The sequence below is a fragment of the Theropithecus gelada genome, chromosome 1, assembly GCF_003255815.1.
Source record: "Theropithecus gelada isolate Dixy chromosome 1, Tgel_1.0, whole genome shotgun sequence".
Taxonomy (NCBI): Eukaryota; Metazoa; Chordata; class Mammalia; order Primates; family Cercopithecidae; genus Theropithecus; species Theropithecus gelada.
In genome coordinates, this window is record NC_037668.1 from 52,017,609 (window position 1) to 52,089,206 (window position 71,598).

At 46.9% G+C, this 71,598-nt stretch overlaps 1 protein-coding gene across 1 annotated transcript; it reads left to right on the forward strand.

The window, feature by feature from the left end:
- The first annotated feature begins 8,144 nt into the window (after positions 1-8,144).
- Positions 8,145-58,583, forward strand: NCMAP (non-compact myelin associated protein). Its single transcript, XM_025356324.1, has 4 exons — positions 8,145-8,197; positions 48,574-48,662; positions 52,291-52,375; positions 56,327-58,583. Exons 2-4 carry the CDS (start codon positions 48,581-48,583, stop codon positions 56,466-56,468), a joined length of 309 nt encoding a protein of 102 aa, XP_025212109.1. The 5' UTR covers positions 8,145-8,197; positions 48,574-48,580; the 3' UTR covers positions 56,469-58,583.
- The last annotated feature ends 13,015 nt before the right edge of the window (positions 58,584-71,598 follow it).

Here is a 71,598-nt window from a genome sequence, read left to right on the forward strand (position 1 = left end):
TTTATCTGGCCTTCATTTTTTTCACCACTCAATTCTGATTCCAGGCAAGATACAAGAAGTAAATTTTAAGCATGTTTGATAAATGTACCCAAAGTAAGTTCTGGTATAGAGAATTTCAGACAGAGAGCTTTTATGATATTTACCACAGAGCTTCCTTATAATCTTGATGTTGAATGTGAAACAAAACCATTATCCCAGTCTTTCATGTCATAATAAGAGACATATCATATATGCCAGTATACATAAAGAACAGTATTTTATCATTACTCTAAATTTTTAATAGGGTTAGCCACTTATATTTTGGTTTTGTGCCATTTCCCTATTTAAGCACCTCAAGATTCAAGAAAGGAAATAATTTCATAACATGTTTTTATTTAGATTTTCTGACTTTATAAATAAAAGATGCCAGGTGCAGTGACTCACACCTGTAATCCCAGCACTTTGGGAAGCTGAGATAGGCAAATCACCTGAGGTCAGAAGTTCGAGACCACTCTAGCCAACATGTTGAAACCCCCTCTCTACTAAAAATACAAAAACTAGCTGGGCATAGTGGTAGTCACTTGTAATCCCAGCTACTCGGGAGGTTGAGACATGAGAATTGCTGGAACCCAGGAAGTAGAGGTTGCAGTGAGCCCAGATCATGCCATTGCACTCCAGCCTGGGTGACAGTGAGACTCTGTCACAAAAATAAAATAAAATAAAATAAAATAAAATAAAATAAAATAAAATAACTGGAAGGAATTCTGTGTTTAAAAATGTAGTTTTCACATTGTTTAGGAAATATAAAACATACAGTGGAAATCTCACAGTGGATGGTAAAACACACGGAAGAATGTGGAACCTGGCACGATGGGGAGGAGAGAGGCCCGGTAAGGGAACAAACACATAAGCAGAGAATGCAGCCTCTGTGACTCTTGCAGAGCCCAGCTCAGAGCCTTGCCCACTTAAGCTCTCAGGAAGTGTTTACTCAAATGAACTCACACGTGGCTAACTGAGCGAACACCTATATATCCCAGAAAAGGTAACTTCCGGTCCCCATAGAATAATTTTAATCAAACTCAATCCTACAGCTCAGGAAGAACAGGACAGTGGTTTTCCAAATGCCAGATATTTTTTCAGAAATTGTGTCTTATTTTTTACAGTTGTGATCATTTGATCATTTGTTAGACAAACCTGATCAGAGTGGTTTTTTGGTTTTTTTTGAGACCGGGTCTCGCTCTGTCACCCAGGCTGGAGTGCAGTGGTGTAATCTCGGCTCACTGCAACCTCTGTCTCCCAGGTCCAAGTGATTCTCATGCTTCAGCCTTCCAAGTAGATGGGATTACAGGCATATGTCACCATGCCCAACTAATCTTTGTATTTTTAATAGAGATGGGGTTTCACCATGTTGGCCAGGCTGGTCTCAAACTCCTGGCCTCAAGTAATCCACCCACTCAGCTTCCAAAAGTGCTAGGATTACAGGTGTGAACCAGTGCGCCTGGTCACGTGATCAGAGATTTTTAATTGCCAGAGATGGCCCATTAATCCTTTTGTCTTCTTTCTTTTCTCTTCCTCTCTCTCTCTTTCTCTCTTTCTCTCTCTCTCTCTCTCTCTCTTTCTCTCTTTCTCTCTTTCTCTCTTTCTCTCTTTCTCTCTTTCTTTCTTTCTTTCTTTCTTTCTTATCTTAAACTAGCCTCAAAGTCCCCGCTGTTCTCCTGAAAGGAACTAAGGCGAGGAATCTACCTCCTAAGGCAAATGGCCAGAGCAGAGGACAGGATTGACTGTGTTTCCATTACATTGACATATTATCATCTTTCATAACTGGGATCCTTTTGGATCATTAACAGTAGCCATGAGGTAGAAGGTGGGACTAGACTCTGGAAGGGGACTGGGACACTGAACCAAACGGAGGAGTAGTTAAAATAAGGACAGGGCAGAAGCAGCTTTCCATGAGACGCACCCACCAGTGTTCCATGTCAGCTGACACAACATCCAGGAGTTACCTCCCCTTTCCATGGCAATGACCCAAAAACCCAGAAGTTACTACTCTTCTCCTAGAAATTTCTGCATAAACCATCCCTTAATCTGCATGCAATTAAAAGTCACTATAAATGGCCAGGTGCAGTGGCTCACACCTCTAATCCCAGCACTTTGGGTGCCAACCCTTGAGCAAGTCACTCCCTCTCTATGATCTTGGGCTCCTCAGTGGCTCCCAACCCTGGTCACACATTAGCAGCACCTGGGCACCTCATAAAAACCCATGACTGGTCTGGCCCCACTGCAGAGCCTCTAGCTCTATAGCTGTAAAGTGCAACCTTAGCAGGAGTTTTCCAAAGTCCCCAAGGGATTCTGAGGGACCACCAGGACTGAGACAGCCAGGGCTGGGGGATGTCCGAGGTCACCCAAACGTGGCTTCTCACTCCCTAGATCACCACATTTCCTGGGCCTTTAGAATTACTGTAAATGCTTTCATCTAACAAAATGTCCATCTACAATACTGTAATTAATCTTGATATTTGCACAAGAGTGTGTGCAAATATCAACAGTAATTACTCTTTGTGTGTGTGTGTGTTGTTGTTGTTGTTATTGTTTTTGAGACAGAGTCTCGCTCTGTCGCCCATGCTGGAGTGCGGTGGCGCAATCTCCGCTCACTGCAGCCTCCACCTTCCAAGTTCAAGTGATTCTCCTGCCTCAGCCACCTGAACAGCTGGGATGACAGGCACCCGCCACCATGCCCACCTAATTTTTGTATTTTTAGTAGAGATGGGGTTTCACTATGTTGCCTAGGCTGATCTCAAACTCCTGGGCTCAAGTGATCCGCCAGCCTCGACCTCCCTAAGTGGTGGGATTACAGGCATGAGCTATCAGGCCTGGCCTACTCTTTGAAAGTAAGGTTATAAACTCATTCATGCTCCACGCGTTTTGGGGTAGGCAGATATCACTATCCCAGCTTCCCTTTATTTTTCTCCAGAGCACTTATTACTCTCCAACATGCCATATCATTGGCTTATTTATTTATTTTTTGAGACAGGGTCTCACTCTCTCACGCAGGCTGGAGGGCAGTGGCACAATCACAGGTCACTGCAGCCTCAAACTCCCAGGCTCAAGTGATCCTCCCACCTCAGCCTCCCGAGTAGCCAGTAGTACGGGTGTGTGTCACTACATCAGGCTAATTGTTGTATGTTTTGTAGAGGCAGGGTCTCTCCATGTTGCCCAGGCTGGTCTTGAACTCCTGGACTCAAGTGACCCACCCTCCTCGGCCTCCCAAAGTGCTGGGATTACAGGTGTGAGCCACGACGCCCAGCCTGGCTTCTTCATTTTTTGTTGTTTTTCTCCCGTCAGAATGCATGCTTCATCAGGGCAGGAATTGTCATCTCTTCTATTCATCGCTGGCACATAGCAGGCTGTTGGTAAATATTCACTGAATGAATGAATTATAGAAGAGGAAACTCATGCCCAGAGAGGCTAGGAGACCTGCCTGAAGTCACACAGCAAGTAAATGGAGTAGCCGTTAGATTGTGTCTTCTGTCGGTGGTGTCTTTTCTGCTGTCACTCTGGGATTCCTAGGGTGACTGTGAGAGTAGGATAGACCAAGGAGGTACCAGGGGAGGAGGACTTAGCAGCTGAGATAGCCACAAATGGGCTGACTGTCACCAGGAGAGCACAGGTTCCTTGTCAAGGCGAGGAGGAGTGGCTTCCGCTGATGGCAGAAGGACTTAAATTAATTTACAGCTTCCCATTTTCATTCTGAGAATAGAAGTTTTTCCCTTGTAATTGCCAGCAAATAGTTTGTGCTAACACACAGTCCTAAAAATGTAGCATAAAAAAATGAGGAAGCTGTCAGGTTATTACCTGGGCTGGCTATTTAAAGGCACACTCACGATTATCAGACTTACTGTGGAACTGGATGAGGCCTCAGAGACTAAGCCGTCCAACCTGTCATTTCACAGAAGAGAAAACAGAGGCCCAGGGAGATCAGGTGGCTTGCAGGGAGATTAGACCCCTGACTCCGCGTCGTCACTCTATTTTCTCATCTTCTGTCACCAGATGCTCCTAGAGGTAAGACGGGAATTAGACCACATGCAGGACAACAGCGCGTGGGAAGGGGCACTGGTCCTCCTCTGCACTTCACGTCCACCCGGCGCACGTCCATCTGGGAACAGCCACATGACACACTGCACTATGAGCCCTATAGGTCATTTAGAACCTTGGCCTGAGTCTTGTGGCCTTTGCTGCTCCTTCTACTCTCTACCCCCTTAGTTGAGAGACAGGGAATTGTTTCAAAATCAATTGGCCTAGGTATCTTTGCCTCCTCTCTCTCTCTCTTTCTCCCTTTCCCTCTCTCTCTCTCTCTCTCTCTCTCTCTCTCTTTCTGTACTAGATTAAACAATGTGGACTTGGGTTTCTCTGGACTCATGATTCTCTGTGCTTCGTCTCCTCCCCTGAAATTGCATTCTAATCCCCATGACATTTGGCTGGTTTCCCCAGCAACCATCTCAAAAGCCATAAACAGCAGATTAAGGCTTTGAGGGGAGACATGAAAGACTGGACATGCCTGGCCAGGAGAAGAAAACACTGCTGCTCAAAAGCTAGTTTGTAGTTACATCTTCTGCTAATAAGAAAAGGAAGGATAACTGGTTGCCTCTGGGTATTTTCCATGTGGAAGCAGCCATTTTTTGTTATTTTAAAATCCCCCAGCACCTGAGACTCCCATATGGTAATATCCAAAACTGGAGTGGTTTGTTGGCTAATTGTTGCTTTTTTTTTTTTTTTAGATGGAGTCTCGCTCGTTCTTCACCCAGGTTGGAGGAGTACAGCAGCAGATCTCGGCTCACTGTATCCTCTGCCTCCTGGGTTCAAGTGATTCTCCTGCCTCAGCCTCCTGAGTAGCTGGGATCACAGGTGCACGCCACCACGCCCAGCTAATTTTTTTGTATTTTTAGTAGAGACAGGGTTTTGCCATGTTGGCCAGGCTGGTCTCGAACTCCTGACCTCAGGTGATCCTCCCACCTTGGCCTCCCCAAGTGCTGGAATGTTGGGTAATTTTATAAGCAATTTTCATTGACTAATAAAACTGATTTATATATAAACATCATCTTTATTTTAAAAATGAAAAGTCACCACACTTTTTTTTTTACATTCAATTAAACTCCTTTCAAAATCTTTTTTTTTTTTTTTTTTTTTGGAGAAAGAGTCTGGCTCTGTCACTCAGGCTGGAGTGCAGTGGTGCAATCTCAGCTCACTGCAGTCTCTTACCTCCTAGGCCCAAGTGACCCTCCTACCTCAGCCTCCCAAGCAGCTGGGACTATAGCCATGCACCACCATGGCCAGCTAATTTTTAAAATTTGTAGAGATGGGACCTTGCCATGTTGCCCAGGTTGGTCTTGAACTCCTGGACTCAAGTGATCCTCCTGCCTCAGCCTCCCAAAGTTCTGGGATTAGAGGCGTGTGCCACCACCCCCAGCCTGCTGCTTTTCTTAATTGCAAGGGGAAACCCTCAATGGCTTTCCCCTATCCTTGGAATAAAATTCTTACTCTGACCTGTAAGACCTCGCGTCTGATCTCTGCCTGCCTCTAACCTCATTCTGTCCTCTCTCCCTGAAACCACCCTGGCTTTAGTTGCCATACTGGCTTTAGGATCTTTTCACAAACCAACCTTCTGCTTCCCCCACCCTATCCCACCCTGCTCCCTTCTAGAGCGCTCTCCGGCCCCAGCTCCAGCCTCTCCTCACCTGCCTGCTTGTGCTTTGGGTCTCAGCTCCCCGTCCTCCCCTGGCAGATGGGTTTTACCCTCTCCTCTGTTTGTGAGGGAGCCCCTGCCCCCACCCGTAATAACCAATGACACCGTATGATTATTTCCTTTAGAGCTTTTCAGACGGTCTCACTATTTTGTTACCATCTTTTGCGCTTGTGTCATCTGTCCCCCTACCCCAGCCCCTCTGGAAGGTGAGGTGTACAGGGCAGGGAGGGGCCACCACTGACTCTGTCCCACCTTGCAAAGTACCTGGCCTGTAGTGAACACTCTGTAGCACTTAATGAGTGAATATGCTGAGCAATGAAGAGCCTTTTCATGCTTCTGCCTCCTGGGCTTGGCTGGTGTGTCTGACCCTGGTTATGGGAGGGCTGATGCAAGGAAGAGCTCCCTTCCCAAACCCCTTACTGTTTGTGCACAAACTCATTCTGACATGGCAGGTGTCCTGTGGCTTAGCCAGCCTGGATTAAGGGACAAAGCAGAAGGTGGGCTTGAGCCATAGATAACAGAAGGCTGAAGACCACCAAACCCCATGGAGAAGGACCTATCTGAGACACCAAGGTTCCCCTTCCCAGCTCCTGCCACTTGGCGTGATCATTCTCCCACTTACCTGGCACTTCACAAGCGCCATCACATTTCTAAGCCTCACCACAACCATACTGAATAACTTCTCTTCATTTTACAGAAAGACACAGCCTCAGAAACTACTCCCATCTTGAAAGTAGTAAGCAGTGGAGCCAGGATTTGAATCTGAGACTGTGCACTGGGGGCTCTTGCCCCCACAAACAAACCTGGAAAAGCTTCCAGAAACATCCTGTAGTGTCCCCCCCCCACCAGTGCCATTTACTATGGAACTCAGGCCTCAAGGCCAGAGCAGGCTCCCACTGGACTCCCCTCCTCACATTGTGGCCTCTCCCTGTAACCAGGTCTGCCTCCCCCACCACAGGGAAGCTCCTGAAGCCAGGGATTAGTGCCATGCTCCTTAAAGATCATACTCAAGTGTCTCAAGTCTTTGATGAGAAAGTAGAATTACAGAATTATACTCTCAATCAATATTCGTTAATACCGCCTTGTGGCTGGGCATGGTGGCTCATGCCTGTAATTCCAGTACTTTGGGAGGCCAAGGTGAGAGGATCACTAGAGCCCAGGAGTTAGAGGCTGCAGCCAGCCGAGATCACGCCACCGCACTCCAGCTGGGGTGAGAGAGCAAGACCCAGTCTCCATAAAATAAAATAGGTCCGGAGCAGTGGCTCATCCAGCACTTTGGAAGGCAAAGGCTGGTGGATCACTTGAGGTCAAGAGTTCAAGACCATCCTGGCCAACATGGTGAAACTCCATCCCTACCAAAAAAAAAAAAAATATATATATATATATATATATATATATATATGCACAAAAATTAGCTGGGTGTGGTGGCATGTGCCTGTAATCCCAGCTACTCGGGAGGCTAAGGCAAGAGAATCACTTGAACTAGGAGGCAGAGGTTGCAGTGAGCCGAGATCGTGCCACCACACTCCAGCCTGGGCGACAAAGTGAGATCCTGTTTCAAAAATAAATAAATAAGTACTACCTTGGAGTTTCCTATAAAAATACGTGTTTTTTCCTATAAAAATCTTAGTTCTTAGCTGAGGAGAGTTTGAAAGCATCTCACAGGCACTGAGCGGCAAGCCAGTCGGCCCAGATCCAATCACTTTCTGGAAATCATTTGAAAACAGAACCGGGAAACCAGCCTCTACTCCTGATTCTGTCACTAACCTGCTATAAGACTTTGTGCTCACCTCTGCTTCCTGGGCCTCAGCTTCCCTGTTTCTGAAAGAAGAGATCCCCTCTCCGAGGTCTCTTCCCGCTTTCTATAAATATTGATTGAGAGCCTGCTGCCTGCCAGGGATATCGCCCTGGGCTCCTGGGATACAGCTGGAAGCCCAACAGCCTGGGGAGGAAGGAGCCTTTGATCCTACAGCGGCTGAGTTCTTGACACTTGCCGCTGCCAAACCTGTTTCCTCCCGGTCTAACGTTCTGTGGCTGTCTGAATCCCCACCTGCCCCCCACAGCCTTCAATCAGATTAGCGCCGTGCTCCTTTAAAGACCCTACTCAAAGTGCCTAGAGCTCACCTGGGTGTGTTTGTGAGGCCCCTTCCCTCTCCTTACTCCTCGGAGGAGTCCCACCTGGAAGCCTCCTGCTGGATTTCTCTACTGGACTGAGTGCCCGTGAGTGCCAGAGCCAGTCCCAAAAAGGACCCAGGCGCAGGGACACCACGGGGAGGCGCCGCCACTCCAGTGTGCTGGACCCTGGCACCCCCGGCGCGGCCCCCGGGCTCCCCGGGATCACCTGCACGGGGCGGGGCCGGGGGCGGGACGCCCCGGGTGGGGGCGGGATCCCCAGGGTGGCAGCGCCGGCGGCGGCGGGGACCCAGGCTGGGAGAGCGGCGGCGCTGGCGGGAGGCCGAGCGGGGCTCGACAGAGCAGGTAGGAGGCGTCTGGTCTCCGGGGCGCCCAGGGCTGCGAGGAGCGAGGAGCGGCCCGGCCTAGGTGCGGTGGCTTCCTGTCCACCTGCAGACCGCGCTGGGAGAAGGAGGGCCTGGGGGAGGGGACGAGGGGTCCCCAGTCTCGCCCCCACCTCTGTTGGAGGAAGTGCCTGGGGTCTGCACGAGAGGGCGTTGGTCCGGGGTGGTGGGAGGGAGGCTGACCGTCCCCAGAGGGTTTCCTTGTCCCCTCCTCACCCAAGCGTCTGGCGGAGGGACCAAGGCTCGCTGGAAGAAAAGGGGGTCGACCTTGACCCGGCCTGGAGATGCAAGGAGCTTTTACCCACCTGGGGCCTTGTCCGCCTCATCTGTTAAATGGGCGCCTTGATGGGTCGGCCCTATGCAGAGGCCCCTCTGGAAGATCTGCGATTCAGCGAGATGAAAACCCATGGCAGAGAAGGAGCCCAGGGCTCTAGTTCCGATCCGCCGCACGTTTGGAGGGGCTCGGGGGTCGCTCATCCAACTGCGCTCCTGAGGAAGGATGCAGAGACGGCTCTAGTTCTCTGGGTATCCTTGTGGGAGGAGGAGATGGATGTGTCAAATCTGAAGGCTGGATTAGAGAGACCAAGGCAGCCCTTGAGTCTGGGAGAAGATTCCGGAAGCCTCCTTGGAGGAGGTGGCATCTGAGTGGGGCAGGGAAAGGAAAGGTAGTGGTTAGGGCAGCACTTTGGAGTCCCTGCTTTACCCCTTAGCCAAGGCCGTCCAACAGTCTCGGGCAAGTCCACACTTTTCTCTATGGTTCAGTTTGATGTGCTCCTTAAATGAAACAATTTCTCTGACAGATTAAATCAGATAATTCAGAAAGTGCTTAATACAGGGTCGGTATATAGTAGGCACTCAATAAACACGAGCTATTAATGTCTGCTAGCAGCTGCTTGGGGGCAGGGATGATTCCTATTTGGTTCACCCTTGTATCCCCAGCACCAACACGGTGTCCAGGACGCAGTAGGTCTCAATACATATTTGTCCAATGAATGAATGAATGAGTATGAAATACAATGCTTGACACAAATAGTGAATTTACAGGTGGCTGGTTCTAAGAGGTGGGTATGGATGCCAGAGACAATGGTCCAGGTGGATGGAACAGTTATAAGCATAAGCCCAGAGCAACAGATTATAGACACCCCCTCCTATGGTGCATGTGTGTATGTGTGCATGTGTGTAAGTGTGTGTGTGTGTGCACGTGCGTGTGTTGGTGGTGGCAGTAGAAAGTGACAGGCACAGCCGGAGCACCGGGGTAGAGAAGGGCACTGGAATCCTGAGTCCTAGCAGCCCATGGGAGTGGATGATGGAGCAGGAACTCTAAGTAGACCAATACCTTTACTCATGTTGTCTAAGTGGGGAGATGGGAAAGAAAGGCAGTCAAGAGACACCAAAGGACCATGAATGCCTGGTGGGAGGGGAGGAGGAAAAGGGAAGGGGCTTCCCGTGATCCCTTCATGGCATGGGGCATTCTTCACCTTGTCCCTGCTGGGCTCTTTGCTGGCTGGGGCCGAGGTGAGCTGTGGGGAGGCAGCATAGTGCCAAGCCAGCCAGCCACGGCATGTGCGGTGTGCTGGGCTTGAGGAACTGGCTGGGCTCTGTGGGAATCTGGTGTAGTGGTTTCCTATCAACAGCTTATCCCCTGGGCCAGTTCCTGGGCTCCATAGCACCATGTGGACTGTGGTCATTCCTGCCTGGAGCCAGGAAGGAGCTGTGTCCTTGAGGTAGAGCCACTCTAAGCAAAGCTAGTTTTAGTTTTGTGACATCCTGGCAGGCAGCTGCAGTGGGTTTCCATCTCCCTGGGTTGACCACGAATATGTGAGAAGCAAAGGTCTAAAGTGGAGGTGGAGACTGGAGGAGTATGTCAACAGTCAGGAGGCGTTGGACCCCCTAAAAGGGCCAAGTTCGAAGCTTCTCCTTGTAACACTTTCCATAATTGCCAACAACCCTTGTTTAATATCTGTGTTTTGCCCTAAGCTCTAGAAAAGCAGGGAGGCAAGCCTGCCTTGCTTCTCACTGTGTCCCTACCTAGCATGGCGTCTGGCTCACAGGAGGGGCTCAAGGAGTCCATGTGGAATGCATTCACCCAGGCTGAGGGACGAGGCTTTTGGCTTTGAGAGAAGAGATTCTGACTAACTGACCATGAGCTTCTTGTTTCATTGTGTGGTCCCCCCACTGTCCCTACCCCCTGTCTCACATTTGGCACCTCCACTCTCTCTCACACCATCACCAATGCCTCTTCTCAGAAAAGGATCTAGTGCTAGACATTGACAGCTGAGGGGGAGGCCTCACACTATGTCGCTGTTCCCGGGGCTCCCAGAGGAGAAAGTGACGTCCAAGCTGAACCCCCTCCCATCCTGTTGCTCCTGGGACACAGGGTCATGGTGTGTTAGAGGTGACAGGGTCTCTACAGGGAGCAGAGCACACTGTCACTCTCAGGGTTTGCAAGCCGGAATCTGGATAGGATGTTCAGAGTCATATAGAGCTGGGAAGGCCATTTCTCCTAACTCCAACTGCTTTCCACACTCAGTAAGCAGTGCAGTTCTCTGGGAATTGTAAATGCAGCAACACTTCCCTTTGTTTTACAGTCTTCCAATAAATTGGGATGAAAGGTTAAAAAGAAAAGAAAAAGAAAGGTAAAGTGGATTTTAAGTTGCCCAATAAACTCTTTTAATTTCTTTAAAAAAAAAAAAAACCCTCATGTATGATGAAAAGACCCAAAATTACATCTATTCTCCTGACTTTTAAAAAGATATATATTTGATATTGAAGAGAAATATCCAAAACAGAACTTCTGTAACTTGGGCTAAACCTGTTGCTGGCCAGAAGTGCCTGCGGTAAGATGTCCACTTTGCATGCTGCTGTCCAGGGGCCTCTGAAGTCAGCCCGGAAGCAGCAGCTGGTTTGTTTCTCCCGGACAACCTCCACGCCTCGTTGTCGTTCCCCTATCGGTTTCCCCATCACCATCCATCCAGTCTCCTGAGGCAGTCGTTGGCACTTCGGCCCCTGGAGTCCTGCTCTTTTCTTTGGGACCTAGAAGGATGGATGTCTTGCTGTTTACACTGAAATGAATTCCTAATCAGAAGTACAGATCCTAGGTGGGCAGGAGGAGGCAGGAAGAAGGAAGGGGACTGAGTCAAGAAAAGAGCCAGCAGTGAGTCTCGGTGGATTCCTGAGCAGGGTAGGGGTGTAGGTGAAGCTGAGGGGGTGGAACCAGAGCTGGAGCTGGATAGTGGGACCTTCTCATGTGGTTTGAAATTCCCCAAGGTAGTGGCTGCAGTTTAGTCTAAGGAAGGAACAGAGGGCGTGCCAACCTCTAAGACAGAGAAGCCTGTTCTCTAGCTGGGCTCAGGCCTTCTCCGAGGGGCCTCCTGCTTGGGCTGGACACACCTGAACTATGGGGGCCCTTGTGGGGCCGGTACCTGCTTGGGGCCTCTGGGCTTGGAGGGCTTTGCTCCACGTAACAGCCCCGAGGAGGCAGAGATGAGCAGGGTGTTAAGCCCTGTACTCTGCCTCAAGCCACATTACCTCTCTGAGCCTCAGTTTCCTAATTTAACCAGAGACGATAGTACCCTCTGCAATCACCTATTAAGAATTTGTGGCCAGGCACGGTGGCTCACGTCTGTAATCCCAGCACTTTGGGAGGCTGAAGCAGGCGGATCACGCATGAAGTCGGGAGATCAAGACCATCCTGGCTAACATGGTGAAACCCCGTCTCTACTAAAAACACGAAAAATTAGCCAGGCGTGGTGGCGGGCGCCTGTAGTCCCAGCTACTCCGGAGGCTGAGGCAGGAGAATGGCATGAACCCGGGAGGTGGAGCTTGCAATGGGCTGAGATCGCACCACTGCACTCCAGCCTGGGAGACATAGCCAGACTCCACCTCAAAAAAAAAAAAAAAAGTTTCCCTTTGCCTCCGAAGAAACTTGTGTCTGGGGAGCTACCTTTTGGGGCAAACAACCTCAGGATTTAAAAATTCCTCCCACAATTCCCTCATTATTGGTTCATTCATTTGTTCATTGACTCAGCCCACCTCTTCAGTGCTTGCTAACACCTGCACTGGGAATTCAGAAAGAGCTCTTTTTGCTGCCTGTCTGGTTTCTTGCACACCCCAAAACACAGTGGCCTTGCTTTGAAGTTTTCATCTGTTCCTCCACCTGGGGTATTTCCTTAGTCTGTCGCGTAATAAAAAACAAATGTGGGCCTGGGGTGGTGGCTCATGCCAAGGCAGAAGGATCACTTGAGCCCAGGAGTTTGAGACCAGTCTGGCCAACATAGGGAGACCCTGTCTCTACAAATAACAAAAACTTTAGCAAGCGTGGTGTTGTGCGCCTGTGGTCCCAGCTACTCAGGAGGCTGAGGTGGGAGAATCAAGCCCAGGAGGTTGAGGCTGTCGTGAGCTGTGATGGCACCACTGCACTCCAGCCTGGGTGACAGAGCAAGACCCTATCTCATAGGAAAAAAAAAAAAAAAAGCAATTGTGCGACTTCCCCTCACTGCTGTGCCCAATCCCATGACCCTCCTGGAGGTTTCCTAAGGTTTCAACTTGTAGTTCATAGAGGAAACAAATGGTTAACTTGCTTGCCGAGAGCTTCTTAGGTGCCTACACAGTGCTGAGTGCTATACAAGCCCTGGCCCTTTAACACCCCCAGAGATGAGTATTATTGTTCCATGGTGTCCTTGGGGATGCATTCTGACTTCCCTGAGCCTGGGGCAATTTTGCCTTCATGGGCCCCATGCCCCATAAGAAATATTTAAAATCATCCTGGTGCAATGACTCACGCCTATAATCCCAGCACTTTGGGAGGCCGAGGAGGGCGGATCACCTGAGGTCAGGAGTTCGAGACCAGCCTGGCCAGTATGGTGAAACCCCGTCTCTACTAAAAATACAAAAAAAAAAAAAAAATAGCTGGGCATGGTGGCGGGCACCTGTAATCTCAGCTACTTGGAAGGCTGAGGCAGGAGAATCGTTTGAATGGGGAAGGCAGAGGTTGCAGTGAGTCGAGATCGCACCATTGCACTTCAGCCTGGGTGACAAGAGTGAAAGTCTGTTTCAAAAAAAGAAAAAGAAATATTTACAATGATATTTATATGACTGCATGGGTATATCAAAACATCTTCTTCAACCTGAAAGTCACTTTTTCCTCTGGATTTTAAAAGAAATGAAAACATTTTTTGTGGGCCCCTAAAAGTACTCTGGGCATCATGCCACCTGCACCTAATGGAGACATGGGTCCTCCAGCCAACAAGAAAAGGGATGAAACTCCAGCCCGGCCCAACGCTGTGGAAGCTCTAACCTCACAGTACTGCCTTCAGCAAGAAAGAAGGAAGGGAGGGGCCGGGCACGGTGGCCCACGCCTGTAATCCCAGCACTTTGGGAGGCTGAGATGGGCAGATCACCTGAGGTCAGGAGTTCGAGGCCAGCCTGCCCAACATAGTGAAACCCTGTCTCTACTTAAAATAAAAAAATTAGCCAGGTGTGGGGGGTACACACCTGTAATACCCCTACTAGGGATGCTGAGGGAGGAGAATTGCTTGAATCTGGGAGGCGGAGGTTGCAGTGAGCCGAGATCACACCACTGCACTCCAGCCTGGGGACAAGAGCGAGACTTTATCTCAAAAAAAAAAGGAGGAGGGGAGGGACGAAGAACTGGAGAAGGAGATCAGTTATCCAAAATCTGAAAACCTTTAATGATATTAATAGTTCTTGCTAGAAAATGAAACTTGGTTTGTTTCTTTGCCTTGCTGCTTTTTACCTCAACTTTTTAAGAGCCACGCCCACTCAATCCTCTTTCTTTGAAATTCTGAATGTTCTGTCTCCTAAGGGTAACTGGTTTGCCCAGAGGATGAAAAGCAATTCATTTATCTTTTTTCTAAACAGCTCCAAGTTCCTCATTCCCAGTAACAGCATCATTAGTCACAATAATGACAACAATAATTAACATTTTTGAGAGCCTTCAAGTGCCAGGCATTCTACGAATCACTTTGCAGCCTTGTCTCCTGATAAGCCTTAGGAACCCTATACATTAGTGCTATTATCATCTCCATCTTGCAGATGAAGAAACTGAGGCTTGGAAAGACTAAGCGAGTTGCCCAGCTGGCAGTGCCAACATGGATCCACGTCTGTTAGTTTGTTGTCAGACTGTAACCTCCCTGAGGGTGAGGACTGTGCCCGGTTCCCCACTGTCTCCCTATCACCCAACACAATGCCCGCCACATACCAGCTTTCAATGTGGAATGAACGAATGCTTGACAGACCCCAGAGCCTGAACTCTTGCCCTTTCTACCCACTGCTCTGTCCTTCAGAGAAGCTCACCTGCTTCAGCTCCCCTGCTCTTTGTCTTGAAACAATCACTGCCTGTCACTTTGGTGCACATATTGGCAGCTACAGCCCTGCTGGAGTGAGGAATTATAAAAACAGGCAGGGGATCAGGCGTTGACTTCCCCACTAATACCCCTAAAGTCCCATCCCCACCCCCAGCTGGGAGAATCTCCCAAGCAGAGTCTACCTCCTACTGAGCCTGCTTTTCTCTGGGAACTTAAAGGTGAAGCTGGCAGAGTGCCAGGCAGAAAAGCCAAGGATGCTTGCATGGCTTCCTGCCCTGGGGCTCATCCCTTCCCCCTCCTTATGCCCTTTCTCCAGGGCACATTACCAGACAGAGAGCTGGCATCCCTGGGGGGACATGAACTCACCTGCTGGAATAATTAGACACTTGAGAAGTGCAGCTACTACAAAAGAAAGATAAATCGGCCGGGCGCGGTGGCTCAAGCCTGTAATCCCAGCACTTTGGGAGGCCGAGACGGGCGAATCACGAGGTCAGGAGATCAAGACCATCCTGGCTAACACGGTGAAACCCCGTCTCTACTAAAAAATACAAAAACTAGCCGGGCGAGGTGGCGGGCGCCTGTAGTCCCAGCTACTCGGGAGGCTGAGGCAGGAGAATGGCATAAACCTGGGAGGCAGAGCTTGCAGTGAGCTGAGATCCGGCCACTGCACTCCAGCCTGGACAACAGAGCCAGACTCCGTCTCAAAAAAAAAAAAAAAAGAAAAAAGAAAGATAAATCAAACCACATATGCCATTCAGAGCAGAATTATTGAAGCAGATGGACCAAGATTTTAAAGTAAAGCATGATTATACTTAAGGAGATAAAGGAAGAAATTCATGAAATAATGTAAGAACAAGAAGTCACAGGCACTTCCCTTTCTCAGCTATCACTGAGAAAGCAACAGTGACCAAAATGAAATTCAGTGACTTGGCCGGGCATGGTGGCCTATAGTCCCAGCAATTTGGGAAGCTGAGGTGGGCAGATCACCTGAGGTCAGGAGTTCAAGACCAGCCTGACCAACATGGGGAAACCCCGTCTCTACTAAAAATACAAAATTAGCCGGGCATGGTGGTGCATACCTGTAATCCCAGCTACTTCGGGAGGCTGAGGCAGGAGAATCACTGGAACCCAGGAGGCGGAGGTCGCGGTGGCCCAGATCACGCCATTGTACTCCAGCCTAGGCAACAACAAAGAAACTTCTTCTCAAAAACAAAAACAAACAAACAAAAACAGAAATTAAGGGACTTCCGAAAGTCAAGAAATGTTTGTGACTCTCACAAGAACCATAAGCGGTATTGTAATGCAGCTTCCCATATTTACAGGAAGATTATGTCTTCTCCTCTTTCCAAAGAGCTGAGACAGAAATATAATGTTCGGTCCATGCCCATCTGAAAGCATGAAGAAGCTCAGTTTGCACAAGCACCCTACAGAGGTCAGCAAATTAGCAAAGTGGTCCAAGTTTATGGGAAGAAATATGTTATCTGCATTGGACATGTGCAGGGGGAGAAGGCTGGCCATTCGCCCCAGCAAGGCGCTTAACCCTGAACGAAGACTGAGATCCTTGAGCAGAAAGCTAAATCTCACCAAGTAGGAATAGAAAAGCCCAAATACAAGGAAAATGCAATTGGGAAGATGTAGGAATAAAGTAATCTTACATACAGCTTTCATTAAAAAACTGCTGCAATGAAGAGGAAAAAAAGAAGTCATAAGAGAGAACGAAGCCAAAACATTAGCTATGAAAAATTTAAGATTAAAAAAATAAAAGACATAATAGATGGCCTGAATATCAGGATGGATACAACTGAAGAATTTGCGAGTAGATAGGATGATCAGATTGAGAATTATCCCCAGAAGCAACAGGGAAAGAAACAGAGACAACACATAGAAAAGAAAAGCTGAGAGAGGCCAGGCGCAGTGGCTCACGCCTGTAATCCCAGCATTTTGGGAGGCCGAGGCAGGTAGATCATTTGAGGTCAGGAGTTTGAGACCAGCCTGGCCAACATGGTAAAACCCCATCACTACTAAAAATACAAAAATTAGCTGAGTGTGGTGGTGGATGCCTGTAATCCCAGCTACTTGGGAGGCTGAGGCAAGAGGAGGATCACTTGAACCCGGGAGATTGGAGGTCGCAGTGACCTGAAATCATGCCACTGCACTCCAGCCTGGGCAACACAGTGAGATTGTCTCAAAAAAAAAAAAAAAAAATGCTGAGAGAGATGGAGAGTAGACGTACGATTCCCAAAAGGAAAGAAAAATAAAAGTGGAGATGAGGAAATAAATAATTGAAGAAATAATGGAGATTTAAATGTTCCAAAATTTTTTTTAATGAGTGCAGATTGAAAGGGCTCATAGAGTAACCAACAGTAGAAAAGAATAAGGAAAAATTCACACATAGGTATCATGGAGAGATTAAGAATATGAAAGACCAGGAAGAAGAGCAGGGAGAAATAACAGATAGCGTACAAAGGAACAAGAATTGGATTGGCATTATACTTCTCAGCAGCAATACCCGATAAAGAAAGTCAAAGAAGTGATGTCACTAGTAATTTTTAAAAAAGAACTCTTTCAATCCAGAATTTTAAAGCCAGCCAATTTGTCATTCAAACATGAGGTCACAATAAAAATATTCTTAGGCAAATAAAGCCTCAGAAGGTGGAATGCACAAAGACCCACATTGAAAATACTCTTGCAGGAAATAAATAATAAAAGAAATGTTCAGGAGATCCTGCAAGAGCTGTGGGAAGTCAGGCTTCAGTGCAATACTTGGCATTTTAGGCAGGAGGGGATTTTATACACCTCGTTTTTTGGTTTTTTGGTTTTGTTTTTGTTTTTAAATATAGGAAAGGCTAGAGGCTCCCAAAATACTGCAGAACTGGCCAGACTGGGGAGCTACAGCATCTGCCATAGCTAGGAAAGTGGAAGAATCTCAAGGCTGCCCTGGAGATTGAAACTGAACTTGACAGGGAACTGTTGAATTCAAGGACACATACATCCTGGACCCAGTGACCTGGAAGCTGATACACTGTAACTGCCCAGATACTGGAACCCAGAGTCTGGGTACCAATGTCACTGCAACACTTGTTCATCTTTTCAACAAGGAGAGAGTGAATCCTGGGCTTGGACAGTTTGGGAGGTGACACTGTCTAGCTAAAATTTAATGACATTGATCTATTTCATCTAATTTATGTCATTGTTACCTTTTATTAATGGCAAGTGACACTGGTTTTCCATTTTTAGAAGCAATAGAAGATTTTGTGTGTGTGTGTGTGTGTGTGTGTGTGTGTGTGTGTGTGTGTGTTTTGAGATAGAGTCTCACTCTGTCACCCAGGCTGGAGTGCAGTGGCGTGATCACGGCTCACTGCAGCCTCCACCTCCTGGTTCAATCAATCCACCCACCTCACTTCTTTGACTTCCTTTATCGGGTATTGCTGTTGAGAAGTATAATGCCAACCTGATTTTTCTTCCTTTGTATGGCATCTGTTATTTCTCCCTGCTCTTCTTCCTGGTCTTTCATATTCTTAATTTCACCAGCCTCTCGAGTAGGTGAGACTACAGGTGCACACCACCACACCTGGCTAATGTGTGTGTGTGTGTGTGTGTGTGTGTAGAGACAGGGTCTCACTCTGTTGCCCAGTGATATGGTTAGGCTTTGTGTCCCCACCCAAATTTCATCTTGAATTGTAATCCCCTTAATACCCACTTGTCGAGGGAGAGACCAGATGGAGGTAATTGAATCACTGTGGTGGTTTCCTGCATGCTGTTCTCATGATAGTGAGTGAGTTCTCATGAGATCTGATGGTTCTATAAGGGGCTCTTCCCCTTTCACTTGGCACTTCTCCTACCTGCCGCCTTGTGAAGAAGTTACCTTGCTTCCCCTTCTCCTTCCTCCATGATTGTAAGTTTCCTGAGGCCTCCACAGCCGTGCCGGACTTCGAGGCAGTTAAACCTCTTTCCTTTATAAATTACCCAGTCTTGGGCAGTTCTTTACAGCAGTAAGAAAACAAACTAATGCTCCCAGGCTGGTCTCTAACTCCTGGGCTCAAGTGATCCTCCCACTTCAGCCTCCCCAAATGCTGGGATGACAGGTATGAGCCATGCGCCTGGCCATTTCTGACATATTCTAGTGGTCTAAGCAGTCACAGGGCCCACCCAGACTCAAGGGAGTAGAGAAATGGACTCCGCCTCTTGATGTGGGCCGTGGCCGGTTCACACTACAGGAGAGAATATGGAATGGGAGATATTATGAGGCTGTCTTTGGAAACTGCAATTTGCATAGCTGGGAAGCACTGGTGAGTTTTGGAGACAGGAAATCGCTCTTTCTGCCTGGCAGGGGGAAGGGAGGAGGAGACAGGGGCTGGTGCAGTAAGACTGAGGCAAGTTCATGGAAGACCTTGATTCCCACAACAGATCATCAGAACTTTATTCTGCAGCAAGTTGGAAATGATCATTGCTATTGGAACAATGTAGAAACCGTGCAGAAAGCAAAGGTCTGTAATTCTAGTTCCTTCAACAGGTGGCTCCCCAGGGAAGAGGCTGGAGGCTTCTATTCCTTCACAGTTACATATCCCAGCGCCACAATGGCATAAAAAGCACACCGCCTCAAATCCACTAAGCATTTATTAGACAATTATTGTATGCTGGGTACAATGCCAGACCAGGCACTGTGGAGGTGAGTCTATGATTCATAAACCTGAATCCTGGAAACTCCAGTCCATAGCTTCTAGATTCCCTCTTGGATGACTTGTGGCCCAAAAACCCTTTGCCGGGACAAATATCCTGTTTTTTTTTTTTACTATAAAAATACCCAATATCCAATGTAAAAGTACAAAGGAGGCTGTGACTTGCCCCTTGAGTCTGCATGGAGCTGAGAGGGCCCAGGCCCTGAGCTCAGGGAGTCGGACCCCAGAGAGTCAAGCATATGTTCGGAACCAACCCATCCTCAGGTACCTGCCTAAGCCCATCTCTTCCATGCAGCCTATATGCACGCACGCATTCACGCGTTTATTCATTCAAGTGCCTTCTAAATGGCAGGCCTTGTGCTGGGTGCTGGCAGGATGGCCTTAGTCAAGGCAGGTCTGTCCCCCAGGGAGCACCTAGAATAGAAAGGAAGCTGGACCTCCCTACCGAAAACAACACTTTCATGTGGTAAGTGCTATCACTAAGGTACCTATGAGATGCTGTGAAGAGTCTCAGAGGAGCCTGACCTCCTTGAGATAGGAGGAGAGGCTTTGGGCAGGTCTTGGAGAAAAAGGAGCTGAGATTATCAGCACCCACTAGGCCCAGGCATTCTGCTAGGGGGTTAACGTGCACTGCTAAAGCGACTTAGGCACACCAAACCCTTACACAGGCCTGGTCGATACAGTAAGGCTAAGTGATTGACACTTAATATTAACAATTATCATCTCCTTTGAGTGTCACAAGAAAACTAGAGAGGAGTCACAAAGCCTCCTTTACGGTTGAGGAAACAGGCGTGGAGGCTAAGTCGTGAGCCCAAGGGGACACGACTAAGCCGGAGTTCAATCCCCAGTTTAATTCTAAAGCCCTTATCTCTGTCTACTCCACCCCCTTTCTAGTTCATGGAGGAGGCAAGAAGTGGAGGACATTCCCAGAGGGGGGACAAATCTTGGGGGAAAACTCAATAGTCTCAAGGAGCCGCGGTGTGGAGTACGTGGGTGCCCAGATGGGATGGGAGAGGAGGCAGGAGAGAGGTGACGGGGAATGAATTGTAAAGGGCATTGAATACCAGGTGGGGCAGGAGAGTGGGCTTGATTCTATCCATAGAGAGAATCGACCAAGGGTTCCGCGACGCCCTGGCCGTACTGGAATCTCTCCTTCCAGGTCACACTCCCGTGACCGCTCGTACCTAATTAGGCACCCGCCTGTGACCCATTCACATCCTTCCAGGCAGGGCTGGGCCTGGAACACTGGGCAACTCACAGCCCAGAGCTTCCTCCTTGTCACGGCCTCCCTCTCAGGCTGTGGTATTTGCTCAGAACCTGAGCCCGGGGGCAGAGAGCACAGAAATATTTATTTATGTCACTGCCAACCCTGCCTCCTGGAGGCCCCTATGAGGCACCTCACAGAGAAGCTCAGTTATGTAACTCGGAGTTGACACAGCAGGAAGGAGAGGGAAACAAGTTCTAGTTATTCCTTTTTCTGTCTTAGACACATTTGGAAACTGGATGGCTTGACATTGCCCTCTCTTCTTCCTCCCTCGCCTTACTGACCTGGGGTCCTCGGGAACCTCGGTGGTGCTAGATCCATTGCTGATTTTAACCTTGATTCTTGTGTGGCTGGGGGTTTGGGGAGATCTTCTTAGAGGTGGAGGAGGGGAGAGAAAGGAAATGTATTAAAGGGCTGCTTTGTGCCGAACACTGCCAGAGACTTTATATTTATTATTAGTGGTAGTAGTATTAAACAGCAACCCCATGAAGAGGGTCCTGTTATTACCTGCACTTTACAGAAAAGGAGATGTAGGCACAGAGAGGTTAAGTAACTTTCTGAAGGCCACCCAGCCGAGCCAGGTCAGTTTGGCTATGACCACTACTGGTTCATTTTCAAGCATCTCAAACTGAATCCACAACAAACTCATCCCATAATAGGGATCCTTTTTGTTGTTGTTGTTAGAGGCGGGGGTCTTGATATATTGCCCAGGCTGGACTCAAACTCCTGGGCTCAAGAGATCCTCCTGCCTCAGCCTTCCAAGTAGCTCTGAATAAGCCTTCTAAGTAGCTAGGACTACCGGCATGTGTCACCATACCCAGCTCATAATATGGGGGTTCTTGAGAGCCCAGAGCATGGTAGTTCCTTACTGTGGAGGAAGTCCTTCCACAGCTTTAATTCCCAATATATTTTTTGTTTTGTTTTGTTTCTTTGAAGACTTGCTCTGTCACCCAATGGTGTGATCTCAGCTCACTGCAACCTCTGGATGCAAGTGATTCTCCCGCCTCAGCCTCCTGAGTAGCTGGGATTACAGGCACCTGCCACCATGCCCGGCTGATTTTTGTATTTTTAGTAGAGACGGGGTTTCACCATGTTGGCCAGGCCAATCTCGAACTCCTGACCTCAGGTGATCCACCTGCCTCGGCCTCCCAAAATGCTGGGATTACAGGCATGAGAGACCATGCCTGGCCCCAACATATTTCTTGAATCTAGGCTCCACTCTGGCCCGCCCTGGGCACTAGACTTCACTCTGCTGTGACCTTCGGTCTTCCACCCACTCACGAAATCCTACACTTTCCTTCCCTAATGTGCCCGTTCCCACCCCCTCCTCCCCAGACTTCACTCCCCTTGTTCTTCCCACCTAGACTGGCATTCTTCCCTTCCCACCTCATAAAGTCTCAGTCAAATAATAATAATAACAATGTGCATTGATTGAGCGGCAGCAGTAAAGTGGAGTGGCCAAAAGCATGAACTCTGGTGTATTTGGCCTAAGTTCCACCTAGTTCTGCCGCTTTCACTGGCTGTGTGACCTCAGGATACTTAGTCTCTCTGGGCCTCAGTTTCTCTACCTGTAAAATGGAAATAACGGTACCCACCTCCTAGGGCTGACATGGAATGAAATGAGTTATACAAATAAAAATGTAAACTACACGAATAAAAGCTTATTTATAAAGTTTTCAGAAAAGTGCTTGGCACATAGTAAGTGCTCATTAAATTCTCCTCTTCAAGCCTTCAAAACATGGAGCAGACTCTGAAGTCAGATTCTTTGGGGTCATGTCCTTCCTCAGTTGGTGACCTTGGACAAGTTACTCAACCTCCTTGGGCCTCAGTTTCCTCACTTAAAAAAAATTTTTCTTGAGACAATTTTTCTTGCTCTGTGACCCAGGCTGGAGTACAGTGGCACAATCACTGCTCACTGCAGCCTTGAACTCCTGGGCTCAAGTGATCTCCCACCTCAAACTCTAGATGGGACCACAGGTGTGAGCCACCACGCCTGGCTAATTTTTTTTTTTTTTTGTAGAGACAGGGTCTCCCTATGTTGCCCAGGCTGCTCTCGAACTCCTGAGCTCAAGCAGTCTGCCCACCTTGGCCTCCCAAACCGCTGGGATTACAGGCGTGAGTCATCATGCCCAGCCTAGAAATTTTCACAAACAATACGCTTTTTGCTTAGGGTGGAGAGACACTCCAATAAACATACAGTAAGTTAGACCCCATCTCTACCAAAAAGAAAAAAGTAAAAATTAGTCAAGTGCAGTGGCGTGCACCTGTAGTTCCAGCTGCTTGGGAGGTGCAGATGGGAGGATCCCTTGAGCTGGGGAAGTCAAGGCTTCTGTGAGCCGTGATTGCACCACTGCACTCCAGCCTGGGCAACAGAGCAAGATTTCACTCAAAAACTAAATACATAAACAAACAAACAAACAAAGTACTTAACGGGGGCTTAGCACTTAGAACTAAGTACATACAAACTATTATTATAGTCCTAGGATTCAGATCCAGGTCAGTCTGACCCCACAGCCGAAGAGTTTAATGACCCCATGGTGCCACTCAAATTCCACTGCTCAGGTGGCCTGCCCTCCCCCAGGCCCCTGCTCAGCACCCTCAGCCTCTGAGCTCACAGCACCTCTTTGTTAGTGTCGCATCTGCCTCCTGGTGATGCAGACCACACATGGGGGAAGGCACATGCCAGGTGCCCTGTGCCCAATCCTTGCTCAGTGCCACAGTCTCTAGCTCCTAATATATGATTAATGGATATTTCCTGAATGAATGAATGTATGAACAAATGAATGAGTTGGTGTTGGTAGGAGAAGGGTGTGGGTGGTGGACACTTACCACCCAGTCATAATTGCTCCTGGGCGCCTCTGCTATGCCCACCACTGGGCATGGACTTCATGGTTACAGTCCTATTGGATCCTCATCAAATCCCATTCTGCTTCACACCCAGGGACACTGAGACTTCTCTTGGAGTTCTCAGCGTCCTTGGGTATAAAGCAAAGAGAGAAGGACAGGGTATGATTTGGTGTTGTCCAATATAATGTGAGCCACGTATGTAATTGTAAATGTCCTGGCAGCCACATTAAAAAAGTAAAAAGAGGGCCAGGCATGGAAGCCCAGCACTTTCAGAGGCCGAGGCAGGCAGATCACAGGGTCAGGAGATTGAGACCATCCTGGCTAACACAGTGAAACCTTGTCTCTACTAAAAATACAAAAAATTAGCCAGGTGTGGTGGCAGGTGCCTGTGGTCCCAGCTACTCAGGAGGCTGAGGCAGGAGAATGGCGTGAACCCGGGAGGCAGAGCTTGCAGTGAGCTGAGATGGCGCCACTGTACTCCAGTCTGGGCAACAGAGCAAGACTCCGTCTCAAAAAAAATAATAATAAAATAAAATAAAATACAAAAATTAGCCAGGCATAGTGGTGGATGGCTGCAATCCCAGCTACTTGGGAGGCTGAGGCAGGAGAATCACTTGAACCCAGGAGGCTGGGGTTACAGTGAGCCAAGATCACGGCATTGCTCTCCAGCCTGGGTGACAGAGCAAGACTCCATCTTAAAAAGAAAGAAAAAAGAAACAGGGTAAATTTTGATATTTTATATAGCTCAGTGTATTCCAAATATGAACATTTCCACATGTAATCAATAGAAAAAAATCATTATATATACACATTATATATAATACATATTATATATACACATTATATATAATACGTATTATATATACACATTATATATAATACGTATTATATATACACATATATAATACATATATACATATATACGTGTGTGTGTGTGTGTATATTTTTTTTTTCTTTGAGATGGAGTCTCGCTCTGTCACCCAGGCTGGAGTGTGGTGGCACGATCTCAGCTCACTGCCTTTGCCTCCCAGGTTCAAGCGATTCTCCTACCTCAGCCTCCTGAGTAGCTAGGGTAACAGGTATGCACCACCACACCTGGCTAATTTTTGTATTTTTAGTAGAGACGAGGTTTCACCATATTGGCCAGGCTGGTCACAAACTCCTGACCTTAAGTGATCTGCCTGCCTCGGCCTCCCAAATTGTTGGGATTACAGGCGTAAGCCACCGGGCCCAGCAGAAAAAAATTATGAATGAGATGTTTTACATTCTTTTATTTTGTCCTAAATCCTTGTAATCCCATGGGCATTTTGCACTTAAAATACATTGTAACTCACAACAGCCACATTTGAGGGGCTCAGATAGCCACGTGTGACCAGGGGCCACCACGCTGGACAGCACAGATCTAGATGCGGCTGGGTGGTGAAAGCCTGGCTGAGGACTGGGACTTCATTCACCTTAGCTGATGAGTAGCCACCCAAGGTTGGGGCAGTGGCGAGCATGGTCAGATGTGTTTCTAGAAAGTCCTCTGGGGTGGCTGTACAGCTGATGGATTTTAAGGTGAGAGGGCTTTTCTATCCTCTCCACCGTAGGGTGGATGGATCACACTGAGGGGGTCCCCACTGGGATATGACTTGGAGGTGGAGATGGGCTCCGCATCCCCAAGAAGGACTCTCCTGTCCAAGGTAAATGTCAGGTCTGAGGCTCCGACCCCCATCAGCCCCTTCCTTCCTGTGCCTCTGACCTGCTCTTTCCCGAGGCAGTCAGTGGTCACTGAATGGTGCAGGTTGGGGCTGAGCCTGGCACCTGCTATGGTTCATGGGTAACAGATATGGTTCTGGGTAGCTCAGTGAGGAAGTGAAGAACCTGCTAGCCCCGCCTGGCCAAGCTCCCCCTGCCAGGCCAGCTCTGGACACACCAGCCCACAGATGCACACTCGCTTACACACTTGCCCACACGCTCGCTGCCCCTCCCCACTGCTCAGCCCCCTCCCCCTAGGAGTACACAGGCCCCCTGGAGAGCTCAGCATACCAGCACACCAGCACACCCACCACATCCTTCTCCAAACCTCTTTCCTGCTGATGTTTGCATTTCCTGAACCCCCGGCTCACGCTTGCCTCGCACGTTCCGCACGTCCTAAAAGTCTCTTCTACTTTTCCTCTGCCACGTCAAGGAGCGGGCAGGATGGGTGCTGCCAGGCCCTGGTTTGGGAAGCAGAAAACTGGGTCCCAATCCTGCCCCAGTAGCTCTGTGATTTTGGACGATTTACTCAGTCTCTCAGAGCCTCAGTGACCCTGGGTGTGAAGCAGAATGGAGTTTGATAAGGATCCAATGGGACTGTGAACATGAAGCCCGTGCCCAGTGGTGGGCATGGAAGAGGCGCCCAGAAGGAGCAACCATGACTGGGTGGCAAGTGTCCATGCCCTACACCCCAGGTCTAGGAAAGCCAGGCCCTGCTCACACACCTCCATGCCTGTCTACGGGGCAGACCTGGGTCCTCCCAGCCTTCACACTTGAGGTTCTCCCGGATCCCATCAGCCTTCAGGGACATGACTTATATCACATTGAAACCAGGCGGTTCGGCTCAAGCACGGACCCCTGAGCTCAGCTCTGTAGAGGGCGAGGCGTCAGTGTCTATGATGGTTAATTTTAGGTATCAACTTGACCGGGGCTGGGCGCAGTGGCTCACACCTGTAATCTCAGCACTTTGAGAGGCCAAGGTGGTGGATCACGAGGTCAGGAGTTTGAGACCAACCTGGCCAAAATGGCAAAACCCCGTCTCTACTAAAAATACAGAAATTAGCCAGGCGTGGCAGTGCATGCCTGTAATCCCAGCTACTCAGGAGGCTGAGGCAGGAGACTCACTTGAACCTGGGAGGCAGAGGTTGCAGTGAGCGAAGATCGCACCATTGCACTCCAGCATGAGCGACATAGCACGACTCTGTCCCCCCTGCAAAAAAGAAACAAAAACAAAAACTTGACTGGACTGAGAAACCTAGAAACCAGCCAGGCCTGGCGGCTCACACCTGTAATCTCAGAACTTTGGGAGGCCAAAGTAGGAGGCTCTCTTGAGCCCAGGAATTCGAGATCAGCCTGGGCAACATAGGAAAACCCCATCTCCACAAAAAATATAATTAAAATTAGAAAAGAAACCTAGAAACCTGGTAAAGCATTATTTTGGGGCGTGTCTGCGATGGTGTTTCCAGAAGAGATGAACGAGCGAGTCTGAGTGAACTAAATAGGGAAGATCTGCTCTCAGTGTGGGTGACACCACGCACTCTACTGGGGACCCAGAGAGGACAAAAAACAGAAAAAAGGGGGAATGTGTCAGTCTAGCTCCTGGAGCTGGGATACGCTCATCTCCTGTGTTGCACAGCAGAACTCTAGGTCCCCCGGCCCTTGGACTCTAGGGTTCACACAGTGGCCCCCAGGTGCTCAAGCCTTCAGCCTGGGACTGAGAGGGTTTTTGTTTGCTTGTTTGTTTGTTTTTGAGACGGAGTCTTGCTCTGTTGCCTAGGCTAGAGTGCAGTGGTACAATCTTGGCTCACTGCAATCTCCGTTTCCCGGGTTGAAGTGATTCTCCTGCCTCAGCCTGCTGAGTAGCTGGGATTGCAGGTGCATGCCACCGTGCCCAACTAATTTTTGTATTTTTAGTGGAGACAGGGTTTCACCATGTTGGCCAGGCTGGTCTCGAACTCCTGACCTCAAGTGATCTGCCCACCTCGGCCTCCCAAAATGCTGGGATTACAGGTGTGAGCCACCGCACCCAGCCAATGGGACTGAGAGTTATATCGTCAGTGTCCCTGGTGCTGAGGCCTTCGGGCTTGGACTGAGCCATGCTCCTTACGTCCCAAGGTCCTCAGCTTGCAGATGGCCTGTCACCGGACTTCTCAGCCTCTGCAATCGCATGAGCCCATTCCCCTAGTAAGTTCCCTCTTCTGCATCTGTATAACCTATTGATCCCGTCTCTCTGGAGAACCCTGACATATACCATGTCCCAGGACTCTGAGCTCTGCAGCAGATTCTTCAGAGACAACATGAGAGGACCAGTAGACATTGGAGACGGTGTCCAGGACAGGTCAGCTCTGAGAGAACCCTGAACCAGCAGTACCAGGACCACTAAGCACAGTAGACAAGGCCCAAAACACTTTTTTTTTTTTTGAGATGGAATCTTACTCTGTCGCCCAGGCTGAAGTGCAGTGGCATGATCTTGGTTCACTGCAACCACTGCCTCCCGGGTTCAAGCAATTCTTCCACCTCAACCTCCCAAGTAGCTGGGATTACAGGCACCCACCATCATGCCTGGCTAATTTTTGTATTTTTGTAGAGACATGGTTTTAACATGTTGACCAGGCTGGTCTTGAACTCCTGACCTCAGGTGATCCGCCCACCTTGGCCTCCCAAAGTGCTGGGATTACAGTCATGAGCCACCATGCCTGGCCAAGGCCCATAATACTTTTAAGGGCCCATTATGATGTTTTAATTTCTGGGAGGTGGAGGTTGCAGTGACCCGAGATTGTGCCACTGCACTCCAGCCCGGGCGACAGAGCGAGACTTCATCTCAGATTAAAAAAAAAAAAAAGATGTTTTAATTTCTTTAAAATCAAGCAGGGGAAAGAACTTTTAGAGCAGAAAAAAAGTTTCAGTTTTTTTCCCTCAGGTTGGAAAAAAAATAAAATTTTTAGAGCCCACGAAAACGGATTGTGCGGGGAGGGCCCCCAGAAGTCATAATGCACCCAGCTGAGTCTTCATTCGTTCAGACAGGTTTGTTGGGCAGGTGCTTTCTGTCAGCTCTTATTTGATCCTTATAATCCAAATGAGAAAATGAGGCTCCTGGAGGGCGAATAATTTGTCTACAACAGTGAGTTTAAAGGTGGCAGAGGCAGAATCTGAACCTAGGTCCATCTGAGTCCAAATCCTTGTCTTCAGCAAGCCACACTGGGCATTTGCAAGCTCATCATTGTATTTAACCCAGTCCTCACAGATTAGGAGCAATTGCCCCATTTTAAAACTGAGGAAACTGGCCGGGCGTGGTGGCTCACGCCTGTAATCCCAGCACTTTGGGAGGCCGAGGCGGGCGGGTCACCTGAGGTCAGGAGTTCGAGACCAGCCTGACCAACATTGTGAAACCCCTTCTCTACTAAAAATACAAAATTACCCAGGTGTGGTGGCACATGCCTGTAACTCCAGCTACTGGGGAGGCTGAGGCAGGAGAATCATTTGAACCTGGGAGGCAGAGGTTGCGATGAGCTGAGATCGCACCATTGCGCTCTCAAAAAAAAAAAACAACAAAAACAACAACAAAAAACTGAGGAAACTGAGGCCTGGAGAGGAGAAGAGAGTGCCTTGCCCACAGTCACTTGGCTAGTTAGTGAAGGAGTCGGAACTAGCTCCCTCATCCTGATCCTCTCTGTACAGCCACATTGCCCTATCCAGATCTTCTCCTGCCCTCCCTCACTGTCCCCACCCTCCACCCTCGCCACTGCCACCCTGCACAGATGGCTCCCCTGCCTGTTCCCCCACCTCCCTTTCTTGGTCCAGTTTCCCAGCCACAGAAAGGCCAGTTAGGTCCGTGCGACATCCACATCCCACCTCCTGACAAAGCTGGGGGCTGGCACTGCTGCTTGAGAGGGTGGGAAGAAAAGACAGGCGGCGGGCCAAGGCGAGAGTGTAGGTTTAAATGACACCGCAGGTCCCCCAGACAAACGCCCCTCTGTATCTCTGGGCCTATTGTGACTGGCCACTGGCCAGCGCACACCGCGGGCAGCTTGAACGGCTGGGATTGTTTCCCCAACTCCTGTCCTCTCTGGAGTCCAGTGACTGCCAGGCCCAGGCTCGGCAGGAAAGGGGAGGGGTGTTCCTTCTGGAATGGAGGGTGTGGAGGCAAACAAGCCTCGGGGAGGGTGAGGGACCACGTCCTGAACCAAGTGAGAGCCTGGAAGAGTCACAAGGAGGAAGGGGCCGGAGAGGGAGATCCCTGGTCCCCAGCTGTTCACTTTGCAGGAGGGCAAACTGCAGTCCAGACAGAACAAGTGGCCTGCCCGAGGTCACACAGCAAGTAAGTAACAGGGGTGAGACTAGAATCCAGAACTCCTAACTCCAGCCGAGGGTTCTTGCCCCCCATCTCAGGCCTCTCTTAGAGTTTTCAAGGTGACTGTGTTAAGCAGGTGAGGCAGTGAGCCCCATAGACCAAGACCTTGGGGCTCAAAGAAAGGATGTCATGTAGGGCAGGTGGCTCACACCTGTAATCCCAGCACTTTGGGAGGCCGAGGCAGGTGGATCACCTGAGGTCAGGAGTTCAAGACCAGCCTAGCTAATGTGACGAAACCCTGTCTCTACTGAAAATGCAAAAAAAAAAAAAAAAAAAAAAATTAGCTGGGTGTAGTGGCGGGCGCCTGTAATCCCAGCTCCTCAGGAGGTTGAGGCAGAATCACATGAACCCAGGAGGTAGAGATTCCAGTGAGCCAAGATTGTGCCACCACACTCCAGGCCTGGGCAACAGAGGGAGACTCCGTCTCAAACAAATGAACAAAAAAAAGGATGTCACATGCTAAAATTAAAGAGCACTAGATTTCCTAGAATTTCATATTAAAATGCAGATACTCCCAGAGAATTGTCATCCTTAACTCATTAATAAACACTTTGAGGTTAGCCAAGCCCTTCAATAAGGCAGAGAAAGAGACAGAGAAACAAAAGCGAGGCCACCGAAAGATTCATTAGGGATAAACTCAAATTCTTGGAGTTTGTAAGAAGGCACTGGCCTTGTTTTTCTGTTTGTGTGTGTGTGTGTGTGTTTGTTTGTTGTTGTTGTTTGTTTGTTTTTTGTTTGTAGAGATGAGATCTCACTGTATTGCCCAGGGTGGCCTCCAGCTCCTGGCCTCAAGTGATCCTCCCACCCTGGCCTCCCAAAGTGCTGGGATTACAGGCTTGAACCACCGCGCCTGGCCTGGCCTTGATTCTGGATGTCAACACACCTGGTTCCAAAGAGATTGCTGGCACTCATTTGGATTTGAATTTTTTCCTGCACTTCCATCCCCAGTTTTTTTTTCTCAGAAGTTTTCAGTTGCCCTGTTCATGGCATAGATATCAACTACATCTACATAGTCTTGCTTTTTGTAGGTGGCAGAAGTAACTCAGAAACCTGAGTTTGAGCTTTTGGGAGACTTAGTGCCTTCCAACAGCAGGGTGGTTGCAAGGAAAGCTTGAGGGAGAGACGCATGGGCCAGGGAGGGGGTCTCACAAGTTGCCTCCCGGCCATGGCTCCTTTAGGGGTGGTTTGGTTCTTGCTACTGCTGTTACCCATTTTGTTTTGAATGAATTAGAAAGGAGGTCTAAAAAAATGCACCAAATAGGCTGGGTGCAATGGCTCACGCCTGTAATCCCAGCACTTTGGGAGGCCGAGGCGGGTGGATCACTTGAGGCCAGGAGCTGGAGACCAGCCTGGGCAACATAGTGAGACCTTTTGTACTAAAAATACAAAAGTATTAGCCAGGCATGATGGCATGTGCCTGTAATCCCAGCTACTCAGGAGGCTGAGGCACGAGAACCTGGGAGGCAGAGGTTGCACTGAGCCGAGATCATGCCATTGTACTCCAGCCTATGAGACACTGTCTCAAAAAAAAAAAAGCACCAAATAAATTACCAGTGAACCTTCCTCTGTCTATGTGCTCCTGGGGGCTTTGCTGGCCCTCGGTCTCCCCATTTGTAGAAGAGAGGGCAATGGACTCAGGAGTTTTCCAACTGGGGTCTCCAGGATCCTGGGACAAGGAGTTGCTTCCTAGAGCCTCCACAGAGGGTGTGCGGTGTGGTGAAGAGAAATTGGGAGTGCGGCGGGAAGGGGGGTAGCTGGAATAGAAATGAGGGGTTTTAATCCCTAAGCCTGTTGGGGGAGGGAGCTTAGTTTTCTTTTTCTTTCTTTCTTTTGTTTTTTTTTTTGAGACAGGTTCTCACTGTCTCCCAGGCTGGAGTGCAGTGGTGCGATCACAGCTCACTGCATCCTCGACCTCCTGGGCTCAAGTGATCCTCCCATATCAGCCTCCTGAATAGCTGGGACTACAGACACATGCTACCATGCCCAGCTAATTTTTATTTTTTGTAGAGGTTGGGTCCCACTATACTGTTCAAGCTGGCCTCAAACTCCTGGCCTCAAGCCATCCTCCTGCCCCAGCTTCCCAAAGTGCTGGGATTACAGATGAGAGCCACCACACCTGACTGAGCGCTTAGTTTTCTCTCATAAACTCATCCCCCGAGCTCCCCAACAGAAGAGAAGAGTAGATCTCCTTTCCATCTAGACAAACACATCAGAAAATCTACAGGTTTCATTTTTAATTTGGCTGACAGAATCTCCCCCACCCCAGTCAGGCTGGTTACCCCCAGACGGTGCCCGGCAGCTCGGACCTCCGCATCTTCTTGCTCCTTCCTGCTGGAGGCTGGAGCCCCTGGTCCCTGGAATCCCTGCCCTTCTCTTGCTTCACCCCTCCCTCACTTTAGTGGGTGCATCCTCCAGGGGCTTCCTGGGAAAAGGTGCATGGGGCAGGGTGGGTTTTTGTGTTTTTTTTTTTAAAAGACTTGCATGCCCAAAAGTGTCCTTTCTCATAGCATCCTGTTCTTGTTTTATAGATGCAATATCTTAGCTGTCTGAATATATTGATGTTTTCTTCTGCTCTGTGCATTCTCTCTACTTGCCTTAAATGCCTCCATCTGTTCATTTGTTTTGTTTGCTATCTGTTTGTCATGCTTGGAACTTTTCTCCTCTCAAAGGTCTGTTGATGGTCCTTGGCTATCTGTTTCTATTTAAGAGTAAGACACAGGCTGGGGGTGGTGGCTCATGCCTGTAATCCTAGCGATTTGGGAGGCTGAGGCCAGAGAATCCCTTGAGTTTAGGAGTTCAAGACTAGCCTGTGCAACATAGCAAGACCCATCTCTACAAAACTAAAAATTTAAAAAGTTAGCCAGACATGGTGGTGGGCACCTGTAGTCCCAGCTGCTCAGAAGGCTACACTTGGGCCCAGGAGTCCAAGGCTGCAGTGAGCTATGATTTGCACCACTGCACTCCAGCCTGAGCAACAGAGTGAGACCTTGTTTCAAAAATAAATAAATAAATAAACAAAAACCCATTCAAAACTCTAGGTGAGGTGGGCAGAGCTTGTCAACTAGCAGCCTCTCCATAGGCCGACTGGACAGAACCTGGCCATTGTATTAGAGGATTCTCTAGTCAATCAGTATCTGTAGATCTATTCCCTTTGACTAGTCAGTTTCCCAGAGCCTAGGCTGTGATATTCCCCTTTTCAGCCAGAGATTAGCCTTTGGCAGAGCTAAGCTTCCCAGACAAATGTGCCTATGAATCACCTGGGGTCTGGCCGAGGGGTAGGTTCTGGCCAGCAGGCCTGAGTGGAGCTGAGAGTCTACATTCCCAACAAAGCACCAGAGCTGCCAGTGCTGCTGATCCATGGACCACACTGTGAGGGCCACAGCCTGCAGCAGCACTGCCCAAAATGACTTGACAGAATCCTGTGCTGTCCAGCGCAGGAGCCACCAGCCACAGCGGATGCCGGGCAGCTAAAACGTGGCTAATGCGACTGAGGCACTGCATTTTTAATTGTATTTAAGTGGAATTCATTTTTCTTTAACTCGCTGTGGCTATATGTGGCTGTCATGTCGGGCAGTGCAGGTCTGCCTCCTCCTGGCTGTCTCTGCAGAGGGGCAGAACTCACTCTATTCTGCAGGGTGGAGGAGGCCCACAGTGGTGAGGACGGAGGGAAGGGGTGGAGGGGGGCAGAGTGGAGCTGTGCCTTAACTTTTGTCTTCCTCTTTTTTTCGGGGGGCAGGGGGATGGAGTCTTGCTCTGTCATCCAAGCTGGAGTGCAATGGCGTGATCTCGACTCACTGCAACCTCCGCCTCCCAGGTTCAAGCGATTCTCCTGCCTCAGCCTCCTGAGTAGCTTGGACTACAGGCACGTGCCACACCACCTGGCTAATTCTTATTATTTTTAGTAGAGACGGGGTCTCACTGTGTTTTGTCAAGTTCCAGCCTGGTCTCGAACCCCTGACCTCAGGTGATCCGCCTGTCTCAGCCTCCCAAAGGGCTGGAATGACAGGCGTGAGCCACCGTACCAGCCCGTCTTCCTCTTTTTAGCCCCACCTGGCACCCTGACTTTTAGTGATCTCTGTCACCCACTCACTCCTGAGTCCTTGGGGGGTTTCTTCAGTGGAATCAGCTTTAATTGGTTTCCCCAGTCTGTAGGTTTGGGCCTTGGCCTCTTACAGGCTGTAAGTCATACTCAGTCATTGGCTTTTCCAGCTTTCAAACCTGGACTGGGCTCTCTCCAGTGTGGTTGTTTTCTCTTCTGTTCCCTTTGGCCTTGAGAGTTGATGCCTCTTGATTCTTGATTCCTTTACTGTCATATGTCAGGGGGTTCAGGATGAAGCAGAGATGGATACTCATGCTCCATCTGGTTTGTTTAACCAGCCAGAAGTCCTTTCTGCTTTTTTTTTTTTTTTTTTTTTTTCCGTGATGGGGTCTCGCTGTGATGCCCAGGCTGGAGAGCAGTGGTACTATTTTGGCTCACTTCAACCTCCGCTTCCCAGGTTCAAGCGATTCTCCTGCCTCAGCCTCCCAAGTAGCTGAAATTACAGGCACCCACCACTATGTCTGGCTAATTTTTGTATTTTTAGTAGAGATAGGGTTTCACCATTTGACCAGGCTGGTCTCGAACTCCTGGCTTCAAGTAATCCACCTGCCTTGGCCTCACAAAGTGCTGGGATTACAGGCATGAGCCACTGCGACCGGCCCCTGCTTTCTTTTGTTTAAAAGATGTATCCCAAACTTTGTTTATGTCAAGATAAGGCCAACCAGCATTCATCCTTCTTACCTGTAAGTTTCCTGCAGACAGGAAACTCGTTGTGTTCAGTAGCCTAGAGAAACCACCCTAAGTTACTGGACGGCCTCAGAGTCGCTGGGAGAAGTCCAAGGCTCTGCCTGCCTGCGAAAGAGCCCAGCTAACCAACCCAGTGCACTTTCTCTAGTCTGTAAAGGGATTGATGAGGCTCATGGAGGGACAAGACAGCTGAAAGACATCCTTGCAAATCAGAACTGGCCAGGGAGTGGCCTAAAGCAGACAGTCTACTTTGGTAGATATTTACATTTACAAGACTGCAGTCCTTATAAGACAAAAGACCTTCTAAGCCCTTGGCAGGGAGGAACTTTAGAAAGGAAGGTTTGAGACTGGTTATGAGTTAACTAGGCAAATAAATCCCACAGATGGGATCGAATCTGGGCTGGCAGGGGCTGGGCTGAAGTGCTCCTTCAGGACAAGATGAACTATAGATACCTTTGAAGTTAGGTTGAAAGTAGGTTGGTGCTAAGACTTACATGAAATCAGCTTGCTCAGCAGGGAAGGAATCAGGCCTGCCCAACTGCCTCTTGAGCCCACTCCCTATTCCCCTACCCCAGCTGGCCCGGCGGCTCCAGGACTCTTCCTCTGTCCATCTGTCACAGCCCTTCTCATGCGCACCCTCCTGATGTGTTGCTGGTGCCTACCATCCCCTGCACACATCGGATCCACCTCAATGCCTCCCACGGTGCTTGGCCTGCGTGTCTGCGTGTAAAGGCAGTGTAGACGAAGCAGGAGTGGATTCAAAGCGCAAACCTTGGGATCAGACAGATAAGACTCCAACTCCTATGTAGGAAGCTGAATAATGGCCTCCCAAAGAACATCCTCATCCTAATCCCCCAAACCTGAGAATATGTTAGTTTACACAGCAAAAGGAACTTTGCAGATGTAATTAAGTTAATGACTTTGAGGTGAGGAGATTATCCTGGATTAGCTGAGTGGGCCTAATGTCATCATAAGGGTCTTTATAATCGGAAGGCAGGAGGGTCAGAGAGAGAGGAGGAGATGTGATGATGGAAGCAGAGATCAGAGAGAGTGAGGTAAGACGATGCTATGCTGCTGGTCTGAAGATGGAGGAAGAAGCCACGAGCCAAGGAATGCAGGCAGTTTGCAGAAGCAGCAAGAAAAGGCCCAGAAATGAATTCTCCCCTAGAGCCTCCAGAAGGAACACGGCTCTCCTAACACTTTGATTTTAGCCCACTATGACCAACTTCAGAATTCTGACCTCTTAAACTGAAAGAAAATTACTGTGTGTTGTTTTAAGCCACTAAATTTGCAATAACTTGTTAGAGCAGCAATAGGAAATGAACAGATCCGAGCTCTGCCATGTGTCAGCACAGATGCCTTGGGCAAGTTTCCTAACCTCTCTGGGCCTCAGCTCCTTTGTCTGTAAAATAGGAACGATATATCTGAGAAAACCTATACAAAGTACTTGGCATGGTAACTCACACGTGAGGCACTTGATCAATGGTAGTAATTGTGCTTTTGGTCATCGCCATTGTCATCATTATCACTGTTATTGGTTGTTTATCCACAGATGTGAAAACAAACTGGACATTTTCCTTCTTATCTAGATCTTCTTGGATAGAGAGAATAGGAAACTGTTAAGAGGCAGGCCAAATAGCGCTACTCCAGTGATTCTCAACCAGAGAAAATTTTGTCTCCCAAAGACTTTTGGAAATGCCCTGTAACATTTTTGGTTGTTACAACTGGGGGGATGCTACTGGCATCTAGTGAGCAGAGGCCCAGGATGCTGCGATGCTGCTGAATATCCCATAATGCACAGGACAGCCTCTCACGACAAAGAATTACCTGGCCTGAATGTCAGTAGTACCAAGGATGAGAAACCCTGCCATACTCTGAGGCCTGGCTGTACCTCTTGGGCTCAAAATATCAACAGGTAGAAAGAAAAGTGAGCAGAGAGTGGCCGGGCATGGTGGCTCATGCCTGTAATCCCAGCACTTTGGGAGGCCAAGGCGGATGGATCACCTGAGGTCAGGAGTTCGAGACCAGCCTGGCCAATATGGTGAAATCCCATCTCTACTAAAAATGCAAAAAAATTAGCTGGGCATGGTGGCACACATCTGTAATCCTAGCTACTCAGGAAGCTGAGGCAAGAGAATTGCTTGAACTGGTAGACAGAGGTTGCAGTGAGCTGAGACTGCGCCACTGCATTCCAGCCTAGGTGATAGAGCAAGACTCCATCTTAGAAAAAAAAAGAAAAGAAAAGTGAGCAGAGTCCTTCCCTAGCAGGGTCACTGACCCTCAGAGTATCCCCAGGAATACTGCTTACCTCCTGGGGGCCAGGGTCGCCGAGGACAGTTTGGAGTAGGAGATCTGAGTTTGAGACTCAGCTCTTCCATTGACCTGCTGTTAGATTTTGGGCAAGCCCCTTAACCTCTCTGAGCCTCCATTTCCTATCAGCACAGTGGAGATGAAAAGACCTGCCTCGTTGTGTGGATTGAATGGGGAAGCATGTGAAAGCACAGTGCCTGGCACTTGGGTAGGGACTGCTTGAGTGTTGGCTTCCTTCCCTCCTGGCCTAGAATATCGAGGTGGCATTATTACCCTCTGACATATTCACTGAGGGACACAAACCCATTAACCCTGTGCCTCCTCCTGCCCCACAGGGACAGTGGGACACCTGGAGATTTACGTGGGAGCTCATATGGAGGTCGAGGACTTTCAAGAGCTGGGTCCTTGGCTTGAGCCCAAAGACCGAGAGATAGATGGAAGCCACAGGTCACATTCTAGCTCTCAGTCAATCTCCACCACAATGTCCACGGGTCTCTTCCTCCCACCGACATCTGGCACTGTGTGTGCCACACTTTTGGCACAAGCAAAATAAGCCTTGTGACCACTTTCAGCTGGGGTTTCTATTGATAACTCTTAGCACATACAGCTTATCATATCTGCAGGTCTTGGGTTAGAAGCTCCGGGAGTCCCCTTTCCTTACAATGCAGGCCACAAAAATCAGAACAAAGGACATCTGAGCCACCATTTGTCAGGGTGGGTCTTACTTCACAGGTGTGGTGGGCCTGAAGCCCAGACTTCCAGAGCCACGGGCTGCGGCTTTTGCCCTTTGACTGCAGTATGACATTGATCAGGCACCTTTCTGTGGTCAGTGCTGGGCTAGGCATGGAGTGGGCGGTGGGGGTGGGGTTGATGTCCAGTACATGTGATTGAAGAAAAGATTCTGAAAGGAAACAATTACTTTTCTCATCCTTTTGGTCTGAGTTCCTCAGGATGTAATCCCCTCGGCCCCTCTGGTTTTTTGGTTTTTATTTTATTTATTTGTGTATTGTTCTTTGGTTTAAAACAGACCCACGGCCCTCTTTGAGTCTTCTCAGTCCTATGCGCAGGGTGAGCGCTGGTTGAATGGATGGGAGGACAGATGGACAGAAGAACGGGTGGAAGGACTGTGTGCCCAGTGAGTGGGTGGGTGGGTGAGTGGGTGGGGGCGTGAGTGAATGGCAGGATGAAAGAATGGATGGGTAAATGCAGCAGAAAATGTGCTTCCAACTACAAGGAACACGTGTTCAGTATGTGATTGCATATGGCCTCCAGTTCGGGGGAGCACTCGGCAGAATTCCTACCCCAACTTTGGGAGCTGTGATACACAGAGCCATGAACAGACAGGGCAGATGGGGTGGGGAGCTTATGATAAGGGACCAAACAGGAATGGAGGGTGAAGGAAGTGGCCATGCAGGATTCAGGTGGCTCGGGTGACTATGCACCCTACAGAGTGCTTGGAAGTTCATTCCCGGGTTTCCTTTCTTGTGCACTGCTCTTGCCAAATCAAAGCCCCTGCATGGAATCTGCCTTGGTCTGTTCCAGTCTCGAGTGCCTTCTAGGAAGGATCGCTGCCTTCCAGAGCGACCTGCTCACGCTGACTTCCCTCTCCTCACATCCCCTGAGTCCATATCTACAAAGAAGACACTGGTTCTTGAGTAAAGCTATGAACAGTTCCATATAACAGAATCACTGGTTGGAAAAGCCCTTAGAGATGATCTCCAAACTGGGCGATTTTACAGGCAGGAAAACCAAGGTCCAGGGAAGGAAGAGGACTTTCCAGGATCAGGTAGCAAGTGAGTGACAAGGGAAATCCTGGTCTTCCAAGTCTCAGGTTATGAATCCACAGCTTGCTCTTCCCCTGTCCAGCCACAGCCCCTGTGCCCCACTGGTCCCATCAGGACTCTCTGGGGGAGATCTCACTATTTCCTCTGTCTCTGCTCTCAGTGGAGATGGAGAGGAAGATCAGGTCCTTCAGAGGTCCTGGTGAATCCCTGCTCAGATCCCCTCCTTGGGACACCAGGCTTCATGGTCTGACTCCCTGACCTCCCTGTTTATACCTGAGTTTGACCAAGTGCAGCCCAAAACTTGACCAGACAGAGAACGGGCATTCAAGCTCCAAAGAGACAAAGAGAGCAGGGAGAACACAGACTGGAGTCAGGGAGAGGTGAAGAGAGGCTGGGAACTGGCATGAGCACGCCAGGCACTCTGTTGAGCAGTTATGGTATCTCATTTATTCTCACAACCCCACGAGTTAGGGGCTGTTATCCCTGTTTTACAAATGAACGAGCGGCTCGGTTTATCAAGCTGGTCAGTGATGAGGCAAAGACGAAAATCCAGGTCTACCCAACCCCAAAGTCCTTGCTGGGTCATGAGCCTCTAGCCAATGTGCTGTGTCACAGCACTGTCATTTCAGCCATCCAGGAGGAGCTGAACTGTCTCTCCTGAGGGTCCAAATCAACAAGGTCAAGGCTAACAGGAATCAATGCAAAGTCCTGATTGTCAAAAAGTCATTTGCACAATTGCAGAATGGAGTCCTGGCGACTGGACAGCAGATCATCATGATATTGTCATCATGAGACTGTCACTGCCACTGTCTTTCCACTTTGCAGTTTATAAAGCCCCTTCATGTCTGGGCGCGGTGGCTCGCACCTGTAATCCCAGCACTTTGGGAGGCTGAGGTGGGCAGATCACAAGGTCAGGAGTTCGAGACCAGTCTGGCTAAGATGGTGAAACCTCATCCCTACTAAAAATGCAAAAATTAGCCAGGTGTGGTGGCAAGTGCCCGTACTCCCAGCTACTCAGGAGGCTGAGGCAGAAGAATCACTTGAACTCGGGAGGCAGAGGTTGCAGTGAGCTGAGATCGTCCCACTGTACTCCAGCCCGGGCAACAGAGTGAGACTCCATCTCAAAAAAAAAAAAGCCCCTTCACTTGGTGATCTTGGGGCTTTCGCCATTAACGAGCATAAGGATAAGTGTGAAAAAGAGTAGGGGGGCGTCTTTCAGTAGGTGGATAGGAGCAGTGTGCTGTGGCTGCCTATAAGGCCAATGAGCTATTTGTTTTTATCAATCCAGGGCAATATCAATAGATATCGTCTACAGCACTGTGCTGAATATATGACATGTTTCATCTCATTTAATTCTCACAATGCTGTGGAATTGTGACTATTATAATTCCTATTTCACAGACCAGAAAACTAAGAGGTGAAGAAAGTTGGCCAAGGTCACACAGCTAGTAAATAGCAGAATTCAGGCTCACATCTGATAAGCATCAAGAAACCTGTCATTCTGAACATGTCAGCACCCCTCTGGAGTCATGTGTCCAGTTTTGGGGTCGTTCTTAGGGGAGTCCTTGACACGGAGGAATGAGGAACCCATGAGGGACACCATCACCTGAAGACTTGTTTGAAGGAGCTGAGAATATTTACCCCAGAGAAGAAAATCATCAGAGAACATACAATTGCTGTTTTCAAAGGCAGAAAGCTCCTCTGCTTAAAAACAGGTTGGCTTCACAGGATGTTTACCGACCTGCAGCCAACTACTATCGCCACCTATTGGTGGGAGGTAACATTGATGTGGTGATACCGCCTACCCTAACTGCTCTGTTCCAACCGGGAAAGTTTGAATTGAGCCTTTCATATACAAAGGTCAAAGGTGCTTTTCTTTCCTTTCCTTCCCTTCCCTTCCCTTCCCCCTCCCCTTCCCCTTCCCCTTCCCCTTCCCCTTCCCCTTCCCCTTCCTTCCCCTCCCTTCCCCTCCCTTTCCTTTCCTTTCCTTGTCTTTTCTTTTTTCTTTTCTTTTCTTTTCTTTACAGGGTTTCACTCTGTAGCCTAGGCTGGAGTGCAGTGGCGTGATCTTGGCTCACTGCAGCCTCTGCCTCCCAGGCTCAAGCAATCCTCCAGCCTCAGCCTCCCAAGTAGCTGCGACTACAGGTGCACACTACTATGCCCAGCTAATCTTTGTATTTTTGTAGAGAAGAGGTTTCACCATGTTGTCCAAGCTGGTCTCGAACTCCTGGGCTCAAGCAATCCACCCACCTCGGCCTCCCAAAATGCTGGGATTATAGATGTAAGCCACCACTCCCCACCACAAAAGTGCTCTTAATCCTGACAGGTTTTCACTTAGAAGAGGTAGCAGGTTTACCTTTGTGGGGAGATAATTTGCACCAATAAGTAAAAATTACAAGGTGCCAATATGAAGGTCAATTTTCTTTTTCTTTTATTTTTTATTTTTATTTTTGTAGGAGTTTAGGAACGGGGGTTTAATAGGCAAAAGAAAGAGAAAGAAACAGAAAGGAAAAAAGCTCTGTCTTTAGTGAGAAAGATGGGACTTCTGAGAGGAAAAGACTCAATTTTCTTTTTCTTTTAATTTTTTGAAATGGTATCTTGCTCTGTCACCCAGGCTGAAGTGCAGTGGCTCGATCATGGCTCACTGCAGCCTCAAACTCCTGGGCTCAAGCGAATCTCCCACCTCAGCCTCCCGAGTGGCTATGATGACAGGTTCACATCACCACACCTGGACTGAAGGTCAATTTTCTGACCATTAAAACATCCCAATATCTCCAGGAGCTGCTTGGGAGTAGTGAGCCACTTGAGTGGAGGAGATCAAGTCCTGCTAAGTCTCCCTTCTCTCAGGAGATTGGGAGAAATCAATCCCAATGTTTTGGTGGGTCGAGGGCTTTCGTGGGTTACCTGCTCTGAGTTACAGGTGGCCATTTGAGGAGCAATCTGCCAGGGTGGGTAGTCTCTCTATTGTCTTATCCAGGGAGGAACTTGTAAGCCAGGCCAGAGGGAGAGGGGGTACCCCTAGGGCAAAGCTTCAGGGGAGATATTTTGGATAGGTGGGGGTCGACAGCATTTATCTTCCAGATTCGGCTCTTAGACTTGGTCAAGAGCTAGTCAGAGCAGAATGGATCCGTGAATAAATGGTTATGACCCGCCATCACTTGCCAAACTCACCTCCCACACAGGCCTTTGTAAACAACCCAAGAAAACAACAGGTCCCTTGTAGATTCCGTAAATGTGATCGAGGCTCTGCTGAAGACAGAGGCTCAGACTGTGGCCAAGGGCAGGAGTAGTTGGGTAGGAGTCACGGTCAGGGTCAGGGGCCTGGGACAAGGGCCCTCGTCTGTCTGCTGAACCCTGGCCTGTGTAGGTTTTTTCATCAAAGCCCCACATTGATCCAGGTGGCCCTGGATGCTGGGCCACCTGTGCCTTGTGGATTTGCTAGGAGGGTTTTTTTTTTTTTTTTTTTTTTTTGAGATAGAGTCTTGCGCTATTGCCTAAGCTGGAGTACAGTGGCTCGAGCTCGGCTCACTGCAAGCTCCGCCTCCTGGGTTCAGGCCATTCTCCTGCCTCAGCCTCCCGAGTAGCTGTGACTACAGGCGCCCGCCACCACGCCCGGCTAATTTTTTGTATTTTTAGAAGAGACGGGGTTTCACCGTGTTAAGCAGGATGGTCTCGATCTCCTGACCTCGCGATCCACCCGCCTCGGCCTCCCAAAGTGCTGGGATTACAGGCGTGAGCCACCACGCCCAGCCGCTAGGAGGGTTTTTGAAGAAGGAACTATGAAATTGAACAGACCCTGGCTTGAATCCTGGCATGGTTTTCATATCAGCCATGTGAAGTTAAGGCAGTTGCTTCTCTGCTGTGAGCCTCAGATTCCTCATCTGCAGAATGGACAAAGTGCCTGTGCCCTCCTTACTGGATTGGTATGAGGATTAAGTGAGCTCTCCATCATAAAGCGCCGAGTGCAGTGCCTGACACATAGTGCATTATTATTATGATTACATTAGCCTCTCTCAGTGAAGACTGGCCTTCCTCTCCCTGTCCTCTCCCTGTTTTCTATGGCCGTGGCCCTTAGTCTTAAGGATGTTTGATACTGAAGTGCCCCTGCTGGCCCTCACTTGGTTAACAACTGTGCTGGGGCCCCACACATGAAAACACCCACATCCTTGGCCGTGGCTGTGCTACCACCCTCCCTCCCACCTTCTCTGATGCAGCAGGCACACAGAGGCAATTGAGAGCCCTCAGTTCCGAGATGAGGCGAGATATGCTCTGAGATTCCTCACTGTTCTCTGAGAGAGAAGAGTAACTGGGCCCATCCAAAAGACAGTCTGCACCTGGAACTCAGCACCCAGGAGGTCACCCCTGCAGGACCTGTAGAGGAGCCTGTGTCCTGGTGGCCTTAGGTGGCTGCATTACTGGTCAGTGTGTGTATGTGTGTGCATGTGTGTGCATCCCTGTATTCCTGCAGTGAACCAGTCACAGACCCCACTAGTGTGTGTCACAGACAGGGTGGGGCAGTAGGAAGGATGCAGATGTTGCTGTTTGCAACACCCAGGTTCACAAACTAGCTCTGTAGCGTTGGGGCTACATAAGCGTGGAGAGTTAGCTTTATGTTTTTATTTTTATTTTTATTTTTTTATTTTATTTTTTATTTTTTTGAGACAGAGTCTCGCTCTGTCACCCAGGCTGGAGTGCAAGGGCGTGATCTCAGCTCACTGCAACCTCCTGGGTTTAAGCGATTCTCCTGCCTCAGCCTCCCTCAAGAGTAGCTGGGATTACAGACACCTGCCATCACGCCCGGCTAATTTTCCATGTTGGCCAGGCGGGTGTCAAACTCCTGACTTCAAGTGATCCGCCCACCTCGGCCTCCCAAAGTGCTAGGATTACAGGTGTGAGCCACTGCACCTGGCCGAGAGTTAGCTTTATATGATCAAGTCTCAGGGTCTTCATTTGAGAGAGGGGGAAAGGAAAACTTATCTGACATGGCATTTTGCTAGTTAAATAAGGGCATGGACAGAAACTATCTGGCGCAAGGTCTTGGAACATGGCAAACACTCAGATGGTGGTTTCTGTCATTTTTGTGCGTGTTGGTTTCACGGTGAATATGTCCATGGGTCTGGGTTGGCCAGTGATTGTTCTATGTCTCTCTCACTAAGCAAACCTTGATCCGCAGCCATCTATTTGCATCTCTTTTCTGTTTTTAAAGGAATTGTATGAAAGCCTCACTGGTGAGTCTTCTTAGCTTGATATTGGTGAGGCTAGAAGGAGAAAGTTTAGGGAAATACGTACTAATACCCTTCACAGGCTGAGGCAGGGCCAGCATCTCCCCTTGACAGTAGAGGTGGGCAGTGCTGGGTGGGAAAGGCTTTCATTCCAAATTCTCATATTTGTCTGTGCTTTTAAAATTTTATTTTATTTATTTAGTTTTAGAGACAGGGTCTTGCTCTGTCACCCAGGCTGGAATGCAAGGGTGCCATCATGGCTTATTGCAGTCTCAAACTCCTGGGCTCAACGGATCCTCCCTCCTCAGCCTCCCAAGTAGTGGGGACTACAGGCACACACCACCACCAGGCTGGCTAATTTGTGCTTATTTTTACAGAAAGAATGTCTCCTTGTTTTCAGCTCCAGATCCCCCTGTCTCTAAGTTAGTTCAGCAAATATTTACTAATATTCACTATAATACTTACAGCCACCATTTAGTGAGCATTTAAAAACACTTTCCATACCCCACTGCACACTCTCGGCTCTCTTAGGGAAAGGGAGAGGAGTTCGTTTTACGGGTGAGCAAATGAAGCTGGGAGAAATGCAGCGACTCATTCCAGCCCTTGCACGGCGAAGGAGAGAAGACCCAGACACTTTATCTGAGGAAGGTAGAAGGATATGAGAAAGAACAAGAAATAGTCTCTATCCTCAAGGACCTGACAATGAAATGCAGCATTAATGGCAGACAAAGTGGTGGACACATGCCCTGGTGGTGTTTCTTTGCAGGGCGCTGCTGTGGGAGGGTAGGGGACAGAATCGCTATTTCTGTCTGAGTGGGAGTCTTCCTTGATGGGTGACTGGGGACTGGGCTGTGTGTTTTTTTTGAGATGGAGTCTCGCTCTATTGCCCAGGCTGGAGTGCAGTGGCGCAATCTTGGCTCACTACAACCTCCACCTCCTGGGTTTAAGCGATTCTCCTGCCTCAGCCTCCCAAGTAGTTGGGACTGTAGATGTGCGCCACCATAAGCAGCTAGTTTTTGTATTTTTAGTAGAGATGCGGTTTCACCATGTTGGCCAGGGTGGCCTCGATCTTCTGACCTCAAGTAATCCGCCCACCTCCGCCCCCTAGAGTGCTGGGATTACAGGCATGAGTCACCATGTCTGGCCTGGGCTGTGTCTTCAAGGCTATATTCTTTTTCTTGGGGAGCAATAGAGCATGGCCAGCCTGAGCCTGTTTCAGGTGCTGGGAGACAGGAAGCCCAGGCAGGGAGACAGAGTGGCAGGAGTGGGGAGGTCAGGCAGAGTCACACGGGGTTCCTGGTGGGAGCCTGAGTCTGGGAGTCCGGAGGGTCTGGTCTTTGGAAGGAGGGGTAGATAAGAGCTAGGGAGTGTTAGGCAGGGCCCCGGATTAAGGGAGTGCAGATAAGGTAGAGGCAGAGCCCACCCTATAGATTAACAGGGCGAGGCCACAGAGGCCATTCTGACCCTGTGAAGCCCCCGGGGCAGGCCACTGCCACCAGAGCCCCGAGCTGGGGTGCAGATGGCCTGACCCTAGTATGTGTGTTTCAAGGGGAGTGCTGACCCCTGCTTCCATCAGAGCTGCGAGAGCAGGAAAGCTGCAGCCCATAGATAAGGACTCTGTGGAGAGATCTTGGGTGAGGACTGGGGAGGCCAATGCCTGGGGCAGCCAGCCCAGAGGCAGCAAAAACCAAGTATGATGGGGGAAGAGGCAGTGCCGTGTTGTCACAGCAGTTTGGCAGAGGGTGGTGTGAGTAGCTGAGATGCTAAAAACAGAGGGTAGAATCAGCCTGTGAAGGGCTTTCACTACCAGATATTGAAGTGTTGACAGGGGGAAATGATTGTTTTCTGAGCCCCAGAATCATATGATCAAACCTATAGTCTGTCGTGCTCACTAGAATGTGAGCTTCCCAAGGCAAGGAGTTCACTGTGTATTCCCAGCACTGAGCACAGCATCAGTCACTTAGTAGGTGCCAGGTTGATATTTAATAGATGTGTTTCATAGATATGTACAGCCACAATATATACAATGTTTATGGATATATATATGTTATGTAGTAAGCATTTTAAAACTGTGATAAGAATACACACTAATGATCAAGGGAGTGGTTACTTTGGGGAAGAGAGGAAATAGGATTGAGATAGAATACAAAAGGGATTTCAGCTATGTCTGATTTTTTTTCTTATAAAGAAGAACTGGGACCAGGCGCGGTGGCTCACGCCTGTAATCTCAACACTTTGGGAGGCTGAGGTGGGTGGATCACTTGAGGTCAGGAGTTTGAGACCAGCCTGGCCAACATGGTGAAACCTCGTACTACTAAAAATACAAAACAGCTGGATGTGGTGGTGGGCGCTTGTCATCCCAGCTATTCGGGAGACTGAGGCAGGAGAATCACTTGAACCCAGGAGACAGAGGTTGCAGTGAGCCGAGATTGTGCCACTGTACTTCAGCCTGGGTGACAGGGTGAAATTCTGCCTCAAAAAAAAAAAAAAGAAGAAGAAGAACTGGGCTGGGCATGGGGGATCATGCTTGTAATCCCAGCACTTTGGGAGACCAAGGCTGGAGGATCGCTTTGAGTCCAGGAGTTTGAGACCAGCCTGGGCAACATAATAACACCTAGCTTCTACAAAAAAAAAGTTTTTTTAATTAGCCAGGCATGGTGGTGAATGCCTGTAGTCCCAGCTACTCAGGAGGCTCAGGTGGGAGGATTACTTGAGCCTGGGAGGTTGAGGCTGCAGTGAGCTATGATCACATCACTGCATTCCAGCGGGGGCAACAGAGTAAGACTCCGTCTCAGATAAATACATAAATACATAGAAAAACGGAAGAAAACATGACTGTAAACATCTGTTAAATGTGAGTGGTCAGTACATGGGCTCCTATAATATTTGTCTTCATAATTTAAAAAACATGTCTTACTTTTAAAAAGAAAATAAATGTATGCACCATTTTTTAAAAATGTCCAGAATATCTCTTTCTCCAGTAGATGTCTGTGTTGAGGCCTATGGTTTCTTAAGATTACAAACAAGCCTAGGCAATTCTCTTGAGGTAGACCCTTCGTGGGCTTCCAAATTGTCAGCAGCTGGAGTCAAAGTGCCACTCTAAAATAATGAAGCTAAGCTTGGTTTGCTTCCTTATATTCTTGATGCCTGTAGTTCAGAGTGATTATTTATTTATTTATTTATTTTTATTTTTATTTTGAGACAGAGTCACTCTGTCGCCCAGGTTGGAGTGCTGTGGCGCAATCTCTGCTCACTGCAACCTCCGCCTCCCACGTTCAAGTGATCCTCCTGCCTCAGCCTCCCGAGTAGCTGGGATTACAGGCAGCCACCAACATGCCTGGCTAATTTTTGTATTTTTAGTAGAGATGGAGTTTCACCACGTTGACCAGGATGGTCTCAAACTCCTGACCTCAGGTGATCTTCCCACCTCAGCCTCCCAAAGTGCTGAGATTACTGGCATGAGCCACCATGCCAGGCCCAGAGTGATTATTTATAATATCATTGTGCTTAGATTATGGTTCTTGGTGGAGGATCTCAACACTTCTTTCCAGTGGTGACATCATACTAACTGTGTAAGTCCTGGCTCACCCCTCAAATGTAACATTGTAGCCTTGTGCATTTTGATTCTTAGTGGCCTCAGGGTAAAAAAAAAAAAATACATTGTACACTCAGAGAGTGAGTCCAAGCTCCACCTCCTACTTGTAGGACCGGTTGATTCACTCAACCACCTTGAGTCCCAGCTTGCTCAATAGGAGGGGTAGATGATGGCTACTTCTCAGTGACTGAGAGGATTAAATCAGATAATATAGTGTGTGGAGTCTTCTGAGACAGAGCCTGGTACATGGTAGATTCCCAAACTGCATTAACTGTCTTCCGATTTAAGGCTTTGTACAACCCGGGCTTTGTTCTCTTTCCCCTTACACCCCAACCATGCCCATTTTTCAAGGCGTATTCGACTGTGTCTCTCCCATGAAATTGTTCCTCACAGCCCAATGGCTCACGTCACTGACTGCTTGATAATCCTAGTTCAGAATTAGCCAGGCGTGGTGGCACATGCCTGTCGTCCCAGCTACTCAGGAAGCTGAGGTGGGAAGATCACCTGAGCCCAGGGAGGTCGAGGCTGCAGAGAGCTGTGATGGCACCACTGCGCTCCAGCCTGGGCGACAGAGCAAGACCGTGTCTCAAAAAAATTTTGTTTAAATCATAGTTAATTTTTCATCCATTTATTTATTTATTTTTGCCTCCTCAGATAATAAAGCCTTTAAAAGTAAGAATGCGGACTGGGCGTGGTGGCTCACGCCTGTAATCCCAGCACTTCGGGAGGCTGAGGCGGGCGGATCACGAGGTTAGGAGATTGAGACCATCCTGGCTAACACGGTGAAACCCTGTCTCTACTAAAAATACAAAAAAACTAGCCGGGCGAGGTGGCGGGCGCCTGTAGTCCCAGCTACTCGGGAGGCTGAGGCAGGAGAATGGCGTAAACCCGGGAGGCGGAGCTTGCAGTGAGCCGAGATGGTGCCACTGCACTCCAGCCTGGGCGACAGAGCCAGACTCCGTCTCAGAAAAAAAAAAAGAAAGAAAGAAAGTAGGAATGCCAGTTCAAGTGTCATTGCAGTCACTGGAGAAAAGCCCACTAGAGTGGAAGATTGACATCTTGGGTTAAATTCTGTTAGGTCAACTTGGGATTCCAGGTAGCTTTGGGGACTTTGGTTTCACCAGTAAAATGGCAACAGTAACTCACCTCACATAGTTTCAAGAGATTGATCCAGATATTTGAAGGAGTTGAGTAAATATTGTTGAATAAATTTAAACCGTTTTGAAAAACAAAGTTCCTTACAAATGTCAGGTATTAGTATGAAATTCCTTCCCCCGCCACGGTATCTAATAATGGGGTTTGTATTTACTTGCTGCCAAGAGAAACTGCATGCTTGAATATTCTACAGTCATCCAGATAAAGACCAAAAGAGGCGTCAAATAGCAATAATAAGGATTTATCTAATTTTAAACAAAACTTCTTCTTTTTTCTCATCAGGATCGAGATGACCACAGCCACCCCTCTGGGGGATACCACCTTCTTCTCCTTGAACATGACCACCAGGGGAGAAGACTTCCTGTATAAGAGTAAGGTCAACTTGGCTTGGAGGCTTGGGGAGGGATGGCAGGTCATGGTCATAGTGCAGAGGTTAAGAGTGTGGGCTCCAGAGGTGGAGTGCCTGGGTCTCAGGCCCAGTTCTGCCACCAGCCAACTGCAGCATTAATGGCAGACAAAGCAATGGACACATGCCTCAGTGGTGTTTCTTTGCAGGGCAATGCTGTGGAAGGGTGGGGGACAGAATCGCTATTTCTGTCTGAAATAGCGAGTGGGAGTCTTCCTGGAGGGACAACTGGGGACTGGACTGTGTCTGTTTTTTTTTTTTTTTTTTTTTTTTTTGAGACAGAGCACATGACTTTACTGCTCTGTGCCTCCTTTTCCTCATCTATACGATGGGGATATTAAAGAAGCTGCCACATAAGGCAGTTGTGATGACTAAAGGAGATAATCCAGGTCGACAGTTTAGCACAGCCTCTGGTACATGCTAAGTACCTAATGATGATGATTATTGTTATTACTACTGGCTGGGTGTGGTGGCTCACACCTGTAATCCCAGCACTTTGGGAGGCTGAGGCAGGTGGATCACTTGAGGCCAGGAGTTCAAGACCAACCTAGGCAACATAGGGTCCTTTGTAAAGCAGGACCCTGTCTTTACAAAAATTGTTTTAAAAATTAGCTTGCATGGGGCATGTACCCATGGTCCCAGCTACTCAGGTGGCTGAAAAGGGAAGATCACTTGAGCCTGAGAGTTCAAGGCTGTAGTGAGCTATGATTGTGCCATTGTACTTTAGCCTGGATGACAAAGCAAGACCCCACCTCTAATAATAAATAAATGGTGGTATAATATTTTATTCTATAGGTTGCCATACCTTATTTAACCATTCTCATATTTAGAATATAAATATTGTCATAATAAACATCTTCATTCATAAACATTTTCTGTATTTAGGATTATTCCCGTAAGATAAATTCTCCAGAATCAAATAGATTGCTTTAAAGTATAAACATGCTTATGATTCTTGATATTTTCTTTTTTTTTTTTTTTTTTTTTGAGACGGAGTTTTGCTCTTGTCACCCAGGCTGGAGTGCAATGGTGCAATCTTGGCTCACTGCAACCTCTGCCTCCGGGGTTCAAGCGATTCTCCTGCCTAAGCCTCCTGACTAGCTGGAATTATAGACTCCTGACACCAGGTCTGGCTAATTTTTGTATTTTTAGTAGAGATGGGGTTTCTCCATATTAGCCAGGCTGGTCTCGAACTCCTGACCTCAGGTGATCTGCCTGCCTTGGCCTCCCAGAGTGCTGGGATTACAGGCGTCAGCCACCAACCACAGCAAGCGGTTCTTGATATTTTCAGTATCAATTCTGACAAGGATGTTGATCTTGAAACTAAAATTGGAGGCCAGGTGTGGTGGCTCGCACCTATAATTCCAGCACTTTGTGAGGCCTAGACAGGTGGATCACTTGAGGTCAGGAGTTCAAGACCAACCTGGCCAACATGGTGAAACCCCATCTCTACTAAAAATGCTAAGATTAACCAGGTGTAATGACAGGTGCCTGTAATCCCAGCTATTCAGGAGGCTGAGGCAGGAGAATCGATTGAACCCGGGAGGCAGAGGATGCAGTGAGCTGAGATTGCGCCACTGAACTCCAGCCTGGGCAACAAGAGTGAAACTCTCTCTCAAAAAAAAAAAACAAGAAAGAAACTAAAATTGAAGTGTGACATTGGAACTGGGAACTAATATTGAAATTAGAGTCTAAGACATTAAGCTACACGAACATCATCACAGCCTTGTTTTTAATAGTGAAAAACTGAAAACAACCTAAGTATTCTCAATAGAGAATTGGTGAACAGATTGTGGTACACCAAAAAAATGGAGTACTATGCAGCCATGGAAAGTCATGAAGAAAAATATATAATTAAACAGAAAGATGATTATGATTTGTTATAAAACAGTATGTGAACCATGGTTCCTTTTTTTGTTTGTTTTTGAGATGGAGTCTTGCTCTGTCGCTCAGGCTGGAGTTCAGTGGCACGATCTTGGCTCACTGAAACCTCTGCCTCCCAGGTTCAAGCAATTCTCCTGCCTCAGCCTCCTGAGTAGCTGGATTACAGGTGTACGCAACCACATCCGGCTAATTTTTGTATTTTTAGGAGAGACAGGGTTTCACCATGTTGGTCAGGCTAGTCTCGAACTCCTGACCTTGTGATCTGCCCTCCTTGGCCTCCCAAAGAGCTGGGATTACAGGTGTGAGCCACCGCGCCTGGCCATGGTTCCATTTTTACCAAGTACATATTTTTCTATATTTAGGAATATTTCCTTTAAGACAGATATTCAATCGTATAAGTATTAAATTATTTTAAAACTATAATGGATATTTATTTAAAAATTTATAGAGATGGAGTCTTGTCATCTTGCCCAGGCTGGTCTGGAATTCCTGGGATCAAGTGATCCTCACCCCTCAGCCTCACAAAGTACTGGGATTACAGATGTGAACCACTGCACCTAGCCAGATATTTATTTATATATTTGTTTTTATTTTTTGAGATAAGAGTCTTGCTCTGTCACCCAGGCTGGAGTGTGGTGGCACAGTCTTGGCTCACTGCAGCCTCAAACTCCCAGGCTCAAGAGATCCTCCCTCCTCAGCCTCCCAAGTAGCTGGTACTACAGGTGCATGCCACCACACCTGGCTAATATTTTATTTCTAGAAACAGGATCTTGCTATGTTGCCCAGGCTAGTCTTGAACTCCTGGGCTCAAGTGATCCTCCCACCCCATCCTCTCAAAGTACTGGAATTGCAGGGATGAGCCACTGTGCCTGACTGATAGATATTTACTGTGCATCAACATGATCACATTGGTGAATGTTCGTATACAGACAATCAGCAGTTGTTGGGCCAATGAGTTCTTCAATGACCCCCCCTCTTTTTTGCACATATTTATATTTTCAAAATTATTTTCTACAAAAATCACATGCTACTTTTGCATTATCAAAAAGAGGGGAGGGCTGGGCGCGGTGGCTCATGCCTGTAATCCCAGCACTTTGGGAGGCCGAGGCAGGTGGATCATGAGGTCAGGAGATCGAGACCATCCTGGCTAACACAGTGAAACTCCGTCTCTACTAAAAATACAAAAAATTTAGCCAGGTGTGGTGACAGGCGCCTGTAGTCCCAGCTACTTGGGGGGCTGAGGCAGGAGAATGGCGTGAACCCAGGAGGCGTGCAGTGAGCCGAGACTGCGCCACAGCAGGACACAGAGTGAGACTCCTTCTCAAAAAAAAAAAAAAAAAAAAAAAAGAGGGGAGGGTATGTTGCTTGTTTGTTTCCCAGAAGTTTGAGGTTTTTATTTCTAGAAACAGGATCTTGCTATGTTGCCCAGGCTAGTCTTGAGCTGGAGCTGATAAGAACCAGGACTTTGCCTAAGGCAGAGTTTTGGCAGACGATGTACTGAGGATGGGGTCCTTCAAGCGCAGCTCGGGGCAGGGGTGCACAGCCACTCCAGATGTGACTGTCCTGGGCTCAACTGGGAGTGTCCCAGGACGTTGCCCTCTCTCCTGCTTCCCTTGACCCAGTGAGGATGTGAGGTGCCAGAGCAGGGCGTCCTCCCAGTCTGCGTTCAGTTTGCACGTTCACGGTCTCTGCTTCTCTCCTTTCTGTAGGTTCTGGAGCCATTGTTGCTGCCGTTGTGGTCGTTGTCATCATCATCTTCACCGTGGTTCTGATCCTGCTGAAGATGTACAACAGGTACGGATGCCCTGGGCTTTGGAACTGCCTGGCCCCTTCGGCGACTTCAGAATACATGGGAGATGATACGTGGGTGCCCATCGTGTACCTGGCAGTATCCCTGAGCCTTTAGTAAATGCTCTAACCCTTGGGGTCCTTTTTGAGTCTGTTCTGTTGAAGGAATTTCAAAGCGACTATTTTTGTACTTGGAGAAATATTTTTTAAATGTAATAATGATAATGACAATGATAACAGTCTTGAGCACTGTGGTAAACATTTGTTTGTAATTTACAGATAATAGAGGAATGTTCAGACCTCTTCTCTCAGAGATCCCTCTGCTAGGTTGTATGAGCTGGCCACATAAGTATTCGAGATGACAAATACTGGAAGCATGTACCCTGACTCTGCTTTCTGGAGACATATAAGGGGAAATAAAAGAATATAATTTGATCACACGAAGAATAAATTTTATATCTTATCACCTTATATGTAATTACCTTCAGTCGCAACCTTGATGGAAGGTAATTATTTTCAGGGAAGAAATAAAAATTTTAAAACTATAAATAAAACATATTATAGAAGACCTAGAAGCCATTTCTTTACAAAGATATCATGGCCAGGTGTGGTAGTGTGATATGTAATCCCAGCTACTCAGAAGACTGAGGCAGGAGGATGGCTTGAGTCCAGGAGTTTGAGTCCAGCCTGGGCAACACAGCAAGACCCTGTCTATAAAAATATATTTGCATATATACATACATATATATGTATTAGAAGTGCACGGATTAATAAGGAAAGCTGTTTACAATATATTATCAAAGTTTGCAAAACAATATATACATGGTAATCATGATCATATACATAGGTTACCCATACACATATCCAAGGGAGAGCAACACAGCAAGGTCTTAACAACTGGTGCGTCTACATGATGACATTGTTAGTTTTTGCTGGGAGGGGGATGTTCCTAAGTTTTGAGGAATAGTAAACACACATTGTTTTTATAAGAATATGAATATTATTTATAAAGGTAGCTGCTAGATGTGGTGGCTCTGCCTGTAACCCCAGCTAGTCAGGAGGCTGAGGCAGGAGGATCACTTGAGCCCCAGAGTTTGAGACCAGCTTGGGCAACATAGCAAGACCCTGTCTCTGGAAAAAAAAAAAAAAGTTTTAAAAATAAAGGTAGCTAGGCCGGGCGTGGTGGCTCACACCTGTAATCCCAGCACTTTGGGAGGCTGAGGTGGGAGGATCACGAGATCAGGAGTTTGAGACCAGCCTGGTCAACACAGTGAAACCCTATCTCTACTGAAAATACAACAAATTAACTGGGCATGGTGGCGGGTGCCTGTAATCCCAGCTACTTGGGAGGCTGAGGCAGGAGAATCGCTTGAACCCAGAAGATGGAGGTTGCAGTGAGCTGAGATCACACCACTGAACTCTGGTCCAGATGACAGTATGAGACTCCGTCTCAAAAAATAAATAAATAAATTAATTAATTAATTAATTAAAGGTAGCTAATGTATATTGATCTCATACCACATGCCAGGCATGGTTCTAAGCTCCTTACATGTGTTAATGCATTTAATCCTCATCTAACAACCTCACAAGGTGGATACTACTATTATCCTCAATTTTATAGGTATAGAAACACATACAGAAAGATTAAATCGTATGCCCAAGGTTGTTCAGCCCTGATTAGCACAACTGGGATTCAAACCTAAGTTCATGTGGTTTCGAAGAAAGGACTCCCACAATTACATGTAATAATAATAACATTAAAAGGTTATTTAAAAAAAAATATTTAGGGTATTACAATTTGGGTCTATCCCAAACCAGGAAGTGGCATCAAACCCCAATGTCTACCCTTTATTTTTCTCCATTGTTACTGGAGCTCTGAACCTCTTTTTTAGGTCGTATCTGAATGGAGAATCCACTCAACCCACCCTGTTTGCACTGAGGCCTGGGCTGGGAATTGAGAAACCTGGGTTCAGTAGTCTTTGGTTTGTCAAAATCAAGCAAGTTATTTAACCTCCTCCTGCCTATATGTTGTCATGTTTAAAATGAAGAGTCTCAAAGCTTGATAAGTGCATTATAGATGCATTGGAAAATGTCTTTGTTCTTAGGAGTATTTAGGAGTGAAGTGGCATGATTCCTGCAACTCACAAATGGTTCATGGTTTTAAAAAACTGTGTGTGACAATAGAGAAAGATAAACTAGTAGAGAGAGAGAAAAAAAAGCAGATGTGACAAATTGTTAGTAATTAGTGAATTGTTCAGCGAAGGGCTGTCTTAGACCATGCTGTGCTGCTATCACAGAATATCTGAGACTGGGTAAATTATACAGAAAAGAGATTTATTTCTTGCGGTTCTGGAGGCAGGGAAGTTTAAGATATCGAGGGGCCAGTATCTGGCAAGGGCCTTCTTGCTCTGTTATCCCATGATAGAAGGGCAAAGAGAGAGCAAGAGATCAAATTCACAGCCTATGAAGTCCTTTTATAATTGGCACTAATGGAGTCATGAGGTAGAGTCCTTATGACCTAAACACCTCCTGTTAGGCCCCACCTTTCAATACTGTTGAATTAGGGATTAAGTTTCCAATGCAGGCTTTTTGGGGGCCACATTCAAATTGTAACAAGGGTATTAGAGTATTAACTGTACTATTTTTGCAACTTCCCTGAAGATTTGACATTTTAAACAAATAATTATAAGGCTGGGCACAGTGGCTCATGCCTATAATCCCAGCACCCCAGGAGGCCAAGGCAGGTGGATTGCTTGAATCCAGGAGTTCGAGACCAGCCTGGGCAACATAGGGAAACCCTATCTCTCCTAAAAATACAAAAAGTTAGCCAGGCATGGGGGTGTGCACCTATAGTTCCAGCTATTTGGGAGGCGGAGGTGGGAGAATCACCTGAGCCTGGGATGTTGAGGCTGTAGTGAGCTGAGATTGCACCACTGTACTTCAGTCTGGGCAACCAGGGTGAGACTCTGTCTCAAAAAAAAAAAAAAAATGTGTATATATATATATATGTCAGCAAGATGAAATATCATGAAGACATGAGAATTCATAATTGTTGGCCAGGCATAGTGGCACACACCTGCTATCCCAGCACTTTGGGAGGTCAAGCAGGAAGGATCACTTGCCCACTGTTCAAGACCAGCCTGGCCAACATGGTGAAACCCCATCTACACTAAAAATACAAAAATTTGGCTGGGTGCGGTGGCTCATGCCTGTAATCACAGCACTTTGGGAGGCCGAAGCAGGTGGATCACTTGAGGTCAGGAGTTCAAGACCAGCCTGACCAACATGTTGAAACCCCATCTCTAATAAAAAATACAAAAATTAGCTGGGCATGGTGACAGGTGCCTGTGATCTCAGCTACTTGGGAGGCTGAGGCAGGAGAATCACTTGGACCCAGGAGGTGGAGGTTGCAGTGAGGCAAGATCGCTCCACTGTACTCCAGTCTGGGTGACAGAGCGAGACTCTGTCTCAAAAAAAGAAAAAAAAAATTCATAATTGCTATTCATTATTGAATTTTATAGCATATTAAATGAAGCCAAGATATATGTTTTAAGTACATTCTCTTTTCAACTATGTAAAAAGTTCTTAAATATTTCTAGCAATAAACTTAGCAAGCATAATGAGGCTGGAAAATGTAACACATGCTACAACTTGGAACATAAAAAAATGTAATATCTTTATTTTTATCTTTTATATAGCCACCTCTGACATTTTACTCATTCCTTAATAGAAACAAATACAATTAAATATCTGATCTAAGTGAAAAAATTGAAGGGCAGACCAGCTGATGCCTAAGGTCCCTTCCAGTTGTAAAATTCTGCGGCGGCAAGTAAGCAATGTGATTTAATGTCCATGTTAATCTACATTAATCTGTTGGCCAGAACTGTAGTCACAGAGCCCGTTCCCCAAGGCATACCACGGGAAAGACTCAACCATGTGCACACTATCTCCCTACAGGAAAATGAGGACGAGGCGGGAACTGGAGCCCAAGGGCCCCAAGCCAACCACCCCTTCTGCCGTGGGTCCAAACAACAACGGCAGCCAGCACCCTCCAACTGTGACCTTCAGCCCTGTTGACGTCCATGTGGAGACTCGGTGACCTCTACCCTGGCGCTATCTCCGCCACTGTCCAAAGAGCCTCTCCAGAGTCAAGACCCAGAGGCACACTCTCTGGCAGCTTCAAGATGAGTTTCTTCTGGTCGGGTCACCAGAGACATCTTTGACGCAATCTCTGATGCTTCCAGCAATCCTCAACCTTGTCTGCCCTGCCCTCCCCCAGCTATGTCCACATCCTTGCTGCCACCCCACCAAAAAGCTGCAGAACATTCTTTTGTCATCTGATGAGGTAGAGCTATGTTGGGAATCCACCAATGTGGGCTTGGCTTTCCCCAGCACTGTAGTTAGACAGATAGACAGATAGCCCAGGAGCCAGATGTCAGGGAGCACTGCTGAGAGTATCACAATAGGATCTGTCACGGGGTTCATATCAGATGAAGCGCCATATCCACAGCTTCACAGAGCAAAACATTCAATCCCATAACCAGGCACAGGGGAACTAACTTGGACTAACTAACCAGAAAACCTTGTTAATGTATAACTTGTTCCAGTACTACATCTCCGCCTGCTGGCTCATGACGATTGCTCAGCACATATTCCCCTCTTGAAGAAAGGTTGCAAGAAGAACTAAATGATTCTCAAAAGATTTCTGCTTCATTAGTAAAGAGTGAATGAAGGAATAGGGTGACTCTGGGGAATAGTGGCCTCTAGGGTAAGAGCTTGTTGCATTGTCTGTGGGCCTGGAACAATCCTCGTGGTTGATCAGGGTCCTTCTCCCACTCTGGGCTGTATCAACCCTGACTGTCTCAGTCCTTGGCTCCCCTTTATCTGGATTCTGAGCAACCCTGACTGTCCTGTTAATGCCTTGCCTCCAAGGACCAGTATTTGGAGATTAATTAGATTACGACTCTATCTATGTTACCTTTGTCCTTCCTGGTCACCTTGCAGATTCAAGACATGTTCAAAGCAACACATTCACAACCATTTCTATTCTATAGAGACCTCATCTCTGACTCCTTAACCTGGAGAACAATCTACCAAGAAGAGAAAGTATTTGGAATTAAGAAATCCTACCATCCAAGCTCTACTTCCTGGTTGTGTGACCTTGGAAAAGTGACTCAACCTCTTTATATTCAGTTTCCTAACCATGAAGTGGAAATTATAACATCTGCCTCACTATAACAAGTGAAGGACTTAGGAAAACATCTGGAGCATGGTGCCTGGCACCCAGGAGATGCTTAATAAGTGGGAACCAGGATTTTTTTTCTTTTTCTTTTTTTTTTTTTTTTGACAGAGCCTCACTCTGTCACCTGGGATGGAGTGCAGTGGCACGCTCACAGCTCACTGCAGCCTTGAACTCCTGGGTTTAAGGGATTCTCCCTCCTCAGCCTCCAGAGTAGCTGGGACTACAGGTATGTGTCACCTCACCAGGCTAATTTTTTTATTTTTTATTTTTGTAGAGATGGGGTCTCGCTGTGTTGCCCAGGCTGGTCTTGAACTCCTGGCCTCAAATGATCCTTCTGCCTTGGCCTCCCAAAGTGCTGGGATTACAGGCATGGACTACAGTGCCCAGCCTAGGAGCCAACATTATTATTATTATTATTATTATTATTATTATTATAGGTTTTTTCCTCAATTGCAAGATAGACATTTCTTCACATTTTAATGATTCTGAAATCAGAACATATCTTGCAATTGATGGGTTCATTAATATAATTGTAGTTCTTTACTTCCTCTCAAAAAGTTGTTTTTAATAAATTATGTATCTTATAATCGATGGCATCTTGGAAACAAGGTAATAAATCTCTATTCTGTTATAGAGAATGACACACTTTGACATTTAACCTCAAATTTTAGGAGTCTCTCCCTCTTGGGGTCAGAAATCCCTTTTGAGGCTGGGTGTCATGGCTCATGTCTGTAATCCCAGCACTTTGGGAGGCTGAGGCGGGCGGATCACTTGAGGTCAGGAGTTTGAGACCAGGCTGCCCAACATAGCGAAACCCTGTCTCTACTAATAATACAAAAGTTAGCTGGGCATGGTGGCGGGCACCTGTAATCCCACTACTAGGGAGGCTGTGGCATGAGAATCACTTGAACCTAGAAGGCAGAGGTTGCAGTGAGCCGAGATCGTGCCACTCTGGGCAACAGAGTGAAACTGTGTCTCAAAAAAAGAGAAATCCCGGGCCGGGCGCGGTGGCTCAAGCCTGTAATCCCAGCACTTTGGGAGGCCGAGACGGGCGGATCACGAGGTCAGGAGATCGAGACCATCCTGGCTAACACAGTGAAACCCCGTCTCTACTAAAAATACAAAAAACTTAGCCGGGCGAGGTGGCAGGCGCCTGTAGTCCCAGCTACTTGGGAGGCTGAGGCAGGAGAATGGCGTTGAACCCGGGAGGCGGAGCTTGCAGTGAGCTGAGATCCGGCCACTGCACTCCAGCCTGGGTGACAGAGCGAGACTCCGTCTCAAAAAAAAAAAAAAAAGAGAAATCCCTTATGAGGGGAAATCAAGAGTCAGGGAGGTAAGAGGTCTGACCCAGGGTCACACAGCACATGACATCCCACTGGAAAAATACTCTGTGGAATAGCTCTGGAGAAATACTGGCAAATTCCTTCTCCCTGGTCATTATTTCTTCCTACTGTGTTTAAACATCCACCAAGTGCCAGGCACTTTGCAAGGTGATTTCACATAAAGTATCTCATAGGATTAAATTTTCCCAATAACCTGGGGAGGAATTATTTTTTCCAAAACAGATGAAATGTTCTGATTCAAAGAGAGAGAGAGAAAAAAAGTACTTTCCCAAAGTCACACAGCTAGTAAGTCACAAAGACAAGACTCAGAACCAGGTCTCTTGACTCCAAAGTCCGTCTGTTGTGCTGTATCACACTCCTGCCGGCCCGGCTCAAAGCACCACGGATTCTCTTATGCGCTGAACAGGAGGAGCACGAGTTTGTCCATGTGTTTGAGTAGAAATCAGGGTTCTGGCTTCCAGGCTGAAGGTGAGGGGAAAGCTACTTCTAACTCCTTTGGGCGTCCATGATCACGGCCAAAGGAGCCCCTTCTCAACACATCCAAGTGCTAAGGATTCCTGCTTCATTCACCCTACTACTCAGGCCCAAGGAGCAAGGGGTAGAATGGCATCTAACTAGAGCAAAGCCATTTATTTGAGGGCTCAAGCCATAAACAAATATGCTCCCCTAAACATATTCTGCTTGAAAAAGTTGTTTCAGGGCAGCTGTGGTGGTGCACGCCTGTAATCCCAGCCCTTTGGGAGTCAGAGGCAGTCAGTCACTCGAGCCCAGGAGTCCAAGACTAGCCTGGGCAACATGGTGAAACCTCGTCTCTACAAAAAATACAAAAATTAGCCAAGTGTGGTGGTGCACGCCTGTATTCCCAGCTACTTGGGAGGCTGAGGTAGGAGGATGGCTTGAGCCTGGGAGGCAGAGGTTGCAGTGAGCTGAGATCGCATCACTGCACTCCATCTGGGGTGACAGAGGCAGACCCTGTCTCAAAGCATATTTCAACCCTGAAACTAGACTCTTCTGCCCACAGTGCAGTCTTCTAGGGGTTACCCTCTAGTATATGTTCTCTTGGTAAACGAAGGCATGGAGATGGAGGAAAGAGTGGGAGATGGAGTGGTGAGGGCGAGGCAAATAAAAGGATTTGAGTGTCTCGTTTTTGACTAATGAAGATAACTCAGTAAACATCCTGTAAGAAGGGTTCCTATGTGCAAGTTGAGGTGCTACTAAGTACATTAAGACACAACTGCTGCTCTGAAGGAGTTAGCAGCTGGTCTCATGTGGGGACCTCACCACGTGGTTATGTATTTTGTTTCTGATGAGGTGCCTTTCTTAGCAGATGCTGCCTTGTTTGGCCGCTGAAGCAATCAAAGCTAATAAATGCTTAAAGAAAAATATCTGACAATAAAAAGGTTTAAATCAAACATGTGTTGAGTTGATTTCAGTTAAGTTTAGAGTTAACAAATACCTTTTCTAAAATTTCCTTTCCCTGACAAAATAGAGTCCTAAGACGGTCGGGCATGGTGGCTTATGCTTGTAACCCCAGCACTTTGGGAGGCCAAGGTGGACGGATCACTTGAGGTTAAGAGTTCAACACCAGCCTGGCCAACATGGAGAAACCCCGTCTCTACCAAAAATACAAAAAGTAGCCAGGTGTGGTGGTGGGCACCCATAATCCCAGCTACTTGGGAGACTGAGGCAGGAGAATCGCTTGAACCCAGGAGGCGGAGCTTGCAGTGAGCCGAGATTGTCCCACTGCAGTCCAGCCTGGGCGACAGAGCGAGATTCCATCTCAAAAAAAAAAAAAAAAAAAGTCCTAAGGGGAAGTCTTTTCAAACATTGTGTCATTTGCGTCATCACTTTTAAAGACTGAAGATGGGCTGGCTGTCAACAGACCTTTCTGTGAGTTGAAAAACTTGTTAACTTGCTCAGATATGACAAAAGAAATCCCATTTCACAGCCTATAGTTAGAACACAAGAGGCACTGACACGCCAAGGATGGGGACTGTTGGAGACCTTAGAATGAACCCTAAAACACCAGTAATGATGTTCACCATAAATGAAGCTCCTACTGTGTGCCAGGCAGAGAATAGACCCCTTATAACCACCAGCAACTTTAATCCTTATAACTCCTATCCATAGGAGCCATCATATCCTATTTTATGGCTCAGGAAACAGGTTCAGGAAGGTAACTTGTCCTTGAGTGATGCAATGAACATTTGTCATTCTTTTGGTGACTGTTGTCATGTTTGGGAAAAGGCCAGACTACCTCCTGCTATGAAAGCTGAAGAGCCCAGATACTTCTTTTCCCAGAATCCCTTGCAGCAAGGGTGAGGGACATGACCTGGACTCCTGCTAATCAGACTGATAGACACTCCTGCCATGGACTTTGCATCTAAAAGTTGGTAACATAAAGGGGCAGGAACTGTGCAGAATCTGCCCTGGTGGCATGTATATGGCGCCCTCCATTTCAAGAGGCAGCTATATCAGGGATTCTAGTAGCAGTACATTACTGAGTGTCCATAGGGTTGGCTATGTGAGTGATGCTCACAGCAATAGAAATGGTGCCTGCACCAGACGAGCTCTTTAGTGTGATTTAGACACACCTGCAGCATACCTCTGAGCCTAGCTTGGGTCTTCTGGAGATTCCAGCAACTACCTGAGCCCCTTATATCAGCAGAATCACTTCATGCTGTGTGTAGCTAAGAACTGAACAGCTGTAGGGAATTTGCTTATGGTCACCCACCTGGGAAGTGGCTTGCACTAGAACCCAGGACTCCAAAGCTCTTGTTTTTTTCCCTACAGATGCTTCTAGATGAGGCTGAGTCATCCAAGGATTCTACAGAGGGCTGTGGAATCTTGGAGAAAGGAGAGTTGTCTCCAACTGCAGGTATCCCAGAGACTTTGTGACTTGATGAATGTTAATGAAGGGGTATTGGCTGGGTGCGGTGGCTCACACCTGTAATCCCAGCACTTTGGGAGGCCGAGGTGGGCAGATCACTTGAGGTCAGAAGTTTGAGACCAGCCTGGCCAACATGGTGAAACTCCATCTCTACTAAATATACAAAAATTAGCCAGGTGTGGTGACATATGCGTGTAGTCCCTGCTACTTGCGAGACTGAGGCAGAATGGCTTGAACCCGGGAGGCAGAGGTTGCAGTGAGCTGAGATCACGCCATTGCACTCTAGCCTGGGCAACAGAGTGACTCTCCATCTCAAAAAAAAAAAAAAAAAAAAAGGTGGGGGAGGGGGAGTATTTAAAAAGAATCTGGGAGAATTGTTAGGATGCTTCTCAGTAAAGTTTTTTTTTTTTAAATTTAAGTGCAGTACACACACACAGACACACAAACACAGCTTGAAAAAATCTGCAGCTCAAAATATTTTCACAAACTGACAACATCCACATAACCAGCATGAAGATAAATAAAATATCAGCACCCCCGATATCTTCCTTTTCCTCCTATTCTGTTCACCTCTGACAGAGGTAAACACTCTCTTGACTTTCACCATGCTGGAACGACCCTGTCTGCAGGCTGAATGATACAATGTCAACTCTTCTGTTTCTGGTTTCTTTCTTACAACATTGTATTCATAATATTTATTCCTGTTGTCAGTGTAGTTGAAGATAATTCATTCTCCTTGCAGTAGTATTTCATTTTGTGAATATAACTATGTTTTATGTATCCATTCTGCTGTCTGATGTATATAAAATTTGTTTCTAGTGTGGGTCTGTAATGATAGTGCCACTGTGAACATTTTGGTCACTGTCCAGTGGTTCTACTATGAATATTTTGATGATTGTATATATGTTTCTGTTGGGAATATTTCCACTAGAGTAATTGCTAGGCCATAAGATATGTGTATATTCAGCCTCAGTCAACAGAGCCAAACAGTTCTCCAAAGAGTTGTACCAATTTCCATTCTTACTAGCAACGTATGAGAATTCCAGTTGCTCCCTATCTTTCACTAACACTATGATATCTCCAGCATCTTTAATTTTAGTCATCCTGATATGTGTGCCATGGTCTCTCATTGTGGCTTCAATTTGTATTCCCTGATGATTCATGGAATTGATCACTTTTTCATATGTTGTTGGCCAATTGAATTTCATCTTTTAAGAAGTTACTTTTCAGTCTATTTTTTGGTTTTACTTTTTTTTAATACAAAGTCTTGTTGTGTTGCTCAGGATGGCCTTGAACTCCTGACCTCAAGCAATCCTCCTGCCTCAGCCTCCCGAGTAGCTGGGATTACAGACATGAACCACTGTGATCAGCTAAGTTCATATATTTGTATTTGGTTATCTTCCATTTTTGTCATTATTTGTAGGTATTTTTCCTTTTTTTTTTTTTCTTGAGACAGAGTCTCACTCTGTCGCCCAGGTTGGAGTGCAGTGGCATGACCTCGGCTCACTGTAACCTCTGCCTCCCGATTTCAAGCGATTCTCCTGCCTCAGCCTCCCAAGTAGCTGGGACCATAGGCCTGCGCCACCACATCCAGCTAATTTTTTGTATTTTTAGTAGAGACAGGGTTTCACCATGTTAGCCAGGATGGTCTCGATCTCCTGACCTCATGATCCACCCGCCTCAGCCTCCCACAGTGCTGGGATTACAGGCTTGAGCCACCGCGCCCAGCCGGTCTTGATTTCTTGACCTTGCGATTTGCCTGCCTCAGCCTCTTAAAGTGCTGGGATTATAGGGGTGAGCAACCACACTGGCCACATTCTGGATATATTAATAAGTCCTTTGTTGTCCTATGGCTTGCCTTTTTAAGTTCCTTTTTTTTGAGACAGTCTCCCTTTGTAGCCCAGGCTGGAGTGCAGTGGTGTGATCTCGGTTCACTGCGGCCTCCACTTCCTGGGTTCAAGCAATTCTCCTGCCTCAGCCTCCCAAGTAGCTGGGATAACAGGCATGTACCACCACACCCAGCTAATTTTTGTATTTTTAGTAGAGACGGTTTTTCGCCATGTTGGCCAGGATGGTCTCAAACTCCTGACCTCAAGTGATCCACCTGCCTTGGCCTCCCAAAGTGCTTGGATTACAGGCATGAGCCATCTCTGGCTTGCCTTAAAAAAAAAAAAAAAAAAAAAAAGCAGCTCTATTGAGATAGAATTTATTTATAAAGTTCACCTTTGTAAAGGGCCCAATTCAGTGGTTTTAATATATTCACAGACTTGTGCAGCCATCACCACTATCAAATTTATCATCCCCAAAAGAAACTCCAGTGCCCGTTAGCAGTCACTTCCCACTGCCCTCTCTCCCCAGCCCCTGGCAACCACTACTCTACTTTTTGTCTCTATGGATTTGCCTATTCTGGACATTTCATGTAAATGGAATCACACTATGTGGTCTTTTGTGACTGGCTTCTCCTGGTTAACATAACTTTTCAACGTTCATCTATGTTGTAGCATGCATCAGTATTTCATTCCTGAATAATATTCCATTATATAGATATACCACATTTTGTTTGTCCATTCATCAGGTGAAGAACAACTGGGTTGTTCCCACTGTTGGGCTATTATAAATAATGGTGCTGTAAGGCTGGGTGCGGTGGTTCATGCCTGTAATCCCAGCACTTTGGGAGGCCGAGGCAGGCGGATCACAAGGTCAGGAGTTCGAGACCAGCCTGGCCAATATGGTGAAACCCTGTCTCTCCTAAAAATACAAAAATTAGCTGGACATGGTGGCCCATGCCTGTAATCCCAGCTACTCAGGAGGCTGAGGCAGGAAAATTGCTTGAACCCACAAGGCTGAGGTTGCAATGAGCTGAGATTGTGCCACTGCACTCTAACCTGGGTGACAAAGCGAGACTCCATCTCAAAAATAAACAAATAAATAATAATAATAATAACGGTGCTGTGAACATTATGTACAAGTTTTTGTGTAGACATAGGCTCTAATTCTCTTGGGCATATACCTTAGGAGAGGAATTGCTGCATGATATGATAACTCTATGTTTAACCTTTTGAGGAAATGCCAAACTGTTTTCTGAAGTGGCTCCAGCGTTTAATATCCTCACCAGTAATGTGTGAAGGTTCTGATTTCTCCACTTCCTCATTAACACTTGCTATTGTTCATCTTTTTTATTGTAGCCATCCTAATGAGCAGGAAATGGAACCTCATTGTGGTCTTGATTTGCATTTCCCTAGTGAATGATATTGAGCATCTTTTTCATGTACAGATTGGTGATTTTTATATCATTTTTGAACAATTGTCTATCCCTATTTCTTTGTTCATTTTTAAATTGGGTTATTTGATTTTTGTTGTTTTTCAGTTGTAAGAATTCTTTATATATTCTGGATACAAGCCCCTTATAAGGTATATAATTTGCAAACATTTTCTCCTATTCTGTGGGTTATCTTTTCACTTTCTTGGTGATATCCTTTGCAGCACAAATGTTTTTAAATTTTTTTTTTTTTTTTTTTCTTGAGACAGAGTCTTGCTCTGTCTCCCAGGTTGGAGTACAGTGGCACGATCTTGGCTCACTGCAACCTCCACCTCCCAGGTTTAAGCAATTCTCTTGCCTCAGCTTCCCGAGTAGCTGGGATTACAGGTGCGCACCACTGCTCTCAGCTAATTTTTGTATCTTTAGTAGAGACAAGGTTTCACCACGTTGGTCAGGCTGGTCTCAAACTCCTGACCTCAGGTGATCTGCCCGCTTCAGCCTCCCAAAGTGTTGGGATTACAAGCGTGAGCCACCATGTCCAGCCCAAACATTTTTAATTTTGACAAAGCCCAATTCATCTATTTTTGTCTTTTGTCACTTGTGCTTTTGATTTCACATCTCAGAAATAATTGCCTGATCCAAGGTCATGAAGATTTACTCCTATGTTTTCTTGTAAGAGTTTTCTAGTTCTAGCTCTTAAAATTTGGTCTATGATCCAGTTTGAGTAAATTGTTTTCTTTTTTTCTGAGCAAACTGAGGACCAAGTTATTGAGTTAATTTTTACATATGGTATGAGATAGGGGACCAGCTTTATCCTTTTGCATGTAGATATTCACTTGTCCTAGCACCATTTGTTGAAAAGACTCTTTTTTTCCCATCGAATTATCTTGGTGCTCTAGTCAAAAAACAGTTAACCATAAACATGAGGGTTTATATCCGGACTCTGAATTCTGTTCCATTATCTATATTTCTATTCTTCTGCCATTATCACACCGTGTTGATTTATAATAAGGAAGTGTGAGTCCTCAAACTTTTTCCTGTTCTCCCTCTTTGCTTTCCTTGTTCAAGATTATTTTGGGCCGTGCGTGGTGGCTCACGCCTGAAATCCTAGCACTTTGGGAGAGCCAAGGTGGAGGGATCACTTGAGGTCAGGAGTTTGAGACCAGCCTGGCTAACATAGTGAAACCCCATCTCTACTAAAAATTAGCCAGGCATGGTGGTGCATGCCTGTAATCCCAGCTACTTCAGAGGCTGAGGCAGGAGAATCACTTGAACCTGGGAGGCAGAGGTTGCAGTGAGCCGAGATCACACCATTGCACTCCAGCCTGTGGGACAAGAGCAAAACTCTGTCTCAAAAAAAAAAAAAAGATTGTTTTGGCTATTCTGGGTTTCTTGTATCTCCACATGAATTTTAGTATCAGCTTGTCAATTTTGCAAAAATGGCAACTGGGATTTTGATAGAAATTAAGTTGAATCTGTAGATCAAATTGGGTAGTATTGCCATCTTAATAACATTAAGTCTTTTGTTCCACGAACATGGATGTATTTTTATTTATTTTGGTCTTCTTTAATTTTTGCAAAGAAATTTTGGTTTTCAGTGTACAAATCTTTCACCTTTTTTGCTAAATATTTCCCTAAGTATTTTATGCTTTTTGATACTATCGAAAATGTTTTAATTTCCTTTTTGAATTTTTCACTGCTAGTGCATAGAAATGCAACTAATTTTGCCTGTTGATTTTGTATACTGCAATATTGAGGAATTTTTAAAATTCGCCCTAACAGGTTTTTGTGTGTGTGTGTGTGTGTGGGATCTTTAGGGTTTTTACATATGAGATCATGTCATCTGCAAATAGAGATCATTTCACTTCTTCCTTTACAATCTGGATACCTTTTATTTCTTTTTCTACCGAATTGCTCTGGCTTGAACTTCCGGTACTAGGTTGAATAGAGGTGGTGAGAGCAGGCATTTTTGTCTTCTTCCTGATCTTAGAGGAAAGCAACCAGTCTTTCATCATTAAATATGATGATGCCCATGAATTTTTCTACAGATGGCCTTTATTAGGTTAAGGAAATTCACTTCTGTTTCTAGTTTGAGTGTTTTTATCAGGAAATGGAGTTGAATTTTGCCAAATGCTTTTTCTATATTTATCAAGATAATTGCTGGGCGCGGTGGCTCACGCCTGTAATCCCAGCACTTTGGGAGGCTGAGACGGGCGGATCACGAGGTCAGGAGATCGAGACCATCCTGGCTAACATGGTGAAACCCCGTCTCTACTAAAAATACAAAAAATTAGCTGGGCGTGATGGCAGGTGCCTGTAGTTCCAGCTACACGGGAGGCTGAGGCAGGAGAATGGCGTGAACCCGGGAGGCAGAGCTTGCAGTGAGCTGAGATTGTGCCACTGCACTCCAGCCTGGGTGACAGAGCAAGACTCCGTCTCAAAAAAATAATAATAATAATCATCATCATCATATTATTTTCATCTGTTATTCTATTCATATGGAATATTACATCGATTGATTTTCATATGTTAAGCCCAACTCATTTCCGTGATAAATCCTACTTAGTCCTGGTGTAAAATCTTTTTTGTATGTTGCTGGATTCTGTTTCCAGTGTTTTGTTGAGGATTTTTGCATTTATATTTATGAGACATATAGGTCTGTAGTTTTCTTTTCTTATGATGTCTTTGTTTGGTTTTGGTATCAGAGTAATACTGGCCTCATAGAATGAGTTGGGAAGCATTTTCTCCTTTTCTATTTTTTGGAAGCATTGGTATTAATTCTTTAAACATCTGGTAGAATTTACCAGTGAAGCCATCTGGGTCTGAGCTTTTCTTCATGAGAAGTGTGTTGTTTTTTGATTACTATTACTAATGTATTCTTTTGAGTTGTTATAGGTATATTCAGGTTTTCTATTTCTTCTTAAGTCAGTTTTGGTAACTTGTGTCTTTTCAGGAATTTGTTCATTTTATCTAGGTTAGTTAGTTTCTTGGCATACAATTTTTTATAGTATTCCCTTATAATCCTTTTTTTTTTTTTTTTTGAAAGATCAGTAGTGATGCTGTCTCTTTCATTCCTGATTTTAATAATTCAAATCTTTTCTCCTTTTTTCTTTGTTCAATTGAGCTAAAGCTTTGTCAATTTTCTTGATCGTTACAAAAATCAAAGTTTTGGTTTTGTTGATTTTTTTCTCTATTATTTTTCTATTCTGTGTCTGCCTTTTTATATCTCTTAATGGTTTCTTTTAGTGAAAATACATTTTAATCTAAATGTTATCAATGTTTTCCTTTATAATTAGTGCTCTTTGTATTCTGCTTAAGACATCATTGCCTACCTAAAGGTTTTGAAGATTTCTCTTCTAAAAGTCACATTGTTTACTTTTTATATCTGGATATGTGATCAGTCTGAAATTGATTTTGCCACGTGTGGGAGGTGGGGTCAAGATTCCTTTCTTCCATACAGATATCTGATTGACTAAGAATCATTTGTCAAGAAGATTATTCTTTTCCTGTGTTACCGTAGCATCACCTTATGAACTGAGTGACTGTATATGTGTGGTTTCTGTGGCAAAGATAGGTCAGGTAGGGTAAATAAAGGCAAGAGTAAAACTTTGAAGTCAAGGAAAAACATTCAGTTCATTTGTTCCTCCTTTCTTACCTTTTTTTTCAAGAAATGGGATCTTGCTACGATGCCCTCAAACTCCTGAGTTCAAGCAATCCTTCTGCTTGAGTAGCTGGGACTACAGGGGTGCCACTGTGGCCAGCATCTTTCTTGTTTACTTTTATAAGTGCATACCAGTCATTGGAGTTAACATGATGAGCAAGATAAACATGGTCCCTGACTCACCTGTGGTCCTTAGAACTTATCCCCTGTATTAAGTCTGTTCTCACACTGCTCATAGAGACATATCTGAGACTGGGTAATTTATAAAGGAAAGAGATTTAATTGACTGACAGTTCCACATGGCTGGGGAGACCTCACAATCATGGTGGAAGGAGAATGAGGACCAAAGGCACATCTTACATGGCAGCAGGCAAGAGAGCATGTGCAGGGGAACTCCCCTCTATAAAACCATCAGATCTCATGAGACTTATTCACTATCATGAGAACAGAATGGGAAAAACCAGTCTCCATGATTCAACTACCTCCCACTGGATCCCTCCCACAACACATGAGAATTATGGGAGCTACAATTCAAGATGAGATTTGGGTAGGGACACAGCCAAACCATATCATCCTCTACCAGAGAAGACAGACAATTAAACAAACAACCACAATACAGAACAATTTCTTTTGCAATAGGAGGAAGTTGAAGGTGTTATATACACCTCTTGCTGAGGCACCTAGCTCAGTCTGGAGTTTCATAGATTGGGAGTGGGAATCAGGAACGGCTCACCAGAATAAATAACATATAAACTAAGAGTAAAAGATTGAGTAGGAGCCAAAGGCAGTGGCTCATGCCTGTAATCCCAGCATTGTAGGAGGCCCAGGCAGGAGGATTGCCTGACACCAAGAGTCCAAGACCTACCTGGGCAAGTTAGGAAGACCCTGTCTAGAAAAAAAAGAAAAAGCTGGCATGGTGGTGCATGCCTGTAGTCCCAGCTACTTGGGAGGCTGAGGCAGGAGGATCACTTGAGCCTGGGAGTTTGATACTGCAGTGAACTATGATTACGCCTCTGTTCTCCAGCCTGGGCAACAGAATGAGGCCCTGTCTCAAAGAGACAAAACAAAACAGATGGAGTAGGGCTAGGCACGGTGGCTCACGCCTGTAATCCCAACACATTGGGAGGATGAGGCGGGAGGAACACCTGAGGTCAGGAGTTCGAGACCAGCCTGACTGACATGGTGAAATTCTGTCTCTACTAAAAATACAAAATTAGCCAAACGTGGTGGAGAAGCCTGTAATTCCAGCTACCTGGGAGGCTGAAGCAGGAGAATTGCTTGAACCTGGGAAGCAGAGGTTACAGTGAGTCAAGATCAAGATTGTGCCATTGCACTCCAGCCTGTGCAACAAGAGTGAAACTCCATCTTAAAAAAAAAAAAAAAAAAAAACTCAGATGGAGTAGCAGTGAGTGAAAGCAAGTGAGAGAAGAAGATAAAGAAGAGAGCTCTGGGCCAGGTGTGGTCACTCACGCCTGTAATCCCAGCACTTTGGGAGGCCGAGGCGGGTGGATCACCTGAGGTCAGGAGTTCAAGACCAGCCTGGCCAACATGGTGAAACCCCATCTCTACTAAAAACACAAAAATTAGCCAAGCATGGTGGCAGGCACCTGTAATCCCAGCTACTCAGGAGGCTGAGGCAGGAGAATCGCTTGAACCTGGGAGGCGGAGGTTGCAGTGAGCTGAGATCACGCCACTGTACTCCAGCCTGGGCAACAGAGCAAGACTCCGTTTACAAAAAAAAAAAAAAAGAAGAAGGAGAAGGAGAAGGAGAAGAAGAGAGCTCTGCAGGAGAGAAAAGCTTCGGTTTCGCAGAAGCCCAAAGGAGATAGTGGGAGATGGGCTGGGAAGAGAAAGGAGGCTGAAGGATCTTCATTCCTTGGCTATTTTGAAGGCAGTGGAGAGCCACTGAAAATGCTTGAGTGGGGAAGTGGCAAGATCAGATGTGTGCTTTAAGGAGATTAATTCTGCTACAATGTGCAGAATGGATTGGTGTGGGAGAGACTGGAGGCTGGGAGAACAATTTAGAGCCTATTGCAAGAAGTAACAGGCGCATCTGTGTATCTGTTAGTTTTAAAATGCCTTTTCCAAATAGCCCACTAATTGTTAAGTTTTGTTCTTTTTCTTTTTTTAAGTAGCTATTTGTGGGTGTGGAGTAACCCAACAAAAATGTCTCCAGGAATCGTCTCAGGCCCACTGAATGGGGGCACACAGCAGGGGCATTGTCTCAGCTCTGTAGCCCTTTGTCTCAGGACACCCATTCCCTTCACAGAAAATTTCCTGGCAAAGCAGCAGACTGCTGTGGTTCAGCAGATACTACCGTCCTGGCCACTGCCAGACTGTCCACATTTCGGAGAAGCAGGTAGAAACAAGACTGACCTTCAGGTCTCTGGTGATATGAAACCCTCTTTGTCTGACTTCAGCTCAGCTATTATCAGGAAGGGTCCCTCACTGGCTCAAATTTAATCTCTTGAATACATTTTACCTGGGCCCCCATGCGCTTACAGAATGCTGCAGTGGCTTAATTGATCTCAGAGAAATATAACAACCAACTTACTCATTCTTTCCAGCTTTCCAGTTCTTGCCCTGGAAGGCCCATGAGAGTAAAAGGGATTTCAAAAAATTAATATATGTGTCATTACCTCGAATTGAAGGATCTGTGAATTGGACAGTTTGCTCCACTTAATAAAGAAAAAAGGGGGATAAGAGGGTGATGTTTATTTCATTTTGTTTGTCTCTCAATCCCCAGACGAGATGGTTCTACCATTCTCTCCAATTCATGGCACACTGTCATCCTTTTTTTTTTTTTTTTTTGAGACGGAGTCTCGCTCTCTCAC

Coding starts and splice junctions, on each gene's coding strand:
- NCMAP (XM_025356324.1), top strand. CDS start 48,581: ATGACCACAGCCACCCCTCTGGGGGATACCACCTTCTTCTCCTTGAAC. Junction 48,663..52,290: donor AGAAGACTTCCTGTATAAGA/GTAAGGTCAACT, acceptor TCCTTTCTGTAG/GTTCTGGAGCCATTGTTGCT. Junction 52,376..56,326: donor CTGCTGAAGATGTACAACAG/GTACGGATGCCC, acceptor ATCTCCCTACAG/GAAAATGAGGACGAGGCGGG.